We start from the raw sequence: 72,089 nt of genomic DNA, 5'->3' as shown, positions 1-72,089 counted from the left end.
GAGACTCGGCCAGAGACTGTGTCACCGAAGTCAGACAAGAGAGTGCAGGCACATGTGCTTAGCCAGAAGGGGTACTCAAGAGAGGTGAATGCTGCTCTGTTACAGAGAGCAGTCCAATATTGTCATTAATTCCTGTTCATGGCTTGTTCCTTCATTAAAACCAGTTGTGTCTCTGCATATGATGTCCTTTGTGGACCCCGGGTGAGGTGAAGGGACATGGCTTCGCACATAAGGGGTGTGGCACTTCCTCCCTCCGAGCTACCCAAAGTGTGTGGTGCTCCAGCAGCAATTTATAGGGTCTTGGGCTCTGGCTGCTGCTGCATTAGCAGCAGCCCTTATTGGAAAACTTGAGAGCCCCAAGCCCTCTCTATCCCTTCCCCCAAATCCCACTCCTGCTTCACCCCACTGGGTACTGAGACTAGGGCCAGGACACTCTGCTTCCCGGCCACCACCATAGTGAAGTAGAGCAACCCAGCTGGGAGATGGTGGAGCACAGTAGGCTGTTGGTTGTTCCAGGTCCCACCACTGTGGTGTGTGCTTGGGGGCATGACCCCCTCTGACTGCCCTGTGCTAGATTTTCCCAGATAATTACCTGGGCACCATGGGTCCCATCCATCTGATGGTTGAGGCATCCACTGTGGGGCCTGGACAGCTCGGAGAGGCCTATATAACCGTGTCTCTCATGGGCCAATACAAACTGCCTCCTATGTTGCATCATTTAATGAAGCATCTCTTGTACACAGGCAAGACTAGGAAGAGCTGACAATTAGGCTTACCATTTTTCCCAACTGGATGGACTGGACGCCATTTACAGCAATGGTGTCCCATCCCTCTGGTCAGGAAAGATGATAACCCTAAGCTGACTCAATGCAATGGTAGCCACGTCAGGTGACAGAACAGTAGCACAAAAGAGTGGCAGGGGAAACTCAAAACAATATTTTTTTTTAAAAAAGAGAAAATTGAAAGTTTCAGCAACAAGACAAAAAACAGGAGAAAATGACTCAAGTGGAGAATTAGGTGGGAGTGAGGGAGTGTCATGTCTTTCTTAGTATACCTGCGGGGCAGGAAACCCTATTCAGACCTAAAGGGCAGACACCAAGCCTAAGGGCCTTATGCCCAGAACCTCAGAGGTATTTAGGCTCTTAGGGTATGTCTACACTGCAGTGTTTTTCCAGAATAACTGCCGTTAGTCCAGAAAAAAATACTTGCGTCCATACTGCTATTGCATTCTTTTGACAAAAAGTTGAAAGAACGGAGGGGTTCTTTCACGAGGAAGACGTCTTTGTCTGAAAGAGCAGAAGAGGGAGTTCTTTTGAAAGAAGAGGCCTCCAGGAAATAGCACAGGTGCCCTGGTGGCCACCCCGTCTAAACTAATCAGAACTCTATAGTCCCTGTCTCCGGCCAGCTCTTAAAGCTGCAGGCACCTGGGACAACACCTGTGGCAGGGGGCTGGCACAGAGAGCTGCACCTCACTGCGTGGCTGTGACTGCCACACTAATTGGGACCCGTGCACGTGGAACTACATGCAGTGCCAGTCTGCAACATGCAGCCCCAGGAGGCAGCCCCAAAGCACCTCCAGGCAGGGCCAGCCCGAGCCCTTTGGCACCCTGGGCCCAGGCATGCGGCGTCACCCCCAGGCGCAGGGTGCATGTGTGGGCCCCCCCCCCAGGGCGCTCGGCGCATGCGCGAGCTGGTCATGGCCACTGGCGCGCAGCCCGGGGCTGCCCCCAGGGTGCACAGCACATGCGCTGCCCAGCCTGGTCCGGCCAGCGCTGCTGGCATGCACGCTGGGCCGTGCAGGGCCCCGCAGCCATGGTTGGAAGGGTGCTGTTTGCCAGCGCCGAGGAGCCGGCGCTGCGGGATCCGGGCACGTGGCTCCTAATGGCAGCTGTAAGGGACGCCATGCACCCCTTACAGCTGCCATTAGGCGCCCCTCATCGGCTGGCGCCTTGGGCAGCTGCCTGGCTCACCCATGCCTCCATCCGGCCCTGTCCCCAGGGTCCTGTTCACGGGCTCTGGGGAGGCCACACACACATCTGACCCCTGTGGGAGATGGGGAGATGCCCTCCCACCACTAACCACTGCTGGAAGCAGGCTGGGGACAAGGGCACACACATGGCTGCACACAGACGTAGGAGTGCCGCACACGACGCACGGGAATGCCTGCACACTTGAGGCACCACCCACTTCCACGGACAGCGCTGGCAGGTGTGCGTGCAGCCCCCATGGAAGAGCAGACTGCTCCAGGCCCCTCTCCTGCCCATGGCATCCCACTGTGGCCGACCACTTCCCTTGCCCTGCCTGTCTGTGGGATGAGGATGGGGGGGAGCAAGAAGCATGGTCCCCTGGGCACCTCAGGGCCTCTGTGAGGCAGGGCCGATGTCCAGGCCACACATAGCCTTGCTCCTGGAACATCCCTGCCCTCTAGCCTGAGGACTCTTGTTCTCAGCTCACAGAGGAGGGCACGGACTCAGGGACAGTGTCTGCATGGATGACTGACCGCCTCTTCCTCTTTATTCTCCACAGCCGGACTAGCATCACTAATGGGCGATCACCGCCAGCTGAGGCAGCCGCCTGACCCTGGGGGAGCTACGAGTGCAGGAGGGTCCAGGGGGACCTGATGAGACAGCACGTGGTCATCCTCCAAGGCATGCAACGGATCCTGGCCCAGAAGGACCAGGAGGACGCTCAGGGGCCGTGTCTACATTTGCGAGATTTTGCGCAAAAACTTGCCGCCTGTCTACACTGGCCGCGAGTTCTTGCGCAAGAACTATGATGCGCCCGCTCAGGAATAAGCCCTCTTGAAGAAGTGTTCTTGCGCAAGAGGCCAGTGTAGACAGGCAACATGAATTTCTTGTACAAGAAATCTCGATGGCTAAAATGGCCATCGGAGCTTTCTTGCGCAAGAGAGCGTCTACACCGGCACGGATTCTTTTGCGCAAAAGCACATCTCTTGCACAAAAGTACATGCCAGTGTAGACGCTCTCTTGCACAAATACTTTAATGCAAAAACTCTTGCGTTAAAAGTATTTGTGCAAAATCTTGCCAATGTAGATGTAGCCAGGGTGTGTCTAGACTACAGGGTTTTTTCCAAAAAAGTGGCCTTTTTTTGAAAAAACTTCCCCTGCATCTAAACTGCTGCCATGTTCTTTTGAAAGTAAATCGAAAGACCATGGCTGGTTTTTTAACTATGGAAAACCTTGTTTTACGAGGAATAACGCCTTTTTTCAAAAGTGCTCTTTCAAAAAAAGGCACTATGTATTGCAAACTGCGCTTTTTCGAAAGCGAGCATCCAGACTGTCTCGGTGCTCTCTTTTGAAAAAGTGGCTTGCTTTTTCAAAAGTACCGGTTGTAGTCTAGATGCTCTTTCGAAAGAGGCTTGCAGTCTAGATGGGACCCAAATATGGGCTCAGATGGTGCAGCAGAGCCAAAACATGTGTGCTACCATATATGAAATGATGGCACACCCAGCTCCTGTCCCTGTCCCTGTCCCCGCTGCTCCCACTGCCCTCCCTGCTCCAGCTTCTCCTGTTGTCCCAGGCCCCACCCACCCCCCAAGGTTGCCGAGGTCCTGAGACCTGAGGTGGCACTTCCAGCTGCACCACGCACCACTCCCAGCCCTGAGTCCCCCTCCTCCTTAGCCCTATCCAGGGAAGAAAAGGAGGAGTTGCACTATATGTAAGAGAGCACTATGACTGCTCTGAACTCCAGTATAAAGAGGGAGAAAAACCTGTTGAGAGTCTATGGGTTAAGTTTAAAGGAGCAAACAACAGCAGTGATGTTGTGGTTGGTGTCTGCTACAAGCCACCGAATCAGGTGGATGAGGTAGATGAGGCTTTCTTCGGACACCTGAGAGAAGCTTCCAGATCTCAGGCCCTGGTTCTTGTGGGGGACTTTAATCACCCTGACATCTGTTGGGAAACCAATATGGCAGTACACAGGCAATTCAGGAAGTTTTTGGACAATACTGGGGATAACTTCTTGACCCAAGTGCTGAAGGATCCAACCAGGGGCCATGCGCAGCTTGACCGTCTGCTCACAAACAGGGAGAAACTAACAGGGGAAGTAGAGGTGGGTGACAACCTTGGAGGCAGTGATAATGAGATGGTAGATTTCTGGATCCTGACCAAAGGAAGAAAAGAGAGTAGTAAAATACACACCTTGGACTTCAAAAAAACAGATTTTGACTCCCTCAGAGACCTGATGGGCAGAATCCCCTGGGATGCTAACATGAAGGGGAAAGGAGTCCAGGACAGCTGGCAGTATTTTAAAGAAGCCTTATTGAAGGCACAGAAAGTAACCATCCCGACACGTAGCAAGAGAGGCAAACATGGTAGGAGACCGGATTGGCTTACAGGGGAAATCCTTGGTAAACTTAAGCACAAAAAGGAAGCTTACAGAAAGTGGAAACTTGGACAAATGACCAGGAAGAGCTATAAATGTATAGCTCAAGAATGCCGGGGGGTTATCAGGAAGGCGAAAGCGGAAATGGAATTGCGATTGGCTAAGGATGTGAAGGATAACAAGAAAGGTTTCTACAGGCATGTTAATAATAAGAAAGTGATCAGACAGGGTGTGCGGCCCCTACTGGATGAAGGAGGTAACCTAGTGACAGATGATGTGGGGAAAGCTGAAGTACTCAATGCTTTCTTTGCCTCTGTATTCACGGACAAGGTGGGCTCCTGGACTAATGCGCTAAATGACACAAGATGGGATGAAGATGGACAGCCCTTGGTGGGTAAAGAACAGGTTAGGAACTATTTAGAAAAGCTAAACGTACACAAATCCATGGGTCCAGACTTAATGCATCCGAGGGTACCGAAGGAGTTGGCAAATGTCATTGAGGAGCCTTTGGCCATTATCTTTGAAAAGTCGTGGAGGTCGGGAGAAATCCCGGATGATTGGAAAAAGGCAAATGTAGTGCCCATCTTCAAAAAAGGGAAGAAGGATGATCCAGGGAACTATAGGCCGGTCAGTCTTACCTCGGTTCCTGGAAAAATCATGGAAGGGATCCTTAAGGAATCCATTTGGAGATACTTGGAAGAGAGGAAACTGATTAGGAATAGTCAGCATGGATTCACAAAGGGCAAGTCATGCCTGACCAATCTGATTAGCTTCTATGATGAGGTAACTGGCTCTGTGGACGAGGGAAAGTCAGTGGATGTGATATACTTGACTTTAGCAAGGCTTTTGATACCGTCTCCCACAATATTCTTGCCAGCAAGTTAAGGGAATGTGGATTGGATAAATGGACGGTAAGATGGATAGAAAGATGGCTAGAAGGCCGGGCCCAGCGGGTAGTGATCAATGGCTCAATGTCAGGATGGTGGTTGGTTTCTAGCGGAGTGCCCCAAGGTTTGGTTCTAGGACCGGTTTTGTTCAATATCTTTATTAATGACCTGGATGAGGGGATGGGTTGCACCCTCAGCAAGTTTGCAGATGATACTAAACTAGGGGGAGAAGTAGATACGCTTGAGGGCAGAGAGAGGGTCCAGAGTGACTTAAACAAATTGGAGGATTGGGCCACAAGAAATCTGATGAGGTTCAACAAGACGGAAGAATCCAAAGCATAGTTACAAGCTGGGGACCAACCAGTTAAGTAGTAGTTCTGCAGAAAAGGACCTGGGGGTTACAGTGCATAAGAAGCTGGATATGAGTCAACAGTGTTCCCTTGTAGCCAAAAAGGCTAATGGCATATTAGGTTGCAATAAGAGGAGCATTGCCAGCAGATCCAGAGATGTCATTATTCCCCTTTATTCGGCTTTGGTGAGGCCACATGTGGAGTATTGTGTCCAATTCTGGGCCCCCCACTACAAAAAGGATGTGGACGCATTGGAGAGAGTCCAGCAGAGGGCAACCAAAATGATTAGGGGGCTGGAACATATGACTTATGAGGAGAGGATGAGGGAGTTGGGTCTGTTTAGTCTGCAGAAGATAGGAGTGAGGGGGGATTTGATAGCAGCCTTCAACTTCCTGAAGGGAGGTTCCAAAGAGGCTGGAGAGAGGCTGTTCTCAGTAGTGACAGATGGCAGAACAAGGAGCAATGGTCTCAAGCTGTGGTGGGAGAGGTCCAGGTTGGATATTAGGAAAAACTATTTCACTAGGAGGGCAGTGAAGCCTGGAAGGGTATGTCTACACTAGACGTTAATTCGAACTAACTTAGTTCGAATTAGTTAATTCGAACTAAGCTAATTCGAACTAACTGATCTAGACTAAAAAACTAGTTTGAATTAGCATTTTGCTAATTCGAACTAGCATGTCCACATTAAGTGAAGCCTGAACCGGGCTTAAGGATGGCCGGAAGCAGTGCTGGCAGGGCATCAGAGGAGGAATTAGAGTGTGGAGATGCTTTCTCAGGCTAGCCGAGGGCTGTGCTTAAAGGGTCCCTACCTCCACGCCGGACAGACAGTTCTCAGGAGTGCCCCGCTTGCAGAGCAGTCCTGGCTTGGATTGCGTGGACTACCCACACTGAGCACATCACAGCACTCGGCCATCAGACCAGCTGCACTTGCCGCAGGCTGCCATCTGGGGAGAGGGGGCAATTGGGGGGCTGCAGGAGAGCTTCCACCCCCAGAAGCCCGCAGAGCCAGCCCAGTCCTCCCCATCGGGGGCTCGTGCCCCATTCCTCCCTCACCTCCTTCCACTTACCCCTCCCTAGCCCCTCTTCTTGATGTATAAAATAAAGGACACGTGTCTTCCAAAATGGAATCTGTCTTTATTGAACAAAAGTGGGGGAGACCAGGAAAAGGAGGTGGGAGAGGGGAAGAGAGAGGGTGGGAGAGTGGAGGGCAACTACAATGATTAATGGTTTGGAAAAGTCCCATATGAAGAGAGGCTAAAGAGACTGGAACTTTTCAGCTTAGAAAAGAGGAGAGGGAGGGGGGACAGGATAGAGGTCTCTAAAAGCAGGAGTGATGTGGAGAGGGTGCATACAGAAAAGTTCTTCATTAGTTCCCATACTAGAAGGACTAGAGGACACCAAAGGAAAGGAATGGGTAGCAGGCTTCAAACTAGTAACACAAAGTTGTTCTTCACAAAGCAGAGTCAACCTGTGGAACTCCTTGCTGAAGGAGGCTGTGAAGGCTAGAACTAGAATAGAGTTTAAAGAGAAGTGAGATAAAGTGATGGAGGTTGGGTCCATGGAGTGATATTAGCCAGGGGGTAGGAGTGGTGTCCCTGCCCCAAGTTTGTGGAAGGCTGGAGATGGATGGCAGGAGAAAAATGGCTTGGTCATTGTTTCGGTCCATCCCCTCCAGGGTCCCTAGTGTTGGCCACTGTCGGCAGACAGGCTATTGGGCTAGATGGACCTTTGGTCTGACCTAGTACGGCCATTGTGGGCTCAGGGTCAGGGGTCTCAGTGGACCACCTTGATTTTCATGCACACCTGGTCCTGGGTGGCCAGGCTGGCAGCTCTCGTGCCCTAGACGGCCACTGTCCTGTGCCTAGTGCGGAGATCGTGGACGAGGTCCACGATGTCCGCACTAGCCCAGGCAGGTGCCCGCCTCTTGTGGTCCCGGGCAAGCTCCCGGGAGCCGCCAGCCTGGTCCTGGGAAGAGGGGGAGGGCTGGGGGGCTCGATCCGTGCCAGGTGCAGGGTCTGCTAGCTGGGTGCTGGCAGGCTTGCACCTGGCACGGGCACCGTAGCCAGCCCGTACCCCTTTAAAGAGTCCGGGGCCGGGAGGGGGGCAGACGAGTTTCCCTGGTGTTGGCCAGAGTGGCCACCAGGGAAAGCTGGGGAGGGCTAGCCTCCCACTAGTTCGAATTAAGGGGCTACACACCCCTTAATTCGAACTAGCTAGTTCGAGCTAGGCTTAATCCTCGTAAAATGAGGGTTTCCTATTTCGAACTAAGCGCTCCGCTAGTTCGATTTAAATTTGAACTAACAGAGTGCTAGTGTAGCGCCTACGTCCGTTAGTTTGAACTAACTTTGTAGTGTAGACATACCCTTAGAGTTCTTTGAAGAGGTTAACAAATATGCGGACAAGGGGGATCCAGTAGATATAGTATACTTGGATTTTCAGAAAGCCTTTGACAAGGTCCCTCACCAAAGGCTCTTGGGTAAATTACATGGCCATGGGATAAGAGGGAAGGTCCTTTCTTGGATTGCGAACTAGTTAAAAGACAGGAAACAAAGGGTAGGAATAAATGGTACATTTTCAGATTGGAGAGGGGTAACTAGTGGTGTACCCCAAGGGTCAGTGCTGGGACCAATCCTTTTCAACTTATTCATAAATGATCTGGAGAAAGGGGTAAGGAGTGAGGTAGTAAAGTTTGCAGATGATACAAAACTGTTTAGGATAGTCAAGACAGAAGCAGACTGTGAAGGACTCCAAGAAGATCTCACCAAACTGAGTGATTGGGCAACAAAATGGCAAATGAAATTTAATGTGGATAAGTGTAAAGTAATGCACATTGGAAAAAATAACCCCAACTATACGTATAGTATGATGGGAGCTAATTTGGCTACGACAAAGAAAGCCTTTCTTGATCGGCACAGGTATGCCTCGTGAAACCAGGTTTACCTGTGCCCATCAAGAAAGGCTTCTTTGTCGGCGCGGCGCATCTAGACTGCCCCGATCTGCCGACAAACAGCTGATCGGCAGAGCGGGGCAGCCATTTAAATTTAAATGAAGCCGCGATTATTTTAATCGCGGCTTCATTTCCCTCTGCCGATCTGGCTAATCTACATGCCTCCGTTGACGGAGGCATGTAGTCTAGACATACCCTATGATATATGGTTTTGTCTGCCGGATTGCTTTAGCCCACAGAAACAGAAGCCACAAAGGACATTAGAATGTATACCTCTTCCCAGCAACCCACATTCCACCCATGTTGAAGATAAAGAACTTTGCCCTATGAGACCCAAGATACCATCATTCATTTGCCTGAGGCAGAGATGAGGAAAGAAAAATCTCCCATAGCCAATATGAAGACACAGAGGGTATGTCTAGACTACATGGCTGTTTGGCGGCACAGCATGGTAGTCTGGACACTCCGCGGTTGACAATGGAAGCCTTTGTCGACCACTCCCGTAAACCTCATTCCACGAGGCATAATGGAGCGGTCGACAAAGGCTTCCATTGTCGATTGCGGAGCGTCCAGACTACTGTGCTGTGCAACCAAACAGCTGATAGGCACAGCACGGCAGCCATTTTGATGTAAATGAAGCAGCGATTATTTAAATTGCTGCTTCATTTTCCTATTTCTAGTAAACTCATCAACATGGCTCCGTCGACGAAGACATGTAGTCAAGACATACCCAGACTCTGAACACGCTGGTGTTATTATGGAGTAATTATGTGAACTGTGTGGCATGGCTCCAGGTGTATAGTTTACTGAGATAACTGACATTACAATCTGACCCAAATGTGTTAATTTTTGTAACTGATTCCACAGAAAGACCAACTATTGAAACGTCCCTTTCACTGACGTCTTTTCCATTAAAATTAGAACTGTTCATAGAACGATAGCTTCACAGTTGTGAATTATAGCCCAGTTCATTGTTATGTAGCCAAAGAAACATCCCTTGTTACTGAAGTGTTGCTGGAAGTGGTTTAATTGCAAGTGTAGACAAGATCTGTATTCTTGTGTGTATGTTAATTAATTCTGTTAGCATCCAATTAAACATTCGGGTTTATTTTCAGCTCACTTCCATTGTTGCTTAAGCTGATTCTCTAGCAATCTTAAAACATCATGTAGGAGAGGTACCCTATAATATCTATTATTTGTGTTACTCTAGTGCCTAGAAACCAGTCACCCTGCAGGACTCCACTCTGCTAGGTGTAATACACAAAGATTGAGCTTGCCCCAAAGACCTTACCACATAAAAGGAAAGTTATAGAAGAACTCCCTTGTTGTTATGGCAATTAGCCACTTTGGTTGTATAGGGATGCTTCTGCTCTGATTTTCTGAAATTTCATCTCCTTTTTTTTGTGACTACTTGATTTCTTTAGGGCCTGATAGTGTGGCCCTTGGCCATGCTAGTGAGCAGTTACATACTCAGTACCATTGAAGTTAGTCAGACAGTCATGAATTACTGATAGAAATGTAGCCGTGTTAGTCTGGTGTAGCTGAAGCAAAATACAGGACTATGTAGCACTTTAAAGACTAACAAGATGGTTTATTAGATGATGAGCTTTCGTGGGCCAGACCCACTTTTTTTTTTTTTTTTTTTTTTTTAATCTGAGGAAGTGTGTCTGGCCCACGAAAGCTCATCATCTAATAAACCATCTTGTTAGTCTTTAAAGTGCTACATAGTCCTGAGTATGAATTACTGTTTACTGTTATAGGGGCAAGTTGCACAACTACTCCCCAACTACAGTAGTTTAAAACTATGGCTCTAGGTAGTATTCCCTGGCCTACCCTTATAGAGAACAATGTGCCATCCAGAACTTCAGTGAAGAGAAGAGTCACTCTGAGTCGAGTTCATTTGGAGGGTTTTCTTCTTCATGCTCCTCTGCTCTCTCTAGAAATTCGGGAGTGAGATCTAGGAATCTTTCATTGGATGCTGATCAAATTAATGAAGCCGAATTTAGTTTTAGCTCCTCAATTTTCTAAAAATAAAAGCCCCATAGAATTTTTCAGAATAAATTTCACAACATGGTTGCCAATCAGGATAGTAGGATTAAAAGAATAAATTAAAATGGTGTAACCAGATCTCCGAATGAAAAATCCTGCAGCCACATACTAAAAGTTCCATAGCACTCTCAATATTCACCTTAGCAAGCCACACACTTTGTCTCTTAATAGACAAGCCCAGATCCTTTAGGGTAGGAGTTAGGCCCCTACAGAACTTTCAGGCTTTGGGCCTCTGTGGCTGATTCTGACTATTCCGTATTTGCCAGAGTCTGTAATTTATTTTTGCATTATTATTAATGGTATTGCGGTCATGCCTACAGCCCCAGCCTTAGCCCCCACTGTACTAAGCACTGTATAAACACAGAATCAAAAGGATGCTCATGACCCAAATAACATACTGTCTTTATTTTAGACGAACAGATTTATTTGGACATATGTTTTTGTGGGCAAAGACACACATCTGATGAAGTGGGTCTTTGCCCACAAAAGTGTATGCCCAAATAAATGTTAGTTTGTGAGGTGCCACAAGATTCCTTGTTGTTTCTGCAGATACAGACTAACATAGTTACCCCTCTGAATCTTTATTTTGTAATTTATTTTTAATTACATTGGTGAAATTCCTAATGTGACTCTATAAAGACTAAGAAAATGCTTGCAACTATTAAAATATGCCAGTTACTTGCTGTTTGATGCACAAAGCTATTTTTAAAAAATTCCAGTATGTAATAGGTACTTTCCAGGCAGAAAAGAAAGAATCATCCCTGCTCCAAACAGCTAACAGTCTAAGCTTAGGTTATTGGACAAATAGACATTGAATTATAGATACTTTACCATTCCTGCCAATCCTTTTTTGTGTGGCTATTCTTTCTGCTTCCAAATCAAATTTAATACAACAAAAATTGCTTTCCAGAAAAAAAAATCGTATATAACGCTGGTATGGGTCTGTCACCATGAAATAAAGAGATTAGATGTCTATGTAGATCAGGGTCTTGCCTTGATCTGACCCCAAGACTCAGGGTTCCCATCTTCCTTTTTTTTTTTTTTTTTTGCTTCTCTCTTGTGTGTAGTTCCCAGCTGGCTTTTCTGTGGGTCAATGGCCCCAACCCAACTGTAGATGATCAAGGAAGTACAAAATGAAATAAATAAAATATCAGATCTAGGTATAACGTAGATAACATTTTCAGGAATGCACATCCTGTTGTGGTTTATTGCTTAATTTGATTATTGCAAAAAGATACTGCTGTATTTAGGCATTTTGTTTTATAGACAAAACTCACTTGCACTGCCATACCTCCATTAACAACAAATGACTGCAAATACGATAAGAAGATTGTGAATCCATAGGGTGAAAGACATTCTGCCCTATTGCTTAATTAGTGAGGGCTCAAGTGTTTCTCCAGTGTCATAGTAACAGGAGTGGTCTCAGAAAAGATTTTGGGGCCTTATTGCAATAGAATGTGCAGAAAGAGGATTTAGGGGAGGCTAGAGGATTTAGGGGAGAAGGTGGCCTCCTTACTAGCCCCCAAACTAGGCAAAGGACAAGCACACTGGCCCATATTCTCAAGATATTTAGGCACCTAATTCCCATTGAAATCCAAGGGGAGTTTGGCACTTAAACATCTTACACAAGCAGGGACAGTGCCTCCAAGCCTTCTTGAGGGAAGGTGACTACTAAACACCTTTCTAGAAGATGAGGCATGTAATGTAGTAAATAATGATGGTGAGAGACCAGCATTGCACAACATCTTGGCTGCATCTAGACTGGAAAGTTTTTCCACAAAACCATGTGCTTTTATGCAAAAACTTGCCAGCTGTCTACACTGGCCGCTTGATTTTGCACAAAAGCACTGACGTCCTACTGTCCGAAATCAGTGCTTCTTGTACAAATGCTTTGACGTTCCCATTCGGGCAAAAGCCCTTTTCCGGAAATGTTTTTGCGCAAAAGGGCCAGTGTAGACAGCTAAAAACTGTTTTGAGCAATAAAGCCCCGATGGTAAAAATGGCGATCGGGGCTTTCTTGCACAAATCCGCATCTAGATTGGTATGGATGCTTTTCCGCAAAAAGTGCTTTTGTGGAAAAGCGTCCGTGCCAATCTAGACGCTCTTTTCCACAAATGCTTTTAACGGAAAAACTTTTCCGTTAAAAGCATTTGTGGAAAATCATGCCAGTCTAGACGTAGCCCTTCAGCAAAGGATTCAAATCAGTCTTGAGCTTAATTTAGTTAGAGCACAATGACACTCTCTGGTTCTGCTGGCAAAACAGACTATAAAGTTGACACCCTGTTACTTGTCACCTACAGAATCGAACAACAGTAGAACCTCAGAGTTACGGGCACAGTCTGGGAATGGAGATTATAACTGAAATATTCGTACTACTGAACAAAACAATATGGTTGTTCTTTCAAAAATGTACAACTGAGCACAGACCAGTATAACTTTGAAAATTTACTAGACAGAAGAAAAATGCTGCTTTTAATCATCTTAATGCACATGAACAAGCACAGAAACAATTTCCTTACCTTCTCATTTTCTTTAATTTTCCCCCTTTATTGTTTTAGTCCTAAACATTTTTCATGGTACTAGACTGTATTTTTTGGGGGGGGAGGGTGGTTTTTTGGGGTTTTTTTTTGTCCCTTCTGCTGCCTGATTGAACAGTTTCAGTTCCAAATGAGGTCTGGGGTTTGACTGGTAAGTTTGTAATTCTGGTGTTTGTAACTCTGAGGTTCTACTGTATTTCTAATTGTTAGATAGCTAGAAATGGGCATATCTGCTGAAAGAATGTGAGTTTGAGAAGACAGCTGTCCTTTCCCTCCCTGAGAATCCTTTGGTGTACAGTGAAAGTCAGTGTTAAGTTAATTTTTTTCCCCCAACATTACTATGAGGTGGTTTACACTAGAATATTAGACCAGTTTAACTACTTCAGACAGAGGTGTGAAGAATCCACACTTCTGAGTGGAGTGAGGTGACAGAACTAGCTACTGCCTCATGGGAGGGCGGATCACCTACTTTGGCACGTTAATCCCTTTGGTTGGCATAAGTAGTATCTACACTTACCTGCTACAACGGGTCTCCTGCAGTGGTGCCACTATAGTTTAAATGTAGACAAACTATTTAAAAGTGCCTCCACACTCATCTGTTCTGTCAATCTGTCCAGTCAAAGCAATATTCACTTCCTTACTTCCCAAAATACATTTTTACCATCTTTAACACCAGGTACCACTGCAAAACCAATACAGATATGGGAGAGTCTAATGTGGCTGCCCCGGCTCATCCACTTCTAATGGAGCAGTTAATTAAGTTTCCTGTGCATGTGCTTAGCTTTTCCTTCCCAGCTCCAATAAAGACAATGAGCTTCTGTGGGTGTAACTGAACACACATATTGAAAACAATGATACTGAATAAGTGTAGCAGAGTTATCAGCAGACCTGCAAAGTCTTTATTACTGGAGACAATGAGCAAACTAGAAAGAACATAACCTGAGTTCCTATTCCAGGATAGAATTTGTATGGATGGCAATTAGGAAATAATATATGTACTCATAATTGGCATAAAACCGACATGAAAAACTTTTATTATTAACAACAGCATCCCAGTAATGCCTAGAGACCCCAGATAAGATCAGAGACTCATTCAAATAGGAATTGTGCAAGTATGGAAACTACACCTCACCTGAGGAACTTTCAATCTAAATAGATCAGCGGAAGTGAGGGAGAAAAGAAGCAATCTGATCCCTATTTTACAAATGAGGAACTGAGGCAGAGTCATTTAAGTAACTTAGTCTAGGTCACACAGGAACTTTGTAGCAAACCCAGGCATCAAACCCGGAAGGCCAGGAACAATGATTTAACCACATGCTCAGACTTCTTAGGTAGATTCACCATACTGAAAAAATTACCCCTCCCACGTCATTTATTTTAAACATAGATTTTGTTCAGTTCCATAAAATCTATGTGGGTTCTTGAAATTCATGAGCTTCCAAAGGCTACTTCTACACTATTCGTTTTTTGCAGAAAAGGAAATGCAAGTGAAGTGCTCATTAGCAAATCTTGCACTCTCATTTGCACATTCTCTTCCGATCCTTTTTGTGGAAGAGGTTTTTGAAAAAAAAAACAAAAAACCCCACAGTGAATAGGAATAAGGGTTCTTGCGCAAAAGGTTTTTTTTTTTCCAAAAAATGGCCCCATTTACACTGCATTTTTTCCATAAAAACCTCTTCCGCATATGCAAATGAGAGCGTAAAATTTGCTAATGCACACTTCATTTGCATTTCCACTTCTGCAAAAAACGAATAGTGTAGACGTAGCCAAAAGGAAGCTTAAAAACCTGTTAAAAAGGGAAGAATCCTACGCACTGGGGTTATAATAGTGGAGATGTTTGCAACAAAGGGAGACAGTTTACATAGAAGCTGAAGTTAACCTATGGAATTCACTCTTGCAAGAAATAAGTCTGATCACAGACTTCTCCCCACTTGCAGCAAGAAATGCAAACTCATTTATTTGACTGAGCTGCTTGTGACAGATGCAATAATCACAAACAACAAAAAACCCATAAGCCAACTAAACATTTTCTCCTAAAAAAAAGAAAGAAACATTTTGCAAACTGTGATAAGGATTAGAAAAACAAACAGAGTAATGAATAAGTGGCACCCAGTGTGAAGTTAATGCATGGGAAATCTTGTGGGGGTTGCCTCTGCTGAAATAAACTTGGTTAAGAATAGTTAGAGAGCACAAAAGCAAAAGTGAGTAAAAAAATTAACAGAATAAGTTCTTCATTTCAGCCTATGGAGGAAGTTCTGAAAATGAGTCACTTTAAACAGGACTCTTGAGTTAAACAGTACTTCAGCCTCTGTTTCAAATATTGCCAGCGCCTGCCTTTAAATATGGGACATTTGAGCCTACCGTAGGTGTTAAAGTAAAGTTCCTGCACCAGGGTCTTTCTAACTAACCTGACAGGTGTAAAAGGCGTGGTCAGGTAGAAAGTACTACCAGTCCTTTCCTAAACTATCACTACACAAATCCCAACTGCAGGAATCAAATTTTCCCCCTTTAACATGGAAACTCAGGTCATTCAAGTAGCAGACTGGCAACCGTCCTCCACAGCACCTCAGAGCTATTCAGAGCACACAGGCAGGTGTAAGGGCAGGCAGCCCAGAATGAAGCACTAATAGAGCCAATAGCAGCCTCTGTCCTCATCAGGTCTGGGGTACAGGTTGGAGGAAGTGTCTTACAATCACCTGAATGTAACTGCCTCTCTGTCCATGCCTGCGTACTAACCAGACAAGTGGGTCTCTCCTGGTGGTGCAGAGGTGAGCCCTTCCTCTTCAGTTTTCACAGCCAGAGAATGCACTCTCCTGGTCAACGAGAGGACCACATGTACTTTGCCCCCGGGGGCTGTGGAGCAAGTTCTTCAGCTGTCACCTAGGACTTTGTGTGGAAATTCTGGGGGAGAAGGACCCACTAGCAGTCCTTCTGGGATTTGGCTTCACATTGTGCCTTTCACAAGGAACCCATTCTGGAAACCATTCACATCTAGTTTAAGGCTAGTTTTTGCCCTCCTCTTATGTGGCCGTGCAAGAGACAGTAAGACCCTGTCTACTCTCAAATGGCCATGGAAAGGGCCACACAGAATGGCAGCCTCTATGCTGAGGCTGCACCCCTTAAAGGGGTACGGTGCATCAGTGCTGCGTCTGAAGTAGTGCAGCTTCATTTGGCACCTAGTGTGTATAAGACCTGCTCCAAAGCTTACTGAAGACAATGGAAGTTTTTCTGTTTACTTCAGTGAACTTTGGAGCAGGCCTATAAAATGGATGAGCCTCATTTCAGGAAAGATCATAAGCATTCAATGAGTCTACTCTACCATTACTTAATTGTACGGGGTCCTAACTTACCACTTACCAGGCCCAAATATGGAATGAAGACCAAACTGAGGGACACAAAAATATTATTCATATAGAACACTTAAAATGTTGTGAGATTACTGTAATCAGCTCTACATCTAATCTCCCTCTTATGACTCTGCATTTGTAATCTTCGTCATCTCCAGCAATAAAAGTGGAAGGACAGAAAATTTGCCATTTGATGGGTATAAAGGCGAGATTGGAAGGTGAATGACAATTTTGCTCCGTGTAAAACTTCCAGCAGGCTCAGAATGTAGGAGCAGACTCTGAATATAATCTTCATAAATGGTCAATTTTTCATAAATAAAAATGTGAACTGTAGCTTTTCCTGGTGAATTTAATAAATGCAGATATGAAAAATAGATTTGTCAGACTGAATACTCAGACAGCATAGCAAAAAGGATTGAATGTCTTAGCTATCAAAAGTCTTGTAATAACAGATGTACAGTATAATAAAGTTCACAAGTGGGCTAACAGAAACGTTTTTCATGATTTCATGACTTTTTATGGTAATTCTTTCTTCTGAGCATCAGCCAATACACTTGAGTCACTCTTGAACTCTTCATTAAGGACAGGGTCAAGTGTTGCCTAAAATACATGTATTCAGAACTTGTCTCAGTTCTCTCATCCAACACAATGACCAGTGAATATTCAACAGTGAATCGCTAGATTCTACTTCACTTTTTCACATAACTGAAGAAGATTAAAAACACTGAATGACAAAATATAGAATGTATTGTATCAGAAATTATACATAGTTCCTAGTTCAATGGGGAAATGCTGATAGGCACTTTTGCCTACAGCACTAAAATTCCCTGCTCAGTCAGTGGGACTATTCAACAAGCATTGTTTCTCATAGAATGATTACTTACCAGCATAAAGATCCTAGGTATGAAGCTTTAGATGGCAAGGTCATGAGCTTTTTTTATATAGTATTAAGATGCTTCATTGTGTGGAAAATAAATATTACAAAATAAATATCACAGAACAGCTTTTAGTCTAACATGCTATCGCTTTCAATAACTTTCATCTCCGAGGTTGAAATTTCCCAATTTGGGGCCAGACTTTCTACTGCCCTCAGTTTCCATTAAGTACAGCAGAGTGAGGGGTGCTAGTGAGCTGGTTGTGGCTCCCTGAGTCTCTGGTTCAGCTTTGGCCCTTGCCCCTGTAAGAGAATCCTAGATGCTGCTCTAATTAGTGTGGGCTAGTCATGGGCTTCATTGACCTTGGAATTTTTCTGATTTGTATGAGGAACAAGATCATTTCCCTGAATGACATTTCCTCAGAATGACAGAGCACAAAGTGGCTTACATCTGTCTTTTAAGTATCACCCATTTTCAGCTGTGCCAAAGCACAGCTCAGCCACAGGCATCTTTGTATTAGCTTCAGTCAGAATACAATGGGGCCCTAGGGGCCCTCTTCTGCAGTTAAATACACGCTTAACTTTATGCATGTGAGTAGTTCCATGGTGAAATACAACAGATACCTCTTACGCAGTCACAGTGCCGGATACTGCTGGGAAGAGGGCTATTTCTCCTTGTGCTGCAGCTTAGCTCCATTGTCACTAAGCTGTGCACCCAAAATGCAACAGTACGCTGATATTCGGCTGAAGTACCCTATGAAATAAATTCATCCGTTGCTTGCTGTAGCATTCCATGGAGCGCAAATGAGGCCTGCTGCTCACTGAAATCCACCATAACTGAGTACGGCTCCTTACTCTTCCGTAGAAGCATCTGGGATTTTTTTCCACATAGGATAATTCTAGCTCCTTTATTTTATACTAAATAATCCTTTTTAAAGACTGATTCATCAGAGCTCATCAGATTTGAGGTCAAAAAACTTTAAGGGACTCCATAATCTTTCCACATATAGAAGTGGCCAGATTCAGAGCTTAGTTAAATCTGGACAAACCTTACTAGCATCACTAAATTTCCTCTGGATTTTCAGAATTTGTACTAGAATGCTTAAATAGAAACTTTCACACGGGCAGGTATTACAAAGCATGTAGTTTTAAGTGATTTCACTCGCACGGCACTTACACTTATGTAGTCACGTCCTCTGCAGTCAATCAACACATGTAGACTAGATACCAAGCCAGAAGTGTGTTGCAATGTGCATTAATGGCACCAAGGTAATGTTGGAAAGTTGAGATTGGTCAGCAAGCAAATGGGTTGACTGAGGTTAAGAAAACTAACATCCCTCTGCCCCTGTGGTTTTTGCACCTGAATCATATGAAAGGGAGATAAAGAAAGTTGGCTGCCTGCTCTGTCAGTGTGACATCAGCTGTGCTGTCATCAAAAAGTTAATGTTTCTTCATTTACATTTTGGAATAAAGACACCTTAAAAGCATTACAGCAAATAACAAAACCACAGAGGAAGCCTAAAAATGACTCATGAAATCTGTTACCACACACACACCAGTCCAGGCCTATATAAGCTTGATAGCTGTGACCATCAGACACAGAAGACCTCAGATTTTCCTTTTTCAGCAGTGACCATCTGATAACACCATGAAATACATCCTTCTCTGCATTGCACCGTTCTTGCCTGGAATTCTTGGTCTCCCAGGTTCGCTTAAACCAGAGCCATGGAGCTCCAACAACCAGAAGCGTATAGAGGTATGTCATGAATGGGCTATCTGTCAGGCTGTTCACCTAACCCGCAAATATACTGCTTTTCCATTGTAAGTCTACATCTTAATTATTATATTTCTTTCCAGAGAGCAGGTGACATTGTATTTTATTTCAGTGGTATGTAGTTGTTACAAGTCAGTTGACAAAAAATAGAAGGTATAAAGTAAAATTTTGAAAGCCCCCTATGTGAAATTGCAAAAGTGAATTAGGACCAGGTATTAAAGATATAAAATTACCCAAAGATGAGAGAGAGAGCGAGAGAGAGAGAGAGATCATGGCTATTTTTAGTAAAAGTCAGGAAAAGCTTCCATCAATTTTTTTTTTTTGCCCATGTCCTCTCTGTGACTTTTACAAAAATGTCCATGACAAAATCTTATCCTTAATATTATTTATAAATGACAGGGTGGTATGATTCTCATGACCACTAAGGATCTTTTATAATACCAGATGGGTAATGTAAAGGGACATTACAATGAATGTAAATTTACACCCATTTTAAGATCCCTTTACACTACCAAAATGGTGTACAAAAGGCACTGGTGTAAATGAGAAGTAGGAGCCTAAGTTCTTAGGCCTGAAAAGGTCCAGGCATAAGCAATTACTCAAATCCAGAACTAACTAACCCTTGCACAACACTCTTTTGTGTATTTCATAAAAGACAGAATAGAGCACTGCAGCATTTTGATATGAAGTAAGATTAAGTACAGAGTTCTCAAAGGAGAAAGGTAGTGACAATTTTAACACAAATCCACATTGTTATTTTAGAATCATAGAATACTAGAACTGGAAGGGACCCCGAGAGGTCATTGAGTCCAGTCCCCTGCCCTCACGGCAGGGCCCAGTACCATCTAGACCATCCCTGAGAGATGTCTATCTAACCTGCTCTTAAATATCTCCAGAGATGGAGATTCCACAACCTCCCTAGGCAATTTATTCCAGTGTTTAACCACCCTGACAGTAAGGAAGTTTTCCTAATGTCTAACCTAAACTTTCCTTGCTGCAGTTTAAGCCCATTGTGTCTTCTCCTAGGCTACGTCTACACTGGCCCCTTTTCCGAAAGGGGCATGGTAATTTCAGAGATCGTAATAGGGAAATCCGCGGGGGATTTAAATATCCCCCGCGGCATTTAAATAAAAATGTCTGCCGCTTTTTTCCGGCTTTTAGAAAAGCCGGAAAAGAGCGTCTACACTGGCCCCGATCCTCCGGAAAAAGCGCCCTTTTCCGGAGGATCTTATTCCTACTTCGAAGTAGGAATATTTAAATCCCCCGCGGATTTCCCTATTACGATCTCAAAAATTACCATGCCCCTTCCGGAAAAGGGGCCAATGTAGACGAGCCCCTAGTGTTCATTTATATTGGAAAAGTGGTCTCATATCTGTCTGAACTGTTTCCCTTTTATGACAGAGTACTGTGATTTTCTAGGGATCTAGTAATTGAAGTATAGTCAAGGATCTGGATCTTATACTTGCCGACAAATTGATTCTTTAAGGTATAAGAGAACACAACTGGAGATGAACCCTGAATCTAAAGTTTCTTTTTATTTTCAGGATTATCTGCACAGGTTCTTTCCATCTATTAATAAAGTAGGTGGTTGGGACTTAGAAGAGAAAATTAAAGAGATGCAGAAATGTTTCCACCTGACTGTAACAGGAAAATTAAATTCACAAACAGAAGAAATGATGGCACGGCCAAGGTGTGGAGTCCCTGATGTATTAGATTACAGCACATTTCCAGGAACTCCAAGATGGAGGAAGAATGTATTGACTTACAGCTTGGTTATATGCCACGTTTGTGCATTTTGTTTTGTTTTAATGCTGTCATATTATTCCATGCCTTAAATGACAATAATTTCTTTTCTTTTGCTGCTGAAAGGATTCTGAATTATACACCGGATCTGCCTCGTTCTATGGTGGTGAAAGCGATCAAAAAGGCATTTCAGGTGTGGAGTGATGTGACTCCACTGAGATTTCAAAACGTTGCCAGGGGAGAAGCGGATATCCTAATTCGTTTTGCACATGGTGGTGAGGCTACTGCTATGTTTTTAAGAATCCATGAATTACATTTATTTAAAGTTGAAGCTATACTTTAAAAGCTTACATGTTTTCATACCCAAAGGCTGAAGAGAGAACAATTATTTTCATTCTGAGTTCATCCGATCTTTATCATGTCCTGCAGTTTTATATTTGTGTATCAGTTTAACTAATCAACCATCACAAAATCCCTTGGAAGTTCAAACTGTAAAATGAGGAAAATAGTGTCAACGTATATGTGATTGTAAAAGTACTCCTCTGCTAAAATCATTATTCCTATATATGAGCAAACAAGGAGTCTTCACACTTGTGAACGGTTTAAACACCTTGGTCATATGCCTCAAAAACATTTTTTTTGCCTCATTAGAGACAAACACAAATACAACAGAGCTTCTTTCCACTGTAGTCCAACGCAAGGGGGACTATTTTGGATTACAGTTTTATTTTAGGCTTCTAAGAAGTCTGAAAGGGGGAGAATGTGTGTGTATACGCACACATGCACATACTTTAGTTCCTCTCTCACTACAACTACAAGGCACCCCTCTTTCACAAAAGCCTATGCAACTGAAGCACCGATTAGCATATTGTCATGCTTCATTTGCATAATTCATTAGTGGCCATTTTTGCGCAAGAGTCTTTGTGCAAAAAAGAGCCATCTACACAGCTCCTTTTTGCACAAAAACACCCTCTTGCACAAGAGCTATTCTTTCTGAAAAAATTGAGAAGAATGGCTCTTGTGAAAGAGGGTGTTTTTGCCCAAAAAGGAGCTGTGTAGAGGGCTACTTTTTGTGCAAAAGCCTCTTGCGCAAAAATGTCCCCTGATTAATTATGCAAATGAAGCAGGGAAATATGCTAATCTGCACTTTGTTTGCATAGGCTTTTGTGCTAAAGAGATGCAGTGTAGACATACAAGTGTTAGTCCTCCTCTTAAGTGCTGTTTACACTAGATTTTTATTTTGATAAAGCTATGTCCCTCGGTCGGCCGTGTGAAAAATCCTGACCCTTGAGAGTCATCTATACTAGCCAGTGTAGACTAGTGCTAGGTCAAGAGGAGACTTCTCCCACTGACCTAGCTACCCCTTCTTGGGGAGGTGATGTACCTCCACCAAGGAGAGAACTCCTATTACTGTGGGTGCTACTTATGCTGAAGTGCTACAGTGGTGCAGCTGTGGCATTCTGAGTGTAGCCAAACCCTTAAAGATTCATTCCCAAACATCCAATAGTACAATAATGTTGTACTGTCTTCCTGGGTTATGAATTTTTGACAACTGTCCTGCAAATCCTTGAATTCCATCAAGAAATTGTAGCCCTTCTTATAGGCAGAAGAGGAGAGTCAACCTTTTCCATCCAACCTCCAGCTGAAGATCCAGACACCTCAGCCACTCTTACGGGAGATTCTAACAGAAGACACATTAAATTAGTTTACCAAATGAGAGGCTCAGTTTTTCAAAGCAGTGGTTCCCTAAAATCATTCACTTGAAGTAGCACAGGTAGTGCAGGTAGCATAATCTATCCTTATTATTGCCCAATGCTGTCAATTCTAGGACCTTGCCTTCAGATGCTTATAACTTTGCAAAACTTAAGCCAGACATTTTCTCACTTGGTTTCAGCCTCAGGCTGAAATTTTGGAAAGTTTCAGAGAAGATGATTCAGCCATTACTGAGAAAATGCCCTCCATAAGACAGAAGTCCATGGGAAAAAATAGTTTGCAATCATGGAATTAAAAACCGTACCATAATGTGCACAAACATGGGAGCTGAGTTCATTGAACAGGCAATCTTAAGTGTGACATTTCCTACCTTTTGAATGTTTGACTTTGCATCCTTAACATTATTTTAGTCTCATTTTAATATATTATTATCTACAATGACTAAAAGCAAATTCTAAACTTCAAGATATGTAACTGTGTTTTAAAATGAATCATTGTGTTAATTGATGACATATTAATTTCCTTTCCTATGCAGCACACGGCGACCAATCTCCCTTTGATGGAAGGGAGGGAGTACTGGCTCATGCCTTTGCACCAAGCCCAGGGATAGGAGGAGATGCTCATTTTGATGAAGCTGAGAAATGGTCACAAAATCATATAGGTAAAGTATTTCCTGTGCCCGTCGCAACAAATTCAGCTCCTTCTACACAAAGCCCTGGCATTTTCTTCCTATAACTGTTTGTCCCTCTCTCTTATATATAATGTAACATACTTACCTTTGCCTGCCAGAGCATATATATAAGGTCTGTATTCTGTGGAGCTCAAATCACTTTACAAAAGTGGGAGAGCAATATTATCCTGGTGTTTTTGTAAGTTAGACACAACTTTAAGTGATTGTCAAAAGTGATCTCCATTAACAAAAGGAGAGTCAGGAATAGATTTCCTGACTTCCCGTTCATGGCCTCTGAAAAATTCTTACTAAAACATGGGAGAGCAGATAAACTTAAATTAAACCTATAGGATTTCATCACAATGAAAAGATGTGAATTCTTCTGCTTGTGATTCTCCGTTCCATTGTATGTTAACAATTCTTTTCCTCTTTTTATTATATGAAAAACTTAGGAACAAATTTGTTCCTTGTTGCTGCTCATGAATTTGGCCATTCTTTGGGACTGGGTCATTCAAATGTTCAAGGTGCTCTGACGTACCCTATTTATCGCTACTGGGATCCAAACACCTTCGTCCTTCCAGATGACGACAGACAAGGAATTCAGCGATTATATGGTAATTTCAGTGTCAGATGTTAATTTTGATATAAAAAAATACCAAAAAGGGACAGATTTTGTCATACTTTAAGTACCTTACTCAGACAGCCAAACTGATTTGAATGGTCTACTCTCTGAGCAAGGTACTACTCAGTGAGAGTACCTAAATTTAGATCAAGCCAACATGATATACTTTATCCCTTCCGCCTATTCTTTCTGGAGTCTAAGAGCAAGCTGTCCATATCGCAAAACCACCTAATGGAGTTATAGACCGGGACTGACAAAGGGTCCCCTACACACCAGTGCTTTGCAGAAATCAATGATGACATGCTGCTAACCTAACTGCCAGTGAGTAGTACCTTGCTCTACCAAAGAGGATATTGAAAGCAGTATGGCTGCTTGCTGAATGTGAGAGTGTGCAATGTGGCTGTGTCTAGACTGGCCAGTTTTTCCGCAAAAACAGCTGCTTTTGCGGAGAAACTTGCTAGCTGTCTACACTGGCTGCTTGAATTTCTGCAAGAACACTGACGATCTCATGTAAGATTGTCATTGTTCTTGCGGAAATACTATGCTGCTCCAGTTTGGGCAAAAGCCCTCTTGCGCCAATCATTTGCGCAAGAGGGCCAGTGTAGACAGCACAGTACTGTTTTGCGCAAAAAAGCCCTTATGGCTAAAATGGCGATCGGGGCTTTTTTGCGCAAAAGCACGTCTAGATTGGCACAGATGCTTTTCCCCAAAAAGTGCTTTTGCGGAAAAGCGTCCACGCCAATCTAGATGCTCTTTTCTGAAAATGCTTTTAACAGAAAACTTTTCCATTAAAAGCATTTCCGGAAATCATGCCAGTCTAGACGTAGCCTGTAAGTATGGCAGAATCTGGCCCTCACATCACTGTTCTCGGGGTCAGGACCTACTCATTCTAGGTTACAGTGGCAAAACTGTTCTCTAAAACTATGGCACTTGTGTGTGAACATTTGCTTCCATCAGACACTTCACAAAGGGACAGCAATCATGGTACATATTTCTCTGAATTTTGTCTCAAACAAATACCTTATTATTTCCGTATTTCTATTCCACAGGCAGAAAAAGAGAAAACTTCTAAAGAACCATGGTGTTTTTAAAGAGAATGAAGAAGTCAGCAAGTGTACTTTTCTTTCACACCAGAAATGTTTCATTTTATTTCTTTAAATGGCAAATGTTTGAAGATCAATTTCTGCTCCTATACATTTAGGCTACATCTAGACAGCAGTGCTATTTTGGGATATCCAAAGTATCCACAAATAGCTATTTCGCATCTTTAAATGCACCCATGACTTCGAAATATATTCCGGTGTCCCTGTAGCCCTCGTTCCATGAAGGTTAAGGGACTTGCTGGAATAGCGCTTTATTTTGAAATTTTAAAATAATCTATTTCAAAATTAGATTGAAATAAGATATGCAATTTGCGTAGCTCAAATTGCGTAGCTTATTTTGATCTACTGGTGCAGTGGAGATGCACCTTTACTGAGATTTGAAAACCTCTTTAAATGTATTCAGTAGTTTCTATGAAAATAAAAATTCTCCCAGCACTATTCTGCCATCCTACATTCCTGTCTGTCAAACGCTGGTGGTTTGCATTTCACTGGGGGGCTCGGTGACTACTATATGGTCAATGCATGCAGGACAAAAATTGTCAGGTGGGTGCTTGAAGTGCATCTAACATCACGATTTAGGCTCTCTGTTCCCAGACCATCCCCTTCTCCTCCTTACTGCATATACATACCCAGACTCTGAGTACCCTCCACAAGGCCCAGAGAAAGCATGTAAGGCAGTGAGTGGTTCACAAAGTGTGGGCTGCAACCATCTTGCAGGTAAGCTGCAGGCTCTGGGTTCACACACCCCTATACTGGGGAACCTACACTGGTGCTCCAGCTCTGCAGCTCCCCTCTTGGGGGAGGATCCTCATGGGCCAGATCTAGCTCATGGGGACAGGAAGCAGCTCCATGCACTCCCACTCCTCCTCCTCTGAGCAGGGGGATTGGCAGTCCAAGAAACTGTTCACCTGAAAGCTTTCCCTGCTGCTTCCATTGGCCAGATCCATGGTGCCTGAGAGCGACAGGAGGTACAGAGCCAGGTAAGTGTCGTCCCCTCCGCCCCACCTTCATATCCAAACTTCACACTCCCATTCCCGTGAGGCACCATTACTTTTTACCCTGCAAGGTAAAGTAAGGGCTGGCAGAGCCTTGAGAAGATTGGATGGGTGGCTCACGGACTGGTGGTGTTATCGAGTTAACATCAAGTCAACTCAGGGATGGTCTAGACAGTATTTGGTCCTGCCATGAGGGCAGGGGACTGGACTCGATGACCTCTCAAGGTCCCTTCCAGTGCTAGTATTCTGTGATTCTATGATTCAAGCCTGAGAAATTCTTCCTCTTGCTGAAGGGGTAACAAGATGAGTCAGAGCCCTAGGCACTCCAAGAAAATGACATACATACCCCTGTAAGCTCCTTTTCCTCCTCCGTGTCTTGGCCAAACCCACATACGGCCAGACCTTCAAATATGTTCAAACCATGTTCATATATGTTATGGACTGTTATAAAGAGAATGTGATCAACTGTTCTCCATGTGGACTGAAAGTAGGAGAAGTAGCAATCAGCTTAATCTGCAGCAAGGGAGATTTAGGTTCAATATTAGGAGAAACTTTCTAAGTAACTATAAAAACAGCTAAGCTACGGAGTAGGCTTCAAAGGGAGGTTCTGGAATCTCCATCACTGCAGGTTTTTAAGAACCAGTTAGACAAAAGTGTGTAGGAATACTTGGTCCTGCCTCAGCACAGGGAGCTGGACTAGGGGGTCTTTCTAGGTCACTTCCACCCTGCATTTCTATGATTCTCTGTAGAGCTTAACTGGTGATCATCACAGCGAAACTGACCCTCCAGCCTTCACCCAGCTCCCGTCCAATGTGAATTATTAACAAATGAGCTGGTCCCTGATATAGAGAAGTCATAAGACCAGTGAGCCTAGCAGCCCTGTCAGTGATATCTCAGGACAGCCATTCCCTCATAGAACAGTGGGGGAAGCTAGGGGATCCAATCGTTCCTCCCTGATAAAGGTCTGCAAAGCACAAACAGGGACTTAGCTTAAAAAAGCAGAGATGCCTTCCCTCAATCACTATTACAGGCACCTATCCTAAGTCTGTAAGTAAACACATGGGCTACGTCTACATTGGCCCCTTTTCTGGAAGGGGCATGTTAATTTCAGAGGTCGTAATAGGGAAATCCGCGGGGGATTTAAATATCCCCCGCGGCATTTAAATAAAAATGTCCGCTGCTTTTTTCCAGCTTTTAGAAAAGACGGAAAAGAGCGTCTACACTGGCCCCGAACCTCCGGAAAAAACGCCCTTTTCCGGAGGATCTTATTCCTACTTATTCAAAGTAGCATCTACACAGCCAAACTGCTATTTCGAAATTAATTTGAAATAGCGGAGCACTTATTCCAAATTTGGTAAACCTCATTCCATGAGGAATAAAGCCAAATTCAAAATAGCTATTTCGAAATAAGTGCTGTGTAAACACATCAAAATAGGGGGCCTCCAGCCTTCCCAGGGTGCCCTGGTGGCCACTCCAGCCTCAACCAAGATCACTCCTCTCCTTCCTCCCTCCCCGGAGCCTTTAAGGGTTGACTCTGGCCACAGTGTCTGTGCCAGTTCCAAGCCTGCCAGGCCAGAGCCAGCAGTCACTACCCCTGACCCAGTGGCCCCCAAACATGAGCCAGCAAAGACTGGCAGCCAGCCCTCCACCACTCGCCAGGAGCAGTCTGCCAGCTCCCAGGAGCCTGACAGGGGCTGGAGAAGGCGGGCGCCTTCCTGGTCCAGGGTGGAGATCATGGACCTTATTCAGGTTTGGGGGGATTGCCCCCAATGTCCATGATCTCTGCGCTAGAGAGAGGAATGCGGCCATCAATGGCAGGATAGCTGCCAGCGTGGCACTAAAGGCCACATGTGAACCCAGGAGCAAGTTTGCGTGAAAATCAAGTTGGTCTGGAGAGCCCCCCAACCCTGAGCCTTGACCTTCCCCTTCCCTTTCTTCCCCTTGCTTCCTCCCCCCAAGTTTTCACCCTCCCCTCTCCCCCCCCTCTTCTCCCCTCTCCCGCCTCCTTTCCCCAGTCTCACCAGAGTTTCATTCTCCCCCCTCTCCCCCGGGGTTTTGTTAAATAAAGATAGTTTGTGTTCATGAAAATACGTGTATTTTATTTGACATCAGGAAGGGGGGTTAGGGAGAGGTAAGTGGAAGGACGTGAGGGAGGAATGAGGCACAAGCCCCCAGTGGGGCAGACCAGAGAGGCTCTGAGGGCTCCTCAGGATGGAAGCTCTCCCGCAGGGCCTCCTGGATACTGACAGCCCCCTGATGGACCTCTCAGATGGCAGCCTGCAGAAAGTTCAGACAGGTCCGCAGCAACGCGTCCATGAAAAGCACCAGAGTGCCCAGAGGCAGCTCTGGCTTCATGTTGCAGAGTGCTGTGATGTCCCGAGTGAAGGCAACCAGAGCACACAGAGACAAAATGGTTTCCTGTCCCTCATGGAGGTAGGCAAGCAAGCAGGAAAACCTGAGAACTGGCTGTCCAGGGGGGTGCCTTTAAGCACAGGCCTCAGAAAGCCTCAGGCAGCAGCCACACGAAGTAACTCCTGATCTGATGCCCTGCGGGACCTGGTTCTGTCCGGCCTTAAATGCGATTCACCGTCCACTCAGTGTGGACGCTCTATTTCAAAATAGCAAAAGGCTATTTCAAAATGCATTTTGTGTGTAGACGCGCTATTTCGAAATAAGATATTTTGAAATAATGCTGTAGTGTAGACATACTCTGAAAGAAGAAATCAGGCCCCTGAGTAATTGAAACAGATACTTCAAAGAGTTTAATTGGAAACATGTGCACAGTAAATACAAACACTATATTATTTACAGGGGAGGGTTATTTACAGGTGACTGTTTGTGACACACAGCATGGCCAGCACCTGAGAAATAAACTTAAAGAGTCATCAGCATTTGTACAATGCCCCTTAATAAATATAATAACATGGGTTGGGATTAAGCTGCTGGATATGGAATGGAAAACAATCTCCAAAACAGGAAACACCACAAGATTAGGGGAACTCCTATTACCTAATATAGTGAATTATCAGAAAGTGTCAATTCAACAGGGGAAAACACTGATCCCCTTCCCATATTCAACCATCACAGGAAGATTCTCTCCCCACTGAGAACCACAGACAATGATATCCCAGACCCCCTCAGCCTTTTACCCTCCTTTGCTAACTGTTGTCTGGTGACTCCTCATAGGCCCAGAACCCAGGAGGGCAAGAGTAAAGTGCTGAGAGAGACTAGAAACCTAACTATTCAGGAAACTTTTTCTATAAGGTGGAGGATCATAGCCTCTAAATTTGGAGGACGAATGATATGTGCACAGTAAAAACAAACACTATATTATTTACAGGGGAGGGTTATTTACAGGTGACTGTTTGTGAGACACAGCATGGCCAGCACCTGAGAAATAAACTTAAAGAGTCATCAGCATTTGTACAATGCCCCTTAATAAATATAATAACATGGGTTGGGATTAAGCTGCTGGATATGGAATGGAAAACAATCTCCAAAACAGGAAACACCACAAGATTAGGGGAACTCCTATTACCTAATATAGTGAATTATCAGAAAGTGTCAATTCAACAGGGGAAAACACTGATCCCCTTCCCATATTCAGCCATCACAGGAAGATTCTCTCCCCACTGAGAACCACAGACAATGATATCCCAGACCCCCTCAGCCTTTTACCCTCCTTTGCTAACTGTTGTCTGGTGACTCCTCATAGGCCCAGAACCCAGGAGGGCAAGAGTAAAGTGCTGAGAGAGACTAGAAACCTAACTATTCAGGAAACTTTTTCTATAAGGTGGAGGATCATAGCCTCTAAATTTGGAGGACGAATGATATGTGCACAGTAAAAACAAACACTATATTATTTACAGGGGAGGGTTATTTACAGGTGACTGTTTGTGAGACACAGCATGGCCAGCACCTGAGAAATAAACTTAAAGAGTCATCAGCATTTGTACAATGCCCCTTAATAAATATAATAACATGGGTTGGGATTAAGCTGCTGGATATGGAATGGAAAACAATCTCCAAAACAGGAAACACCACAAGATTAGGGGAACTCCTATTACCTAATATAGTGAATTATCAGAAAGTGTCAATTCAACAGGGGAAAACACTGATCCCCTTCCCATATTCAGCCATCACAGGAAGATTCTCTCCCCATTGAGAACCACAGACAATGATATCCCAGACCCCCTCAGCCTTTTACCCTCCTTTGCTAACTGTTGTCTGGTGACTCCTCATAGGCCCAGAACCCAGGAGGGCAAGAGTAAAGTGCTGAGAGAGACTAGAAACCTAACTATTCAGGAAACTTTTTCTATGAGGTGGAGGATCATAGCCTCTAAATTTGGAGGACGAATGATATCTGCTGAGTATCTTCTTTGAAGGGCAGAGTGTTCTGAACTCCCAATAACATCAGAGGGAGTTTGAGGACACTCAGCAACTTATGGGACTGGACAATACAAGCACAGTTAAAGGCCCTGGATATCTAAAGGAAATCACCAAAATCCACAGTTAGATGTTTAAATGCCAATTAAAGCCACCCTTAGTGAATTCCTCAGGCATGTGTAATCCCCTAAGTAGTATAAGGGCCCTACCATCAATCAAACGTTAGCCCTGCCCCCTGACCCCGGAAGTCCCGCCCCCTGACCGCCAGAATTCCCTTCTCCCCTGTCACCGGAAGTCCGGCCACTGGATGGTAGTACGTCTGGGTCAAGAGGGACAGCTGACCGGGTGTCATGTGACCCCCGTTAGGCCCGCCCCCTGTCACTGGAAGTCCCTCCCTTGGGGGTAATATATCTGGGGTCAAGAGGGGCAGGTGACCGGAAGTAAGGAGTGTCATGTGACCCCTCTAAGGACTCGCCCCGCCTCCCTCAACCAATCAGGAAGGGTTTTTCCCCTGTAGGACCGCCCCGCGAACTGCTTTGAGCAAGCGGGGGGGCAGTTCTGGGACCCGATGACCCGCCCAGCAGTGGGTCGTGTGACCCCTCTAAGAACTTGCCCCGCCTCCCTATACCAATCAGGAGGGGGTTTTTCCCTGTAGGACCACCCCGCAAACCCCTTTGACCAAATGGGGGGCAGTTTTGGGACCGGATGACCCGCCCAGCAGTGGGTTGTGTGACCCCTCTAAGAACTCGCCCCACCTCCCTCTACCAATCAGGAGGGGTTTTTTCCCTGTAGGACCACCCCACGAATCGCTTTGACCAATCCGGGGAGTGCAGTTCCGGGACCCGTTGACCAGACCTGAGGCGGGTCGTGTGACCCCTCTAAGAGCTTCCCGTGACACCCTTTGCCAATCAGAGCATAGCACTTCCCCGTAAGTTCTAGCGCCACACAAAAGAGGCCATCTTGTTCCAAGAGCACGTGTTTCAGAGAGCGTGCAAACGCTGAGCGGAAACATGGCTTCTTTCACCAACTTTGTTTTGGTGCCGAGAAGAAAGCGCTACATCAGCGACAGTTCCGAGGAGGAAGGAGAAGTTGAAGGGAGCCCTTTGGCCCAGCCGCTGATGGATACACCAATATCTGACGCCGAAACCCAACCGCTCACGATGCAGCCAGACAAGCTAGATGGCCTGGAGGAAGAAGGTGCCCATGGCTCTCAGGAGTCGGACAAGACGCATGGAAAAGAAGCCAAATAGGTAAATGAAAGATCGAAGTTGGGGCATCATGGGGTTAGGAAACCGGGATTTTGTAAACTTTAAAAAAAAAATGACCAGAGCGTCTTACATTATTTCTTTCTGGCAATCTTTTGACAGCTTGACGATGCCTTTCTAGCTGACCGTCAGACCCGGGACAGCATTGCATCAGACGAGGAAGACGAACCGGGCCCACCTTGTTTTTGCTCAACACCGATACAAAGCATTGAAGAGAACACCAAGGATGACGGCCATGAAGAATTCAGGAGGTGGCTGTGCATTGACCTAGTTGAGCCAGTGCCACATCATAAGCGTAAAAAAGTTATGCGCCCTATTGTACGCGTTGGTGTTTATACCGTCCTTAGTCACTGTCTTAGGGAAAAGCTTTTTGAGGACTGTGAGGGTTGTGTCATAAATGCACCAGCCCAGCGGTACCATGACTGTTTGACTTGGACTCCAGAGGGTATAAACTGCAAGCTCCGGGGCCTATGTGCTGAACTGTGTTTGGAAAGCTTATTAAATACTGTTATTGCCGTAGGTCCGTGGTCCCCAACACGGTGCCCGCGGGCGCCATGGCGCCCGCAGGGGCATTTGCATGCACCCGCCAGGTGCTCGGGGCTGACCTGGTCCTGGGTACATAGCGCGTGGCGCTTGCGCGGGGGGGGCACGCTGGCCCCGGCCGCGCGGCGCTTGAGGGTGGGGGTGCCGGCCCCGGGCGCGCGGCGCTTGGCGGAGATGAGCATTACTATGGGGTTCTGGATGTGAAAAAGTTGTTCGGAGCGAAAAATTATTGTGAGTTTTGCCACACAGTGTACAGTCATGACCACTCTTGCAGGTATTGTTGCCGCCTCTGCTTGAGCGGAACGTGCTCAGACAGCGTGGGCGTGCCGCTGCGGTGTCCTAGCTGTAGACTATTTTGTCGAGCCAAAGAGTGCTTAGTCAGACACATAGGCTGTGTCCAGACTCCATGCCTCCGTCGACGGAGGCATGTAGATTAGCCAGCTCGGAAGAGGGAAATGAAGCCGCGATTAAAATAATCGCGGCTTCATTTAAATTTAAATGGCTGCCCCGATCTGCCGATCAGCTGTTTGTCGGCAGATCGGGAGAGTCTGGACGCGATGCCCCGACAAAGAAGCCTTTCTTCATCGACACAGGTAAGCCTCGTGAAACCAGGTTTACCTGTGCCGATGAAGAAAGGCTTCTTTGTCGGGGCATCGCGTCCAGACTCTCCCGATCTGCCGACAAACAGCTGATCGGCAGATCGGGGCAGCCATTTAAATTTAAATGAAGCCGCGATTATTTTAATCGCGGCTTCATGTCCCTCTTCCGAGCTGGCTAATCTACATGCCTCCGTCGACGGAGGCATGGAGTCTGGACACAGCCATAGACTGCGCATCGAAAAAACAAGTCGAATGCCTGTCTAAAACTTTGTGTGATGTGTGTCAGTCTTACGTGGACAAGCGGCACCGCTGTAAAGGGCGACGCTGTAAGCAGTGTAAGGGCTTGCTTGTTGGCAACATTGACAATCATTTCTGTTTTATGGACAGCCTTAGAAAGCCCGAAGCCTCAGAAAAGTATATTTTTTATGATTTCGAATGCTTAAAAGAAAGAAGCATCTGGTGAAGCAGTCTGGGGGGTTTATCGGCCCTTTGTTAAGTTTTGCTGTCCCTCTGATAACAGGGCTTTTGAATAACCGATAATGGAGTATGCAGAAAAAATGTACCTGGTGCCTAGCCATCAGCTGGAGCAATTAAGGGCTCCCCCTCCAGTGGAGGAAAATATCAGAACAACTGCAACTCGCTTACTGGATGCTGAAATGAAGTCTGTTCTTCAAAGGACTGACTTAGCCGAATACGAAAAGGCTAAACTCTACAGCGCTGTGCTTCAGAGATACCTAACGTACGTGAGGCAAAGTGATGCAGATAAAAGGAAAATAAGTCTGTTTCTACCAGAACAGAGTGACACTGCCAAACCTCCAGAAACAGAAAACACCTCAGACTCTGTGGTTCAGGAGCTGTTGGATAACCTGAATAAGCGTTATAAGAAAAACGCCTCAGTGTTGCTAAATAAGCTGGGCCAGGATAAAACTATCGCTTCCTGGAATGATAAAGGTGCATTTGTGTACAAAGGCTCGGTGGTTAATGGTTCTAACATGCTTGACTTAGTCAGAGCCGTCACCCAGACGCGTTCTGTCCCTAGCAGACATGTACCTAAAGGATGGGATGTGTTTATCAATGCCATGGCAGAACTAAACGTCCCATCTTCCATCATGGGCAGTGCAGACAACAGAGTTCTTTTGGAACGCCTGAAGGCCTCAGCCACTGACGCTGGGATGGATCGAGAAACACCAACTCCTTTTTTGCCTTCTAAAAAACAAAAATTGGCTAAACTGTCTGACTGGCTCAGTGTGTGAAGTTTGTCATGTTCTAAAAATAATTTTTGAACTTGATCACATTTTGCTTTAAATAAAACACTTCTCTATATATAGAATATCTATTTAATATATATATATATTATATCTAGGTATTTTTTCTGAATTGTTCATTGTTTTTAAGAAGAAAAATTAAGAAAAACAACCATCAGTTGCCTTTAAACCCCTCACCTGGGGTGCTTTACTGCGTGTCAATTTAATTTTCACATCCACCCCGTTCAACAAAAGTTTTTCTTGAAAAAACAGGTCGCTGTGTAGATGACCCAACAACTCCATTGTCCTGCTCTGGGACGTCAGCCTTGCACGCCTCACAAATCCTAGATTCTCACCATCCAGCTCTGTTTTTTCGTGTTGTCCAGGAGTGTCTTTGTAAAACAGTCAGGCGGAAAATTGTGTAGCGAGGGTGTCGTCTCTGTAATTGAGAACCGATTCGATAAAGGCCCTGTAAGGGTAACAGTTGTTGCTTTGGCTTACAAGGCGGTCTCCCAATGTAACGTCCAATTGACTGAAAATAGAGGCCACTGGGTAATTCACCAGGCCTACCGCGGCATCCCTGGGGAGTGCAGTCCCATCGCCTTTTACTATCTTGCAACAAAGGTAGAGTAGCGTGTTGTTTAAATCCATATAATCTATGCCATTCCCTGCTATAAAAAAGTCGATGGGGGCAGTTTCTGTCACGGCTGACAGAGGCGGCACCTCGATGTAGATGCTTTTCTCAATGCTGGTCTGCGTAGGGGCTATCTGAAACAAGTCTAGTTCAGATTTGGTGCACTCTTCCGACCCGCAGTGAACGAAAGCCATGTTGACTAAAATATATCTCTTTTACCAGGTACAGAGCGTGTCCTCTTTCTCCCTGGCTTCCTCTTGGACTTTTGCTTATGGCCTGTCCTGCGTGTCAAGGCTCTTCTTTTAAAGGGTTTCGGGGGTCCTGTGCATTGCGGATATGACGCATTTCTCTTTCTCTTCCTCCTTTTAATATACATCAGCCCTGACCCTTCCTGTTTAGCCGGATTCCCCACCTTCTCCAAGACAGCCTGGGAAACGTGGCCTACCACATCTCTGGCTATGTTTTGAGCGGCTGTTTTTATGTGGGGTTTAATAATCTCTAGCCCTCTTCGCAAAAGCGGTACAGCTTTTCGAAAAAGGCTACGGAATATACCGCCCACGCCGGCCCCGTACATCACAGGGGCTCCATGATATCCAGGAAGGGCATATCCAGCCTGGGTTTTGTAATAGTTGCTGTAGACTTTGGCGTCACCGTAATTTTTTACGATCGCCATAATAGTGTTTTGCTTTTTAGAAACCTCGCTCTTTCCGGGAACGCAGGTGCAGCTTCACAATCACCTTGCCAAAGCGAAATGAAACGCATCTGTTTTGATCCGTCTTTATTTCAATGGTGATGGTGTCGATGTGGTGTTGACTGATGGGTACGTAATGAGGCTTATCGTAGGTGATGGTAACAAACTCATTGTTATTTCCTCTGACAGGGACGCAGCGTAACAGGGGGACAGAAAAGTCCCCCACAAACTGGTGTTCTACAATATCCGTGTATAGATACAAGGAGTTGAAACCCCCTGTGATGTCTGCTGAGAAGGGACTCTTCTGGACACTGTGCCCGGGGGCCAAACCCAGAATGTTAGCTAGCTCCCCGAGGGTAGAAAACGTAGCAGTAGCATCGGTGGATTTAAGTCTACATTTTCTACTCACGGGGTCATAATTCATGATAACATCAGGCGGTCCAGAATGACGTGCCACAATGCTATTCATATGTTCCAATAATTCGGGTATAGTTGAGTAATAACCTCGCCATAGGATATAACTCCATGGTTTATCTCCAAAGGTGATTTGGAAAGGGGTGTCCTCAGTAATGTTGTTCCAGCTGTTTGGATATTGTATTTCCGCTAACCCCACTTCCTAGGCCCCCGGGAGATCCAACGACTTTATTAGCTGTATTGTAAAGGCCGAGCTGGTGTTTTGGGGAAAAACCCCAGAGCTGGCGTTGCTGGGCAGAGTGATGTAGAAGCCCCCGTCCTCCATTTCTCTCCTTGCAGGTGGGATTGTTTTTATTCTCGCTTAAACGTTACAGAGTTGAGAAGCTTCTACCCAACTGTTAAATTTGTTGGGCCACCCCAGCCATTTCACCAATAGCTGCTTTTTTCTTCCTTTCCCTTTCTCTGCTAGAACTTTTTCAATCCTGTAAATCCTGTCTTGTTTGGGGTTCACCTTTTGTAATTCTTCAGGGTAAAACGACCCCGTCACTGTCTCACCCTCGTAATCTTTTAATCGGTAGACAGGTCTCTCACCCCTGGTTAAGGCTTCATCCACTATGAATATCTCATCGGTAAATGTTTGTTCATAACCATTTTTAAAGGCACCTTTGGTTTTAGAGAGTCTCACGTGGTCCCCTTTTCTAAAAGGAACAACAGCCTGTTTTATTTTAACATCATCTCCATAAACAGTTTTCCAGACCTTCAGAGAATTTGCGGGGTTCACATCAGCAGGTCTGGTCCGTATAGTTCTGTGAAAGCTCCAGCTGTAACTCTTTATAAACTCAGATAATATGTCAATGTAGCGAAAGGTATTGTGGGCTGTAAAATATCTCCACATCCTAGATTTTAAAGTTCTGTTAAATCGCTCCACAACCCCCGCTTTGACTTCATTGTTAGGAACAAAATGGTGGACACCATGCCGCTTTAACAATCCACTTAAAGGTTTGTTTAAAAATTCTTTTCCCCGATCCGTTTGTAATTTTTGAGGCACGCGACCTTCGCTGAAAATAGCTTTAAAGGCCTTGGCTACCTCCTTGCCCGTCTTGTCCTTTAGGCCTAAGGCCCAGGCATATTTTGATAAAATGTCTATCACTGTTAAAATATACTTAAAACCGCTGTTGCGTTTGGAGAACCGGTGCATATCCACCAAATCTGCTTGCCATTGTGCATCCATGTCTGAGACAATGGTCTTGTCTCTTTTAAAATGTATTCGAGCAGGCTTGTGCAAAGAGTAAGCGTCTTGGTCCGAAAGCCATGATGTTACCTGTCTTCTGTTCAAAGTTTTACTGTGCTTTTTGACTGCTTGAAACAGAGGGTTCACCCCACCAAAGCTGCCAGCTTCCCTGGGGGTGTAATATATTTTCTCTAACAGAGCAATCTGCGTAGACATGACTGTTATTTGTGTTAGTAAAAGATGCTGTAAGTATGGAAGGAACACATTCACACCAACACATTTAATACAAGTTTTATTAAGCATCTGGATTAACACACCCTTTTACAGCCATCTGCAAATGGGCACCATGACACCCCCACCACTATCGCTATTAGGGAGTCCGAGTTAATTCATTCTTGCACGTTTGTTCTCGAGATCCATGTGTCAGATATGAGCAAAAAAAGCGGGCACAAGATAGATTTACTCCCACAGGATTACCGATGTGCAATTTCTCAAAGGTTTCTAGAAAGTCATCGTCGACCTGGCAAGAGATTGTCAAAAAAGAGAATAAGCTACAGCTGCTGGTTTTTAGATTCACAAAACACCCATGATGCCCCCCACCTCGATTTTTTCATTTACCTGTTTGACTTCTTTTCCGTTCACCTTGTCCGACTCCTGGGAGAGATGGGCAGCATCCTCCACAGGGACAGATAACGAGAGGCCGTCTAGCTCGTCAGGCTGCCGTGGGAGGAGTTGGGTTTCGGGATCAGATTCTTGTGTATCCAATAGCAGAGGGGGCAAAGGGCCCCTTTTCGCCTCTCCCTCGTCCTCGGAACTGTTGCTGATGTGGCACTTTCTTCTCATGTGGTGGAAGGCCCTCGTCACCAAAACAAACTCCAAACTTCTGGTGGGGGTGGTGAAGGAGTCCATGTTTCCGCTCAGCGTTTGCACACTCTCTGAAACATGCGCTCTTGGAACAAGATGGCCTCTTTTGTGTGGCGCTAGAACTTATGGGGAAGTGCTATGCTCTGATTGACAGAGGGTGTCACGGGAAGCTCTTAGAGGGGTCACACGACCAGCTTCTGGTCTGGTCAACGGGTCCCGGAACTGCACCCCCCGAATGGTCAAAGCGATTTATGGGGCGGTCCTACAGGGAAAAAAACCCTCCTGATTGGTAGAGGGAGGCAGGGTGAGTTCTTAGAGGGGTCACACAACCCACTGCTGGGCGGGTCATCCGGTCCCGGAACTGCCCCCTGATTGGTCAAAGCAGTTCACGAGGCGGTCCTACAGGGAAAAACCCCCTCCTGATTGCTGGAGGGAGGCGGGGCGAGTTCTTAGAGGGATCACACGACCCACTTCTGGGCGGGTCATCCGGTCCCGGAACTTCCCCCCGATTGGTCAAAGCGGTTCGCGGGGCGGTCCTACGGGGAAAGCCCTTCCTGATTGGTAGAGGGAGGCGGGGCAAGTCCTTAGAGGGGTCACATGACACCCCTTACTTCCGGTCACCTGCCCCTCTTGACCCCGGATGTATTACCCCCAAGGGCGGGACTTCCGGTGACAGGGGACGGGCCTAACGGGGGTCACATGACATCCTTTTTTTGCTTCCGGTCACCTGTCCCTCTCGACCCGGATGTACTACCCTCCAGGGGCGGGACTGCCGGTGACAAGGGAGAAGGAACTTCCGGGGAGTCGGGGGGGGGGGGACTTCCAGGGTCAGGTGGCGGGGCTAATGTTTGATTGATGGTAGGGCCCTTATACTACTCTCCTACCCCATAGCAGAGCTGGCCGCATACCACCAATGTCTAGCTTCCCACCGAAGTATATGAGGTGCAAGCTGGAAACAAGCTGGCACAGACAGAGCACATTGTCCTCCAGCAATCCCTCTCTTGTTCCCATTCAAGGTAGCAGGAGCTCTTTGATCTAGTTGTCTGTGCTTCATTCCCCGAGCACTCATCCAGGTCAGATGTCTCTTAGGACCTGAGTTGCCACCAGCTGGACAATGGGACTTGGGTCATTCTGTAGGACCTGGAGAGCTGGAATTACAGAGAATATGACTCACTTTTCATATAGTCACCTATGCCTGCAGTAGCTGGAGATTTAGTACCAGTGAGTACCAAGCTACAGAAGCTCTCTGTACAAACAAAGCTTTAGGTTCCTCCATTGGGATCCTTCCAAGCTCCAAACTGAGATGGAGGAGGGGGGAGAGGGGAGACCCTGACCCTACCAGAAACTCATCCAATTGGAAGGTGCTCCATTGACTCAATAGCTTCTGCTTTTAAGTTATTTTACATCTCCTGACAGAAATAAATCTGATGGTGTGGAGTTTTGGGTATCAAAAAGTGGCTTCCAGGGAGCTGATGGAGCCCAAAGAGTGGATCACACAGGTTGGGAAGAGGCATTGCCAGGATAGCCAGGAGATGCACTGACTTATATCACACTGGCTGCAGTTTCCTCCAGGTACGTCTACACCGCAAAGTTAATTCAAAATAACAGCTGTTATTTTGAATTAACTTTAATAGCATCTATACATGCAAACCGCTATTTCGAAATTAATTCGAAATAGCAGAGCGCTTAATTCAAATTTGGTAAACCTCATTCTACGAGGAGTAACACCAAATTTGAAATAGCTATTTCAAATTAAGTGCTGTGTAGACAATTAATTCAAAATAGGGGGCCTCCAGCCCTTCTCAGGGAGCCCTGGTGGCCACTCTGGGCACAACCAGGAAAACTTGCTCTCCTCTCCCCCTGGCCCCAGAGCCATTAAAGGGATAGACCCTGGCCCGTGCCAGATCCAAGCCTACCAGCCAAGAGCCAGCAGTGGCCACTGGGGCCCCTGAGCCAGTAGCCACAAAACGTGAGCCAGCAAGGCACTGGTAGCCAACCCTCCACTGCTCCTCAGGAGCAGTCTGCCTGCTCCCAGGAGCCTGACAGGGGCTGGAGAAGGCGGGTGCCTTCCTGGTCCAGGGTGGAGATCATGGACCTTATTCAGGTTTGGGAGGGATGCCCCAGCATCCATGATCTCCGCACTAGACAGAGGAACACGGCCGTCAATGGCAGGATAGCTGCCAGCCTGGCCACCAAAGGCCACATGCGAACCCAGGAGAAGGTTTGCATGACAATCAAGTTGGTGCGGTGAGACCCCCAACCTTGGGCCCTGATCTTCCCTTCTCCTTTCTTCCCTTTGCTTCTCCCTTCCAACTTCCTCCTCCCAGGTTTCACCCTCCCCTCTCCCACCCACTCTATTCCTCTCTCCCACCTCCTTTTCCCAGTCTCCCCAGAGGTTCACCCTGTTGTTCAATAAACCCAGTTTCTATTTTTGAACATACATGTCTTTTATTTGACATCAGGAAGGGAGGCTAGGGAGGAGTAAGTAGATGGACGTGAGGGAGGAATGGGGCACGAGCCCCCGGTGGGGAGGACCGGGGTGGCTCTGAGGGCTCTGAGGGGTGGACACTCTCCTGCAGGGCCTCCTGGATCCTGACAGCCCCCCAATGGACTCCCCAGACGGTAGCCTGCAGGAAGTGCAGCTGGGCTGATGGCAACAACCCTACGAGACGCACCGGTGTGCCCAGGGGCAGCTCTGGCTCCATGTGGCTGAGTGCTGTGGTGTCCCGAGTGCAGGCACTCAGGGCACTCCAAGACAGGACTGCTTTGTTGTCCCTCATCGGGGTAGACAAGCGAGCGGGGAACCCTGAGAACTGTCTGTTCGGGGTGGGGGTAGGGTCCCGTGAAGCACGGAGCTCAGTTAGCCTGAGGCAGCAGCCCCACACACTATGTCCTAACCTGATGCCCTGCCAGCACTGGTTCCGGCCAGCCTGAACTTCGGTTCAGGGTCCACTCAGTGTGGACGCGCTATTTCAAAATAACAAAATGTTATTTTGAAATAGGTTTTGTGTATAGATGCATAATTCGAATTAGCTTAATTCAAATTAACTATTTTGAATTAAGTTAACTTGAATTAACGCTGTAGTGTAGACGTACCTCTTTCAGAGCAGACTAAAGCTGAATCTGTCCTTTGATGTGTGGCTGATGCACTTCACACCTGTGGTATCAGTTACTGCTTGCTTGTCAGCTAAATTTCTTTATAACTCACTAATGAATAGGATTTCACCTGTATTTGTTACTTACAGGTCAACAGCTGTTCCATGTCCAGCCATTTCATATTTTTGGTGTCCGTATGTTCCAGGATGATGCCTAAATAAGCAGTGTAAAATAAACATCAATAAAAAACCTTCTCTTGTTAAGTGCAAGGTGATAACATTGGCCCTTTGGCTTCTATTGTGGGTCTAAGGTGAGCTGTAGGCAAGAAAATACTAGAAAAGTTTAGCGTCCACACTGAAGAGAATAAGAGAAAAAAATTAAGAATGTTTACATAAAACCTCATTTGCTTTAAACAATCTATGTTCCTCTTGCCACTGCTGTCAGTTATTGGAGATATACTAGGATAGTGTATTAATCTAGTGGTGTGAACAAAGGGCTGGGGCCAGGAATAAGTGCGTACTAAGCAAGGATCTCACATGGATAAATTAATTAGGCCACAATGCTTGCCTGGCTTGCATGGGTGTGCTAAGGAACGGATGGCACAGGGCCAAAGGGGAGGAATCTAGTGCTTCCAGGGCAAGGCAATCAGGAACCTGCAACAGCAGGCACTGTGTGGCGGTGGCCTGCCTACCTCCCAGTGATGAAGCACCAGTAAGGAACAGTGAACAACACTGAGCTTAGGTCTATAGTTTGAGTCCACACTAACTCTGACTACTAAAAATAGAGTGCAGGTCAGATGACAGAAGCAGTCGGAGGAGCTAGCCACCTTGAGAGAACAGACTTTTGGGTTTGGATGGGATCATCCTTGGAATAGTTAACCCCTCCTGCTACTCCTGCCACAGCTACTCTATTTTTAGCACACTAGTTTGATCGGAGAATAAACATACCCTACGTGACAGTGTGCCAGCCTCTGCTACTAAATGACTGCGCCATCTCAAAGCATTCTATTGCAAATTACAAATTCCTCCTAACACCACACTGGAGAAGTAGGAGAACATTAACATCTCCATTTATGCATGAGAAGTCACAGCACGGAGAGATTAATAGTAGCTCAGTGCTGCACACAGGGACTTTTTCTGTCTACCTCAAAGGGAATACCAAAAGGGACACGGCACACTTTCTCTCACCAGCTAACTTGGCTGCAACTGCCCGGATCTCTTCCCAGCTGCTGCAGAAGTATGTGATGGTAGTTTTGTAAAAGTTCTCCAGTAGCTCAGCCTTCTCTTTGGCCTAGAGAAAATCAGGGACACATGAGCTCTCTCTGGCTAGAAATGCCCTTTGACTGCCAACACATGCCTTTACAAACCACAAGTAAACAGTCTGTGTTCCTCTTGCCACTGCTGTCAGTTATTGGACTCACTCAGACTTTTTTTTTTAATTTAAACAAGTAAATAAAAGAAAGGACAGGAGGCTGTGTAGAAGTGGGGAAAGTGGGAATCTATGGCAGATTTACATTCCTCTCACCCTCAGTCCTGTATCCCACTCTAATAGGGTACGTCTACACTACAACGTTAATTCGAACTAACTTAGTTCGAATTACTTAATTCGAACTAAGCTAATTAAAACTAACGGATCTAGACTAAAAAACTAGTTCGAATTAGCGTTTTACTAATTCGAACTAGCATGTCAACATTAAGTGGACCTTGAACCGGGCCTAAGGATGGCCGGAAGCAGTGCCGGCAGGACATCAGAGGAGGACTTAGAGCGTGGAGATGCTGTCTCAGGCTAGCCGAGGGCTGTGCTTAAAGGGTCCCAACCCCCACCCCGGACAGACAGTTCTCAGGGGTGCCCTGCTTGCAAAGCAGTCTTGGCTTGGAGTGCCCGGAGTACCCACACTGGGCACATCACAGCACTTGGCCATCAGACCGGCTGCACTTGCCGCAGCCTGCCATCTGGGGAGATGGGGCAATTGGGGGGCTGCACTCCTGCTCCTGGGTGGCCAGGCTGGCAGCTCTCCTGCCCTAGCTGGCCACCTTCCTGTGCCTAGTGCGGAGATCGTGGACAAGGTCCACGATCTCCGCACTAGCCCAGGAGGGAGCCCGCCTTTTGCGGTCCCGGGCAAGCTCCCAGGACCCGCCAGCCTGGTCCCGGGAAGAGGGGGAGGGCTGGGGGGCATCGGGTGGGTGGCTCGATCCGCACCAGGTGCAGGGTCTGCTGGCTGGGTGCTGGCAGGCTTGCACCTGGCACGGGCACCGTAGCCAGCCCGTGCCCCTTTAAGGGGTCCGGGGCCGGGAGGGGGGCATAGAGTTTCCCTGGTGTTGGCCGGAGTGGCCACCAGGGAAACCTGGGGAGGGCTAGCCTCCCACTAGTTCGCATTAAGGGGCTACACAGCCCTTAATTCGAACTAGTAAATTTGAACTAGGCTTAATCCTCGTGGAATGAGGATTACCTAGTTCAAACTAAGCGCTCCGTTAGTTCGAATTAAATTCAAACTAACGGAGCGCTAGTGTAGCGCCTATGAAAGTTAGTTCGAACTAACGTCCGTTAGTTCAAACTAACTTTGTAGCGTAGACATACCCATAGATACTTACATTGCCCATCACACATTCCCCCTGCTTCTACACCACAAGCCTATGCTGTCAATAATCTCCTATAATTCTGTAGGTCACTCACAAGGTATCTGCAGATATCCATCTGGAGCTCCTCAGGGTTCAGCTCGGTTCTCCAACTAAGATGCTCATTAAGTATAGTTTGGAGCCTCTTCAGTCCCAAAAATGGGGCACAGAGATGAAATGTAGCTCTGCACTCCTGAAAAAGAGGGTTGCACCATTGAATTGTTCCATAACACGTATTGTGCTCATTCAAATGGAACTCATGTCCTTGACTGCTCATCTACCCCAAGAATAAAAGGGATTCCCCTGAAGTAATAGACAGAAAATATGCCAGCATGACTTTAATAGGGGGAAAGGGATTCTACTTCTGGAGTATTGCATCCAATTCTGGGCACCCCATTACTTAAAAAATGTTGATACATTGGAGAAAGTCCAATGGAGGGCAAGAAAAATGATTAGGAGGCTGGAACACATGATTTACAAGGAGAGGCTGAGGGATTTGGGATTATTTAGTCTTCAGAAGAGAAGAGTGAGGGGAGCTTTGATAGAAGGCTTTAACTACCTGAAGGGGGATTTCAAAGAGGATGGAGAGAGGCTGTTCTCAGTGGTACTAGATGACTGAATGAGGAGCAATGGTCTCAAGTTACAGTGGGGGAGGTCTAGGTTGGATATTCGGAAAAACTATTTTACTAGGAAGGTGGTGAAGCACTGGAATGGGTTACCTAGGGAGGCAACGGAACCTCTAAATCTAGAGTTTTCAAGTCCTAGCTTGACAAAGCCCTGGCTGGGATTGTTTAGTTGAGGCTGGTCCTGTTTTGGGCAGGAGGTTGGACTCAGTGACCTCCTGAGGTCTCCTCCAAACCTATGGTTCTATGATTTTATAATACTGAAAACTGGAGATAGCAGCAATGTTTTTTCAGAACAGATGTAGCTATGAAAGCTGCTTCACTAGGCATAGCTGTGGTCTTTCCTCTGTTGTGGGGAGGCAGGAATGTGGGGTGCAGAGATAGGCAGGAATGAACTCTTGGGATCAGACCCATGACCTATCCTGAACTCCAGTGAGACAACCCTGGCTGCTAAGGACCAGCCTGTCTGGGATTGACTCAAAAGGAGGGCAATGAACTGAGGGAAGAATTTAGGTCTCCACTGCGGGAAGGAATAGCAGAGCTCCCCTGGCATCAGGAGGAAGATTCTTTTTGCTTAGTAATTAAGTCACTGTCATTCTTACCATTGAAACCTCAGGGCTTGGATCTTGAAGGTGCAGCAGAAGCGTGACCCAGCTCTGTCTAACCTGCTTGGCAAAATAGTCCTTCCATTTTCTCTTTGCAGAGCCGGCCAGGATACCAAACAGGACAAAGGCCAATGCACGAAGAGTGTTGTCCTCCTATAGCCAAGAAAGCCACACAGGTTGGTAACGAAGAAATAACCACATCATGTATCTAGCACAGCTGTCTCTTCTACATTAGGGTAGAGTGATTCCAACTACAGAAGTTTAAAAGAACTGGAATTAATCAAGTTTGGGCCAAATGTGTTGATTCATCAAAATACTTTGAAGACAGTTCAATTTTGACAAAATTCTTCCAGAAGCCAAGTAGGGGTACTTGGTCAGCTTCTTGGTGACCCATCTAGCAGGCTAACTGGGATCTTGGGCTTCCTGGCCCTCACCTTCAGAACAGCCTGTCTGGCAGGCTGACAAGGAGCCAGGAAATGTGCACCCTGGCACCTCTAATTCCCAGTGTTTCCAGGTTCCCTGTCTCCAGCATAGTCTGCCAGTAGACTGCCCTCAGGCAAGGCTCCCAGTAGAGCTGGGTTGAGAATAGTATGACTGTTTCACAAAGAGTTTTGAAATTTGGGCTGGGGGGAGTGTCCCCCCAATAGGAACAAAACCAAAATTTGAAATCTCAAACTTCTCTGCAAAATGGAATAATTTCAACCATCTGACATAAAAATCCTATGGAGCAGGCCCAAAACAGTCTATTACACCCTGTATGCCCATTTTCCTTGTTATGCAGCTACCTAATCTAGTATTCATACTTCCTTTGCCATTCTCATTGGAAATAAAGATGAACAGAAGGGTGAGACTGAAGGAGCAGGGATGGCATCCTCATTTTCTTAATTCTCTGCTCCTCCATAAAACACATCTCTTCCCTAAGGCCTAAAATCACTTCATTCTGACATGAACAATGCCCAGTGAGGACACATCATGCATTGTAAATGGAGCCTCATCAATGTCAGCTGAACTGGGGTTGAAGGCTTCTGTTCACGTACATTATCGAAGTACTTCCGGATCTGTGTGGTGAGGTCTCTGAAGGATGAACCTATGTCCTTCCCTTTCAGCTCCTTTAGGACTTTGGCCAGTGCCTTTAGGCTTTCGACAATGACTTCAGAACTGAAAGTGTCTTCTAAAGTCCTGATCAGTGCCTCCAGAAGAAACTTCTTGTACTTTTTCACCTGTTCAGACGTATGACATTAAAAACACTTTCCACTAACCACATTTTTAATATGTTTTTTTAGCAATTATGAAGCAGTGGGAATTTCATCTGCCCCCCTAGTGACCTATAGCTATATTTTACATCAGGTACTAGCTACAATAAGCCAAACCCTGTGCCATATTACACCTATGTAATCCTATTAGATTTCTAATTACTTAGATTTGAAGGCCAAAAGGGACCATTGTGATCATTCAGTCTGACCTCCTTCACAACACAGAACCTCCCCAAAATAATGTCTGTTTGACTAGAGCACCTCTTTCAGAAAAACAGCCCATCTTGTTTTTAAAGTTGCTACTGATAGAGACCCCACCACAACCCTTGGTAAATGGTTCCAATGATTAAAATTACCATTAAAATGTATGCCTTACTAGCAGTCTGAATTAGTTTAGCTTCATTCCCCCTCCCCCCCCCCCATTGAATCTAAAGGCACATTTTCTAGCCCTTTGAAAATTCTTGTGACTCTTCTCCAATTTATCAGCATCCTTCTTGAATTGCAGGCATGATCCTGACATAGTATTCTAGCAGTTCTCACACCAGTGCCATAAGCAGAGGTAAAATAACTTCTTTATTCTTATTCAGAATCCCTCTGTCTATGCCTCCGAGGATCACCTCAGCTCTTTTGGTCACAGCTTTGTACTGGGCGCTTACGTTCAGCTGATTATCTATCATGATTTGAGTTTTTTAGTGTCTCTGTTTCCTGGAATAGAATCTCTCATCTTGGAAATAAAGCCTACACTCTTCATTCCTAGGAGTATACATTTACATATGATCATATTAAGTCCATATTGTTTCCTTATGCCCAGCTTACCAAGGGAACAAACCTGCTGTGTATTGACTGCAAAGAGGTTACAGGGGTATGAGAGAGCAGAAGTTGGCCTAGTGCATTGTGCATGGCCTCTGTAAATCCTGAGCAATTGTTTCCTTTAGTTTCTCTAGTTATGCTGCATTGTATTCAGTATTCTATCTTACCTTCTCAGGTGCCCCATAGACTAAATTGCCTAGGCCTCTTACAGCCATTTGACGGACAATGCTGTTATTGTCCCGTGACCTTTCTTCTAAGCTATGTGAGACAGATTTAAGGATCTTCTTCTCCCTGAGTATGGGATCAGTCATTAGCTGAAATAAAATCAACATGTCCATTAGCTCTAATATGTTCATTAAGATAGCGAATATAATTTGAGGAGATACGTAATACACTGTAATTTATTATTCTATATGAATGAGTACTGTGTTAAAAACATGGATTTTTCCTTTTAGGCACTATAATGGGTGATTGCTCATCCCTTGAAAGCCTCTCAGTGACTGCATTTGATACCACAGTCCTTTTCTCTCCCAGGTGCATCCTGCCAGTCGATCTTAGTGAGTCTTCCATGGCTCAGCCCTCTGGCCAAGTCCCAAAGTCCAAACAAATGCCTTTTAGGTCCTGTTGCCCTCACTAGGGTCTTCAGCCCCAACTCTGGACCCTTTATATTCTGTTCTTTGTTCAACCTCTCCATAAGCCTTGTCCCCTTCATCGGGTTTATGCCACTGGGGAACCTGGGCCTGCCCACTACTCTTGGTTCCAACCTAGAAATAGCAGCGAGTCATTGCTTCATTTCAGTTTATTGCTACTTTTTCCTTGGGTTCTTCCTATGGGGCCACTTTCAGTTTCTCCCTCTAATTATATGTTGAAGGCTCGTAAGGACTCTCTCTCTGCAAATTCAGCTTCAGAAAATGCTGCCTGAAATAAACCCCTGTGAATTGGTTTGGCCAGAGAATAGCATCCTTTCTTGGCCCTCCACTTCCTGAAAGGAACTGACCTAATAAAGCCCTGTAGCTCCATATATCTGAGCCAGCTGGGCTCTGATTGGCAGCTTTCATGAGGCCTCTCTAGGCAGACCTTGAAAACCCACGTTTGTGACTCCTTTCCTAGGTGGGGTGTAGAAAGATTTTGGGGCACAAACAGATTCCTAGAACCACCAGATGAGCCTCTAAAATAGCGACTTAGCGTAAATGTGAAATATGACACAGATGTTATAGCAAGGCTGTGGAGAGGGAGGGTGCTCCAGTAGTTAGCAGCCTAGGACTTAGGAGGTTCCAGTTCAATTTCCCGCACCCTCAAAGACTTCCTAGATGATGTTGGGCAAGTCACTTAGGCCTTCTGTGCATCAGTTTCCTGTTTGCAAAATGGGACTAATAGTGTTTCCCTGCCTCACAGGGGTATTGTAGGGATACATACTTTTAAAGAGTTTTGAGGCACTCAGATACTACATTATCATTTTGAAGTACTCAGATAATACAAGTTTCTAAAAGGATGTTTTAAGGAAGATGGAGAAAAATTGTTCTCCTTGGCCTCTAAGGATAGGATAAGAAGCCATGAGCTTAAATTACATCAAGGGAAGCTTAGCTTGGACAGCAGGAAAAACGTCCTGCCTGTCAGGGTGGTTAAACCCTGCAATAAATTGCCTCAGGAGGTTGTGGAATTTGCATCACTAGAAATATTTAAGAGCAGGTTAGACAAACACCTGTCAGGGATGATCTAGACTGTGCTTGGTCCTGCCGTGATGGCTGGGGATTGGACTCGTAGACCTCTCAAGATCCCTTCCAGTTCTAATGTTCTATGAATCTATTATTCTACATTAATGAGAATCTAAGATAGATGTTAATGTATTTGTATGTTGCTTATTTTATAGTATTAGGACACTAGATTCATTTAGAAGATTTGCTGAGCTAGGCCAAAATCAGGAGCTGTTGGTCAGTATTAGCCCTAGGAATTGTCAGAAAAGGTCTAGTAATTCAAATTCTATGGCTACATCTACATTGGCATGATTTTGCGCAAAAGCAGCTGCCAGTCTACACTGGCGGGGAGTTCTTGCACAAGAACACTGACATTCTAATGTCTAAAATCAGTGCTTCTTGCGCAAAAACTATGATGCTCTCCTGTGCAACTGAAAAAGCCCTCCTGTGCAACTGTTCTTGCGCAAGAGGCCAGTGTAGACAGGCCACATTAATTTCTTGTGCAAGAAAGCCCAATGGCTAAAATGGCCATCGGAGCTTTCTTGCGCAAGAGAGCGTCTACACTGGCACGGATGATTTTGCAGAAAAGCGCCTCTTAGCACAACAGCACATGCCAGTGTAGACGCTCTCTTGCGCAAATATTCTAACGCAAAAACTCTTGCGTTAAAAGTATGGGTATGTCTACAGTACAAAGTTAATTCGAACTAACAGCCGTTAGTTCGAATTAACTTTAATAGCGGCTATACATACAAACTGCTAGTTCGAATTTAAATCGAACTAGCAGAGCGCTTAATTCGAACTAGGTAAACCTCATTCTACGAGGAGTAACGCCTCGTTCGAATTAAGTAGTTCAAATTAAGGGCTGTGTAGCCACTTAATTCGAACTAGTTGGAGGCTAACCCTAATCAGGTTGCCCTGATGGCCACTCTGGGCCAAACCAGGGAAACTTTTCTGCCCCTCTCCCAGCCCCAGAGCCCTTAAAGGGGCATGGTCTGGCTACAGTGCCTGTGCCAGTGGCAAGCCTGCCAGCACCCAGCCAGCAGACCCTGCACCTGGCATGGCATGAGCCAGCCACCCGCTGCCACCCAGCCCTCCGCCTCTTCCCAGGACCAGGCTGGCGGCTCCTAGGAGCCTGCCCAGGGCCACAAGAGGCGGGCGCCCGCCTGGTCTAGTGCAGAGATCGTGGACATTATCGAGGTTTGGGGGGAGGCCTCCAGCGTCCACGACCTCCACACTAGGCACAGGAATGCAGCCGTCTAGGGCAGGATAGCTGCCAGCCTGGCCACCAAAGGCCACATCCAAACCCAGGAGCAGGTTTGCATGAAAATCAAGTTGTTCCAGTGAGACCCCCGACCCTGAGCCCTGCGCTTAGTACATAAGAACATAAGAATGGCCGTACTGGGTCAGACCAAAGGTCCATCTAGTCCAGTAGCCTGTCTGCCAACAGCGGCCAACACCAGGTACCCCAGAGGGGCTGGACCGAAGACAATGACCAAGCAATTTGTCTCGTGCCATCCATCTTCAGCCTTCCACAAACAGAGGCCAGGGACACCATTCCTACCCCCTGGCTAATAGCACTCCACGGACCCAACCTCCATGAATTTATCTAACTTCTCTTTAAACTCTGTTATAGTTCTAGGCTTCAAAGCCTCCTGTGGCAAGGAGTTCCACAGGTTGACTATAAGAAGAACTTTGTGTGAAGAAGAACTTTCTTTTATTAGTTTTAAACCTGATGTCCATTCATTTCATTTGGTGACCTCTAGTCCTTATATTATGGGAACTAATGAAGAACTTTTCTTTATGCACCCTCTCCACACCACTCATGATTTTATAGACCTCTATCATATCCCCCCTCAGTCTCCTCTTTTCTAAGCTGAAAAGTCCCAGTCTCTTTAGCCTCTCTTCATATGGGACCTGTTCCAAACCCCTAATCATTGTACTTGCCCTTTTCTGAGCCCTTTCTAAGGCCATATCTTTTTTGAGGTGAGAAGACCACATCTGTAGACAGTTCTGAAGATATGGCGTACCATAGTTTTATACTTCCCCTCCTCCTTCTTCTCCTGGCTTCCCCCTTCCAGCTCCCTCCTCCCAGGTTTCTACCTCCCCTCTCCCACCCTCTTTCTTCCCCTCTCCCACCTCCTTTTCCCAGTCCCCCAGAGGTTAATCCCCCCCGCCCCCAGTTTTGTTAAATAAAGAGAGTTTCTTTTTTTGAACACGTGTCCTTTATTTTTTACATCAGGAAGAGGGGGCTCGGGAAGGGTAAGTGGAAGGAGGTGAGGGAGGAATGCGGCACGAGCCCCCGATGGGGAGGACTGGGGTGGCTCTGAGGGCTCCTCGGGGTGGAAGCTTTCCTGTAGGGCCTCCTGGATCCTGATAGCCCCCTGATTGACCTCCCCTGGATGGCAGCCTGCGGCAAGTGCAGCCGGGCTGATGGTCGAGTGCTGAAATGTGCCGAGTGTGGGCATTCAGGGCACTCCAAGACAGGACTGCTTTGATGTCCCCATCGAGTTAGACATGCAAGCGGGGAATCCTGAGAACTGTCTGTCCGGGGTGGGGGTCAGGTCTTTTTAAGCACAGCCCTCGGCTAGCCTGAGGAAGCAGCTCCACACCTTAAGTCCTAACCTGATGCCCTGACGGCACTGGTTCTGGCCAGCCTTAACTTCGGTTCAGGGTCCACTCAATGTGGACATGCTATTTCGAATTAGCAAAATGCTAATTTGAATTAGTTTTTAGGTCTAAGTGCACTCATTCGAATTAGCTTATTTCAAATTAACTAATTTGAATTAAGTTAATTCGAATTAGTGCTGTAGTGTAGACATACCCTATTTGCGCAAAATCTTGCCAATGTAGACGTAGCCTATCTATATCTTGCTCACTCTCTCTTAACCAGCAACTAGAATAGGCAGCTAGGCTAGGCTAGTTTAGGCCCCAAAAATAACAAAGAGAAAATGATTAAGAAAGGTGTAATGAAGTTCCTTATGAGATTTCCTTATAAAGGACACATTCTACTATCTAAAATGAATTCCTGTGAACTGAACTGTACAATTCCCCAGAGAAAGGTAAACAACAGATAACAGCCTAATGGTGGAACTGCTCATACCTGAGCAAAGAAAGCTGTGCTGGTGACTCGCTGGTTTTCTGATGGGGAATTTACCCAGGGAAGGAGGCTCTGTATGATCTCCACTGTTATTAGTCCAGATCTTTGCAGAACCCTGGAAGACAAAAGGAACCACTTATGGGGCAGACTGTGCACTTCAAAAGCTTAGCTGCTATGACCATACAACTCTAAAACCTACGCATGGAAGCTCTGTGTTTCTCACCCAGGGCACCCCGCACAAAGCTATACCTGAAAGTTCCCTGTCAGTCACTCTATTTGTTGCCAATCCCTGAGGATGAAGTGCTGTCTCCTAGATCTCTTACCTCACCAGCAAACACACCCCCTCGTGGTGAGTCTGCGGATTTTCAAGAAGCATCCAAGTTTTCTGCTTCCAGAGAGTTCTTATCAGCTTCTCATTCATAGCCTTGAGAAGCACAGCCTCTAATGCTTCAATAGAAAGCCTGGGGGAAAAGAGGCACAGAACTGTAGTAACCAATAGAAAGGCACAGCCTAAGCAGTCAGGAAACCCCAGTTACTTGTCAGGTCTGTTGTTCATTGACAGTTCATCCATTGACAGTATCCTGGGGACCACTGTTTTTGGAAGGACTTAATTCCAGGAGGTATTTCAGTCTCATACATCTCATATTACTAGTGTTGCTATGGACAACATTTTGCAGTCACTTTCTCCTATCTGCAAGGTGTATGGGCACTAGCACAGTAAAGTAATATGGAAAAATTCACAATCAGACCCCAAAAGCTGGGACACAGAGAGATTAGTGATCACTAATGGTTATTTTGGGGCCCTATGTCCAGCGAGATGTGACAGGGTGCTGAGAGCTTGTACTTGGGGTCAGCACTCTGGTAACTACTAGTACTAATTAGCTTCCCCAGAGAAAGCCTAATTGGATAGAAATGTACCTGATTGCCTGGCTAGAGTGGGGCTATAGAATCAACAAACCTATTATCCCATTAATAAGGAATCTGCCTAAAGGGACACCCACAGGAGTGTTTGAGGGAAACAGAGAGCAAAAGAGACAAAATGCTAGAGGCATCTAGATAGACTTATGTGTAGTGCTGGGGAGGAGCCGGTGGTCGTGGTACATGTAGGTCTCAATGACATAGGGAAGGGTAGGAGAGATGTCCTGGAGGCCAAATTTAGGTTGCTAGGAAAGAGACTGAAATCCAGGACCTCTATGGTGGCATTCTTGGAAATGCTTCCAGTTCCATGCGCAGGACCAGGTAGGCAGGCAAAGCTTCAGAGTCTCAATGCGTGGATGAGACAATGGTGTAGGGAAGAGGGGTTTGGATTTATCAAGAACTGGGGACACTTTTGGGAGAGGGGGAGCCTATACAGGAAGGATGGGCTCCACCTAAACCAGGGTGGAACCAGACTACTGGCACTAAACATTTAAAAGGCTGTAGAGCAGTTTTTAAACTAAGAGATGGGGGAAAGCCGATTGGTGGGGAGATGCAGGGAGACTTCTCTTAGAGGAGAATCCGTTGATAGAGATTCTCTAAGCTGTAGTCAGAAAGAGAGAACAAAGAGACTGAGGCCTGAGGAGGCCTAGATAGTAGTGTTTGTGTTGCCAGAGGTTGGTGGTTTCAGGGAACTGACCTATAGCAAGCACAAACAAGACTTTCTCATATTAAAAGCAGGTGATGGTAAGGTGCCTCATAACCCTGAGAACTCCTGGGGAGTGTCACACAAATGTACTGGGATTCTCTTTGTTTTGCTCCCTTTCTTCTAATTACCTGCAAGGGTTGCCCTCACATAGTTGTTGTCCTTTTCTAAATAACCTCCTTCGGCTGCTCATCCTGGGCAAAGGCATCTTTTGTCCTAGGGTTTGGCTGATCTGCTGCAGAAGAACAGTGAACAACTCCGGGAACAGCTCCTGCACAGTTTTGCTCAACTGCAATGCTGACACCACTTCAAAGATGGCACATGTTGCCTGAAAGGAGAGCATGGTAAAAGAAGAGGTCTCTTCCTAACACTATCACACTCTCTCCCCTTCTGATACCTGCTGGACTAAATTCCCACTCCTGTCACTAACTTGATGAATGACCGAGAGCAATTCACTCCATGTGTGCCTTAGCGTCCCATATCTGTAAAAATGTGTACGACCTATCAAGGCATGTTATGAGTTGCACAAAACATTTGCAAAGCACTGTAAGAAACCTGATTCAAAGACTTTCTAATTGCCAGATATTATTAAGTGAATCAGCCACATACTCTAAATCTGCCATCTGTTGTTCCACAGAAAGCACAGCTGGAATCCAGGAAACAGTACTTCAGAAAAGAAGTGCCCATATGACAATATTATACCACTCATCTAGCTTTCCATCAGCATGTGTGTCACAAGGCAGAGAAATACATGTCTGTCGTCTAACTTACTGTGAGAGGTTCAGCAGCTGCTAAATGCAGGTCAGTTTCTGTCTCTGAGGTCGTGCTTCCTTCTTGGCTTGTTGGAGTCTTTATTCTTTCTATTAGGACCTTCAGGACTTGAGGGGCGAGCAAGGGATCTGTCCCCAGAGATCTCCACAGCTCAGTGGTGTCACTGCAATTTAACATAAGTTATATGTGACCCCTGGAGACTTTTGTGGCTCTGACTATATGCATCATATTCAAGTAAAGAACAAATTTTCTCCTTGACTATGATCAGGGCTCACCAACCGCGCTGTCCGGCGATCTGTGCATGCACAGATCGCCCGAACCTGGCTCTTCCAGGTTACAATCTACACGCCATGGGTGAGTAGATTGTATTATTTGTCAAGCCCTGCCTATGATGAGCAAGTTCAGAGTGCTGTCCTCCTTATATGGTCCTCATGTTTTACATATTGAGTTTCTAGTTACAGAACTAAGTTAAGTTACATTTCAGGTTACATTTCTACAGTGCATGACTATTTGGGGATCCTGGAGGTATCCCGAAATAGCTACCCCACATTTACACAAGCAGCCCGTTATTTTGAAATATTTTTCAAAATAATGGGCACACTATTTTGCCATCCCAATAAACTTTGTTGCATGAGGGATAAGGGATAGCTTGAAATAGCACATTATTTCGACATTTGGTGCTGTGTAGAAGCGCCACATTTCAAAATAGGCTATGCAAAATATGATACGCAATTTGCAGAGTGCATATTGTGCATCTTATTTCAAGTTTAGGGTGCTGTATAGACACAACCCTAGTCTTACTGCACCATAACCATTAATGCTAGACTTCAGAAGGAAAGGACACAGAGCTCTAATCACAGTTCCTGTTTTCCTACTTCTCAGTAGATATGGAATCATGAGCATGTGATGCCCAAAGATCTACGGCCTGGGAGACAAGTTGAAGAAAGAAAAATGATCTTCCTACTAACTGGATGTACAACTATGAGAACAAATATTTGTGGCTAGCCCATGACCTCTTCACAAATGGCATTCCCTGGCCTCTATTTGCCAGAATGGGCATGTTCTGTTCACTCCCTATGGGGCACCTGGCATTGGCCACTGTCTGAAGACAGGATCCTGGGCTAGATGGACATTTGGTCTGACCCACTACAGCCGTTCTCATGTTCTTAGATTCCTGCACTGATGACTGATAATTCAGCTAGGGATGTTTGAATGAAATGATAGATATGCTTACCACCCTGTCTTTAAGTACCAAGAATGACAATTCCATTCCAGCAGCCATACCCTTGCTGATACCAAAAGCCTGGTGCCCTATCCTTGCTAATCAGCCAGGAATTTGGATTTGAAGCTTTCATGCTACCAGAAAACGAACAGTCACTGGCAATTTCCAGGGTGATGTTAGTTCAGGGGTCTGGAGAGGCCAAACTCCACTCCAGTGATGCCAGTAAAGGGAAGTCTTTAGGATGCCAAAGCAACTATTAATTAATGGAAACAGAATGACACTTAATTTCTCCCTGCACCCACCTTGACATGGTCTTGGACCTTTCTGCAGAAAGACCCAAGCTATTAACCTTTAGGAATTATCTCAAACTGTCTGTGGCTTAAATGAAGCCTTACATCTTCCAGTGAAGCTGTGGGATCCATGGTTACCAAAATGAACACTGTAAGGAGCAGTATATACCTGTCCATCGGCAGATGTTTGATGAGGAGGCTGAAGATCACTGCCTCTAGGTGATGGTGACCTAGAATGGACACTGCCTCCACCAGGAACTGCCTCAAGCTACCCTGCTTGATGGTAGGCATGTGAATGTATATTATACTCAGGATATCTGGCACCTGGACAGAATAAAACCAGAAAAAATGTCCCTTTTCCATTCTCTCCATTCATTCTGCAGAACCAAAACGTTTATTTAGTCGTTTAGCAATTTGCTGTTCTTGTAGAAAATCCTCCCTTCAAAAAACAAGTATTTAGACATGGCTGCATAGATTTAACCCACAAAAATTATACATATCTCTGCCCATACCTGGCTGCAACACCAGGTTAAGACATGCTGAGGCCCTAAGCTATGTCAAGTTAAAGAGGCCTTATTGCATTTCCAAAAAAACATGTATTATTCTAACAGAAAGGACAATGAAAATAGAAATAATCAAGTTATCTATCTATCTATCTATCTATCTATCTATCTGTCTGTCTGTCTGTCTGTCTGTCTGTCTGTCTATCAGTACATAGGCAAAGAGGCAAGTAAAAACTAGTAATTTTGGGGTATTTTTAGAGACCCCTCATTATCTGAGGCCCTAAGATGTAGTTCACTTAGCTTGTCTCTTGGGGCCGGATATTCTCTTTTTGCATTTTACTCGGAGTCTAATTTTTCCAAGCCTTTCATGGCTGGAAACTGTGACAACAAGATAGACAAATAATCAAGCATCTTCCTTTTCCCTTGGGGTACGGCTACACTAGCTCGTTAGTTTGAGCTAGGTAGAGTAATGAGGGCAAGCAGAGTTGCAAATGAAGCCCAGGATTTAAATATCCCAGGCTTCATTTGCATGTTCCCGGGTGCTGCCATTTTTAAATCCCCCTTCATCCGAACTCCGTGACTGCAGCTACACGTGGCACGGAGTAGGTAGTTCTAATTAAAGATCCTAATTCCATGAGGAGTAACTGTAGTTCGAATTAGGATCTTTAATTTGAACTACCTAGTCCATGCCGCATGTAGCAGTGGGCACGGAGTTCGGATTAAGGGGGATTTAAAAATGGTGGCACCAGGGAACATGCAAATGAAGCCCGGGATATTTAAATCTCGGGCTTCATTTGCAAATCCGCTTGCCCTCATTACCCTACCTAGCTCGAACTAACGAGCTAGTGCAGATGTACCATTAGATTATCTCTGTCTTCTGCTGTTGATTCCCCCGTTGCCTGACTCAGGATAGGAACACAGATGGAATTACCTTCCAATCCCAGAGGGAGAAACAGCAAGACTTGTGTTCACTGCAAATGATGGCAAAGACCTGAAAGCCTGCAGGTTAGCCAGAAAAATCTCTCCAGCTTCTATTTTACCTCATCCAGCATGGCACCTCCACACTCCTTCAGGATGATCTTCATCCACAGACCGGCTGCTGTGGCACAGGAGGGGCTAGCAGACAGCATACCATCCAGTATGGCCTCAATAAAATCTGTGGCTTGTTCAGAGGGAAAGTACTTACTAACCACCTGTGGACAGATCAAAAACAGGAAAGATTGCAATGATAGTCGGCTCCAGTACTTTTAAGAAAGGAGGCCTAAGAGCTGTATAGGAAAATAATGTATTCATCAGCAAATTGCTAATTGGGCTCATATCTGGCAAGGCAGTTGCAATTAAAATTTTCTCTGTAATCTTTCTAGCTACCACATCTCTATTCTACACTAATAATATCAGGTTAGATCTTAGGTTGTACAGTTAGCACAACATTGTATGGGACAAACAGGATGTAAATTTCCAGTTTATATTCTATGATGTACATGACATCTTTTCACAAAATATAAAAATATGCAAAGAGATGCATGCACACAAATATAGGTTCAGGTAAACATACAAGGTGCCAAGACTGGTTTCTCAGCTTGATATCCTGCTCACATATTTTCCCCCTGGATGGATGGATGGATGGATGGATGGATGGATGGATGGATGTGCGCGTGCACATGCATGGGTATGTTCATGCAACTGTCTGGAATCTGTTTTTTACATGGCATTCATAGCATATACCTATGAAAAGCATGTTACTAATTACCCATGAATGCCTCACTCCCATAGCTCGCTCCAAGTGTGGAAAGACATCACGAAAGCATAAAACAATCATAGAATCATAGAATACTAGGACTGGAAGGGACCTTGAGAGGTCATCGAGTCCAGCCCCCTGCCCTCATGGCAGGACCAAATACTGTCTAGACCATCCCGGATACACATTTATCTAACCTACTCTTAAATATCTCCACAGATGGAGATTCCACAACCTCCCTGGGCAATTTATTCCAGTGTTTGACTACCCTGACAATTAGGAACTTTTTCCTAATGTCCAATCTAAATCTCCCTTGCTGCAGTTTAAGCCCATTGCTTCTTGTTCTATCCCCATAGGCCAAGATGAACAAGTTTTCTCCCTCCTCCTTATGGCACCCTTTTAGATACCTGAAAACTGCTATCATGTTCCCCCTCGATCTTCTCTTTTCTAAACTAAACAAACCTAATTCCTTCAGCCTTCCCTCATAGGTCATGTTCTCTAGACCTTTCATCATTCTCGTTGCTCTTCTCTGGACCCTCTCCAATTTCTCCACATCTTTCTTGAAATGCGGTGCTCAGAACTGAACACAATACTCCAATTGAGGCCTAACCAGCGCAGAGTAGAGCGGAAGAATGACTTCTCATGTCTTGCTCACAACACCCCTGTTAATGCATCCCAGAATCATGTTTGCTTTCTTTGCAAGGGCATCACACTGCTGACTCATATTCAATTTGTGGTCCACTATAACCCCTAGATCCCTTTCTGCCGTACTCCTTCCCAGACAGTCGCTTCCCATTTTGTATGTATGAAACTGATTGTTCCTTCCTAAGTGGAGAACTTGGCATTTGTCTTAAACTTCATCCTATTTACCTCAGACCATTTCTCCAATTTGTCCATGTCATTTTGAATTATGACCCTATCCTGCAGATTAGTCGCAACCCCTCCCAGCTTGGTATCATCTGCAAACTTAATAAGCGTACTTTCTATACCAATATCTAAATCGTTGATGAAGATATTGAACAAAGCCGGTCCCAGAACAGACCCCTGTGGAACCCCACTTGTTATGCCTTTCCAGCAGGATTGTGAACCATTAATAACTACTCTCTGAGTATGGTTATCCAGCCAGTTATGCACGCAGCTTATAGTAACCCCATCCAAGTTGTATTTGCCTAATTTATTGATAAGAATATCATGCGAGACTGTATCAAATGCCTTACTAAAGTCTAAGTATACTACATTCACCACTTCTCCCTTATCCACAAGACTCGTTATCCTATCAAAGAAAACTATCAGATTGGTTTGACATGATTTGTTCTTTACAAATCCAGGCTGGCTGTTCCCTATCACCTTGCCACTTTCCAAGTGTTTACAGACGATTTCCTTAATTACTTGCTCCATTATATTCCCAGGCACAGAAGTTAAACTAACTGGTCTGTAGTTTCCTGGGTTGTTCTTATTTTCCTTTTTATAGATGGGCACTATATTTGCCCTTTTCCAGTCCTCTGGACAAGGGAAAATGAATGGTGCACAGCCACTAGGACAGTCACCTAGTGTCTGTTACCTTAGCCATTTCACAAGATGCTTGAAACAGAGCCTCAGGGTCTGGAGTTGTTAGTGCCTCACGGAGACATCTCAGCTCCTCCTCTGCTGACCCCAGGTTTGTGCACTGACCTAGGATAGAGAAAAGGAGAAAAAGTATGGCAACATTTAATAAAACTGAACCTCTGATCCATAGATAATCATACAGGAGGATCTATGGGGTATGTTATTACCAGCTCTGTGTGAAATTTTGGCCCCACTAAAGCCAATGACGAAATTCTTGTTGACTTTAATGGAGTCAGAATTTTACCATCAGGCTATGTCTAGACTACATCCCTTTTTCGGAAAAGGGATGTAAATTAGACGTATCGCAATTGCTAATGAAGCGGGGATTTAAATCTCCCCTGCTTCATTAGCATAAAAATGGCTGCAGCTTTTTTCGGCACGGAGCTTTGCTGGAGAAAAGCGCCAGTCTAGATGCTGATCTTGCGGAAAATTAAGCCTTTTCCGAAAGATCCCTTATCCCTCCGAAAAAGGGATGTAGTTTAGACGTAGCCCCTATGTCTGAAAGTTAACGGTAATGGCATGTGATTCATTGTGATTCATACAGGATTAAACAGGCACTGTATTCTGTGTGGAGCATCTTTCTCTGTATATCTGGTTTCAGTAGCCACTCTGCTCTCAGTATTTAAATCTAATCTCATAGTCAAGCACAACTCATGTAGATTGATCTGAGGTTCTGATTTGGAGGAGAATCCCTCCACTGAACTCTCATTGTAAAAGAGATGGGGCTGACCAACAGCTTAGGTAGGAAACCCAGGCTCTTCACTCACTTCTAAATCATGAACTGTCTCTTTAAGGGAAAGCTGTCCTGCTCTGTCATCTCCCTCTCCCCACCCCACTCTGCAGAGGGGGGGGCATATGGGCATATGGCGGGGGAGAGAGTGTGTGTGAGACAATGTGTGTGTGTGTGTGTGTGTGTGTGTGTGAGTGTGAGAGAGAGAGAGAGAGAGAGAGAGAGGGACATGCTGGCTGCCAGAGAAATCTTAGCAACAGTGCACTGCCTCTTTAGATAGGCACTCCATTATTCACCATACTTCAGACTGGAGCAGCACTATTGTATGTGTTCCTCTCCCCAAACTCTGCTCTGCAGAGATGATGACAGGGGCAAAGGGGTCACCCTGACTTCTGCACGTCTCCCTGCTCACCTCCCCTCCACACACCACTAGCAGCAGATAGGATGGAGCAAGGTCGGAGAGGGGCAGCTGAACACATGCTGCTGGCATGCTTGCTAATCAGCTGAGCGCTCCAGACAGAAATTCTGGGGAGAAGAGCAGATCTGGCCTGTGTGCTATATTTTGTCCACCCTCTAATATTTGCAGATTATTTATTATTTGTGCAGTTCTCTTCCAGCAATGTACTTACAAGGCCCCAATCATTCTGTTATATAAGTGTCGCTAACAAGACAGAAAGAATTACAGATGGAAAAAATGGTCATTACAACAATGAAAGAAAGTGAAGGGTTACTTACACCTGCTCATGGTCTCCTCACCTTGTATATTGAGCAGACAGTTGATACAGTCAACCACCCACTGACGCGATGAGGTAATTGAAGCACAGGTATATGGTGCTAATAGCCCAATCAGAGATCCAAAGTGATCAAAAGTTTCCTGAGGCTAATTAAAAAAGAATGAAGAATGAAAGTTCTCCGGCTATACTGGACATTATTTGCCTTCCTTATTGTGAACTCCATTACTGTACCTGGGTACGGCACATTGGAAAACATAATCCTTGTTGTACATGCAAATTGATGGGGTCTAAATTAGCTATAGCACTCAAGAAAAATCTCAGAGTCATTGTGGATAGTCCTCTAAAAACATCTGTTCAACACGCAGCTGCAGTTAAAAATGCTAATGGTATGTTAGGAACCACTAGGAAAAGGGATGAATAATAATACGATAAATATCATCATGCCACTGTTTCAAATCCATGGTACACCCACACCTTGAATACTGCAAGCAATTGTAGTCCTCCAACTTAAATAAAGTTAGGTTATAATTGGAAAAAGTTCAGAGAAAAGCAACAAAAATGATATGGGATATGGGACAACTCATACAAGGAGAAGTTAAAAGGACTGGGACCATTCATCTTAGAAAAGAGATGCTTACAGGGGGGTATGATAGAGCCATATAAGATGATCAGAGATGCATGATATGGGTGTCCCTATATCTCTGACTGCCTGGGGCTGGGACTGGACAACAGGGGAGAGATCACTCAACAATTGCCTTGTTCTGTTTGTTCCCTCTGATGCATATAACACCCACCACTGTCAGAAGACAGGCTACATGAACCATTTGTCTGGGGGATCCAGAATGGCCATTTATTTTTTATGTTCTTATCTGATTAAATAGAAATAGAAATTCAACTTTAACAGCCTGAGAGTATAAGAATGCATCTATGACACTGACACAGCCAACCTATGTGTGACCCACAATAACTTAACAAGCGGCACTGCAATTGTATCAAGACAAGTCACTTATATGTTATTTCAAAGGGTGTGTCTAGACTACTGAGTTTTGTCGACAAAACTGGACTTTTGTCGACAAAACTATACCTGCGTCTACACTACCGCTGAGTTCTGTCAACATAACGTCGACAGAACTCAGCAGTTTTGTCGATGCTGGTAAACCTCATTTTACGAGGCATAACACCATCTGTCGACAGAGTTCTGTCGACAGAAGGTGTTATTGCATGTAGGCTTGTGTCTAGACTACAGGGTTTTGTCGACAAAGCAGCTTGCTTTGTCGACAGAACTGAATGTGTCTAGACGCTCTTTGTCGACAGAAGTTTTGTCGACAGATACTGTCGACAAAACTTCTGTCGACAAAACCCTGTAGTCTAGACGTACCCAAAGAAAAGTCCTAGACTAGCGATCACCAACATCATGCATTTTGGTAATAGATACGAAAGGTAGATGTTATGTATTATTGTCTGTATTTATATCTTGCTAGAAGTTTAACATAACGAAATTAGCTTGTAGATTCCAATTCCTTTTCATGTCTTAATTGCCTTAATTATATGCAACTGTCTTCAGTTAACCTTAAGATCAAAGATATAAGATAGTACAAGAAAATATTTTTTACATTGCCTTCAGCTTAACTATCTGTGTTGTAATGGAAGACCACGATCGGCTAATTACCTTATGTGAATGACCATCACCCATTTACCAGTGTATGCATAGGAAATAGAAAATTAACTTCAAAACAAAGTACGACAGGAGATCTGCATGACCTATTCTTTCTCAGGGAGAGATCCTGCTTCGACAATTTCTGTGAGGAGGCTTGCCAACCGGCTAGAATAGCTATAAAAGACAAGTTATGGGACTGATCTTCTCTCTCCAGTCTGCTTAAACTTTGAACAGGGGACGTGTAAGCCATAGGACATAGATCTTTCAAATAATTATTTGGAATAGTCTGGGAAACGCATGGAAAAACTAACAGCCTTTGCATCTAAACTGGCTTTGGATGTTGACCGGTTAGCATGATTCCAGAGAGACTTTTACACGCCAGCCGTTTATTCCACCATGGTTGTGATCCTGAACTATGAAAAGTGAAAGTCATTTTAACAAATATCTATCACTTAACCATTTGTAACTCTCTTCTTTTTCCTTTTAACAACAAATCTGATATTCCGTTATTAAGGATTGGCTGATATTTAGGGAAGAGCTGTGATTCATATTAACCTAAGGATAAGTGTCTAGTCCTTTGTGATTGGTGATTATATTAGACTTAGTTGTCTAGATGGGAACCAAGGTCTGGAATGCCTAAAGGGTACTATTGTTTGGTATTTTGTTAACCAGAGTAGAAGCTCTTTTCTTACTGGTTTGGTGAATCTAATTATAAAATCACTAGTCTGGGGAACTGCCTGCCCTGTTTCTTACAGTCTGGCCCGAGTGCTGTCACAGCACTATTATGGAAACCTTTCTCTTATGGAAGCAGAGGGATCTTAGTCACTTTGAGGCCCCAGCTGCAGGCCTAGTAGAATTTCTCATGCATTCACGTTGAATGTCAGATTTGATATAATCGGGGAAGTCAGCTCAAGGAAGAGTAGAACTATACTCACTGTGCTCTTAACTATCTCCTGATAGGCAGTTAGCAGCCAGACACTGGCCTGCAAGGCCCTTTCTCTCTCCCACTCCTTCCCTGAACTGAGCCAGGTCTCTAGTAGCTGTTGGCAAAGCAGGAGAATGGACAAAGTTAGTACCAGAAAATCCCTCCCAAAGGTTTCTTTTAAATAGGTTTGATTGTCACTAAAATCCCTCTCCAAAGCATTTAACTTCCATATAGCAAAAGATTTATATGTCTCCAAAAAGAGACCCTTGTATCTACAAGTCCCAGGGACCAGATTCACCTCTGGTGTACGTAACTCCATCAAAGCCAAAGGAGTTACATGAGAGATGAGTCTGGCTGTGTGTATGTGAGGGCTTCTGTAGACTGTCTGATTTCAATGGGACACATTCCCACTTACTTCAGGAAAAAATTGATGCTTTCTCCCTAAAATTCACCCGCTGCGGAAAATTCCTCCACAACAGAAGCTTGAGCATCATCCCTGCTATAACACAAGAAACAATTATCACCCTGGTCCTATGGGCTACTCACATGAAACATTTCCTGGAACCAGTCTGGGGTTGGTTCTTCCTCAAGCAGGATCTTCATTAGCTCACTAAGGGCTTCTAAGGAGCACTCATACAGCAACTGAAACCAGAAGAGAAGGAGCGAGGCTCAACACCAGATAATTTCTGCGGGAGGTGGAGGTGAAGTTAGCCATGACTTTGCAGGGAGGCCATGTGTGGCTGCTATCACCCAGTGCTTGCTGGGCAGAGATCTCAGTGGAGTCTGCCAGAGGGGAATTGGTGTCATATACCTCTATGTGCAGAGTATCCTCTAGTTTCTTGCCTTCCTCTTTCATCTTCTCCAAGGGAGGAAGGGGAAATACACTTTTGAAAGACAGATCAAGGATCTCACGGTTTTCCTCCAGGGTCAGAGATGGTTTGAGTTTGCTGTCAGAAGACAGAAAGAGAAGTCACGTGTTAGATTCAATACCATAGCCAAGTAAAAAATGGGTTAAATGAATAAAGATTATCCCAATCTAGAACCCCAAATGCAAACAGCCCTTCACTTTGCAGCTGTGCACCTCTTTGTACCTCTGTTAATTATTTGCTCATCTAGAAGTAAAGCTAAAACTTCAATTCCCTTTTTAGAGAAATCCACCAGCTTCCTTCCCCCTGCCAGCTAGCCAGACACCTCCATCCCCACCTGAACTCTTCTCCGTAGTATGGCATGCCCCACAACCTCCACTCTTGTGCCTTTCAAGCACAAATCTCCAAACAGACATGACGCATTCAAACCCTCAAAACAAAAACACCATGTGAGCATCAGCCTGCTCCCAACCTGACACTCATGAATTAACAAATGAGAAGACATCACAATGCCAAGAAATCTGGCATAGAATATCCTACCACAGCTGTCCAATCGCAAAAATTGCCTTGTAACGAACTGGAGACACCAGGGAATCCAATGGTTCCTTTTTAATGAAGTCCTGAAATGCATGAACAGAGACATAAAAATAGGAAGTGGGTTTGAAAGGCAGAGAAGCCTCCCCCTCACCTTCTGAAACAGGGCTTTATGCCAGACCTGTAAGAAACAGACACTGTTTCAGTGGCTCTCTGCCTCAGAAATGGACCGTAGAGTCATCTGCTATACACAGGTCAGCAAGCTGTATCCTGGTAACTCATCAGACACTATCCATTCCTTCCAGTTACAGCCCACAATATGCCAGCATCCCGGCCAAGCACAGTGGACCCAACATTCTGGGTGCCAGGCAGGTAAATCATGACACTGCAGTAGTATAGCTACAGCCAATGGAAAGAATAACATCTACCTGGACAATCAGTCTCATTACATAATAACAAAATCCCTTGTAGCTCAGGCTTCAAAGTTCCTAATCACTCACCATCATGTAAGCAAGGAGCTCCAGTTTGTAAGAGAATTCAAATGCCTGGGAGTCTCCAGTCTTCAAAACTGCACAGCTAATCTCTGTTGCATTCTGGATGAGGGTTAATTTCAGGTCCATGTCCTACATTTCCAGGAAAAACAAGAGGATGTGGGTGAGAAACTGAGAGAATCAGATTCCAGAAGAGTAGAAATTAGATCTAGACTCAGGACAAGTGTCTGCAGACCCCAGAAGACAGAGAACCCCAGCTCTACACCCATCTCAGAAAAAGAAAAGGCCCAGGTTGATCAAGTAAACTCAGGTCCATTTACACAGAGTAGTCATGACTCCTGCTTGATGTGGGAGGGAAAACAAATCTTATGCAATTTAAACAAGAAACTTGTGCATAGTAAATGCACAAGATACGAGGGCAGATTATTTAGAATTTACCTTGTTCGTAACATTGATCCCCAACACCTGAAAAACAAAATGTAAAACCGCTACTAGCAATTTCTATTGTGCCACATTATTCACATTCTACAAATATCCTGGTTAATGAATATGAAGTAGAGAGAAATCACTATTACTGAATCTTCCAAAAAAGCAGGAAATGTGCCCAGTCTGGGTGTGTTGCAGTGGACAATATCAGGGGCCATAGTTCTTAATATTTGTATTTGTGAACTACTGGAAAATGTCAACTTGGTTCATTTGTGATCAACTTCTTTTGACAATGAGAGTCTCAGGCTAAGTCTAGACTACAAAGTCTGAAAAAGATACGCAAAGTCTGTATCTTTCTCTGCTTTTCTTTCAAAAAAGGCTTTTTCGAAATTTGGAAAAACCTGCTCTTTCAAGCCATCCCTTCCTTCCTCATAAATCAAGGTTTACAGGGATGGTGAAAGAACGCATCCACTTTTCCAAAAAGTGGATGCGGCATTACTTTTCTGGGATACCTCTGGTATCCCGGAAAAGTACTGCAGCCTAGACATAGCCTTAGACAGAGTAGACTGGAATGGCAAAGTGATGTGGAGAGATTAGAACTATGCACTGAGACCAGAATCAGGGCTGGCAAGTGGACAGCCATATATCTAAGGAGCAGAAATAATGAGCAGGCAGACAAATAGGAAGACAGATATGGGGAAAGGGAAGTAGATAGTCCAAGAAACAGTGATAGCAAATAAACTAAATACAAGCTAGCATTATTCTCCCTTGAGTAGCAAGAGGTAGAGCTAGATACTCATACATATTAAGGAAATTAAGGTGCATCGACAGGTCACCCTTACCTCGAAATAGCTTATTTTGAAATTTGGCATTGTCTACACAGCAACAAATTTTGAAATGAAGCACTATTCCAAAAAGTCCCTTAACCCTCGTGGAACAAGGTTTACAGGGATGTTGGGATAGTGAGCCCGTTAGATTTCAAAATAACGGGCGCACTCAAAAGATGCGGAATAGCTATTTCGGGATACTTCTGATACCCTGAAATAGGTTCACAGTGTAAACATAGCCTTAGAGTGTTATACTGCACAGCCTGAGTGTGACTGCATCTGAAATACTATGTAACTGTGACCTAGAGAATTTCAGAAGAACACAGAAAAACTAGAGAAAATACAAACAACAGCAACAAATAAGATATTTGTTACAGCTCACACTCCATCCATGAAGGTTTTAGATTTGATGCACATGACAAACGGTTGTTCAAAGGAGATTTTTAGAAAAATAAGCCCTCTCTTAGTAAACTCAGGTCCAGTGGAGGCACTGATCTAACTTCAGAGTAATATCCCCAACACTTATGCAAAAACTCTTACTTGGCAACCGGTTCTATAATGGTGTAGGATGTTCTCTGTGATGTCTGCCTCCACCCGAGACAGAAGTTGCTCTTTTGGAGCATGCATAGCCACTTTGCTGTATGTCAGCATCAGCGTGCTGCGGGTCTTGGCTCTTTTCCCATAATGGTAGTCCTGGACAATTGGAAATGTCACAAGAGACAATTACTTCTGATTCATTTTGCCTTGAAATTCTGATCTGTTGCTGACTGAGGAATTGCTTTTGGCAGCGATAATAGCTTGTACTTGAAAAATGTATTTAAGCAAAACCATAACTGCGTGAGGCAGAGAGGTATTGGTGTCTCAAACATACTGATTGGATAATTCTGACACAGAGAGCCCAAAGTTTTGACCCTACCCCAGTGAAATAAATGGGAGATTTGTCATTGACACTGATAGGCACAGAATTAGGTGCTAAATGATATGCCTAAATCTGCACAGTGAGTAAACAGCAAATCTGGCAATGGTGGCCAAGAGACCTAATATGCTGTTTTATCCTCTGAATAAATGGTTCTCAACCAAAGGTACGCAGAAGTTTTCGAGGGGGACAGATCAGATCATTTCGATATTTGCCTAGTTTTAGAGCAGACTACCTAAAAAGCACTAGCAAAGTTACAAACTAAAATTTCATACACACAATGACCTATTTACACTGCTCTATATACTGCACACTGAAATGTAAGGAACATATTTATATTTAAATTAATTTATTTTAATTGGTATGGCATATGAAAATGGGAAATTAAGCAATTTTTCAGTAATAGTGTGTTGTAACACTTTTTTGTATTTTTATGCCTGATTTTCTAAGAAAGAAGGTTTAAAATGAGGTGAAACTTGGGGCACACTAGACAAATCAGATTTCTAAAATGGGTCTATTAGTGTGGAAAGTTTTAGAACCGCTGCTCTAGAGTACAGGGTCCATAACAGTTGTCCAGAGAGCAGGTTGGTTAGTCACATGTTGCTTGCAACACCTCCTCCTTTACAGCTACTAACCTGGATTTAAAAAACAGCTACAAATACATTCAACACTTTTCCATATAATTAACTGGTATAGTTCCTACACACTGTGCATAGGAGAGGCATTCAAGCCATGAAACATCAGATGCTAAAAATCAGTTGAGAGAACCATGGATCCAGACTGTGCTCCTCTCTACTTAAATGTAAGCATCACACAGAGCACATCCATTGGGGGACAGTGTTAGCTGACCAATGAGACTCTACCGGGGGCAGGAGATACTGTCTCTAGTTTAGAGGGAGAGGAAGTTTGAGAGAACCCCCTGGCTCCTTTACCTTCAGGCGACCAATAAACCCAGAAATCTTAACTTTGTTCATTGCTGCCCCAAACTCCTGAAGTATGTTCAAGATGAGGTCCAAGTGGCTCTCGGCAGAGAATGCAAGGATGGAAATGACTCCCTGTTACTCAAGAAAAATATTGGTTAGTGAATCTGTCCAGGTGCCCAATAGACCCCACAAGTCAATTCCTTTCACCCAAAGTAGTGTAAAGTGCCAATGGGAGGGGGGAGCAAAGGGTGAGTGAAATAGCAACAAAGAGGACATGAAGCAAAATGGCATCTGTCCCAGGACAACTGAGAGCTGAGTTGCCCAGGGGACATTCAGAGGGTACATGATAAGGTAGGGAGAGGGACAGGGTCCTTACCAGTCTATCAGGGGCTTCCATGTAATCTGCTGTCTTCAGAAACTTCTGAATCTGTGATTTAATATGGACCAGGTCCTGACAAACTGCCAAGCAAATTCCTAGTGCCTTATACAGGAAACACTGAAAGAAAGAGGCCAGCATTGAGATATCAAGAATACCACATGCTTGTCAGTATAGAACCAACCCAGCAACACACACTGACACAGGAAAAAACAACCGAGCCAAGACCAAGCACCCCTGCTGCAGACACATCCCATCATCTTCCGCCACCCAGTTAGGGAACAATTCAGTACCAATAGTTGCTCCAAGCAAATGCCAGGAGGGGAAGAGCAGGGAACAAGCAAACACAAATTTTATACACAAAAAAACCCAATGAAGCAGAGAGAAGTCTCATGCAGCCCTCCAACAAGAATTCCAAGTGCAATTAACTAGAAACTAAACCTTAACAGAGAACAAACCTTCTCTTTGGAGGGGCTGGCATAGCTGGCCATCTGCTGGCTCAACTCAAAGCTTAGCTGGCTGCTCCAGGCATTGTCATTTATCTGCTCCAGAGATGTTCTGAGGAACTGTGTGTAAAACAAGAGCTGGTTTATTGAAAGAATTTTTGGTTGGGGCTTGAGAGTTTTTTCCCTTCCTTGTTCTCTGTTGTAACCATTCCAATATTCAGGTGTCATAGGAAGATTATTTCCCTATTGAGAACTATGAGCATTGGCAACCCAGACTTCCTCTGCTGGTTGTTCTTTAACCTTTGCCTTATGATTCTGCTCAGTCCCCAAACTCAGATGCACAGCAAATTGGAGAATGAGATCTGACCATTGATTTTATAGCAGACAGAGGATAGGTCTAGTGAACTTTGATCAATGGGCCATCATTAACAAAGAGCCAAGCACCTTCTCTGAAGTGCTACAGACTCTTCGTAACACTTTCTGCGGGTATGCAGGGTTGTGAAGTATCTCACTACCACCTGCCCTTAGCATGAGGAAGCATTCTCTATGCCTGCCAGGTGTCAGCTCCTGACTCTGCCAGACACAGGAAATGCAAGCACACCCTTCTCACCCGGACCCAGCTTTGCTGTCCTGCAGATAAGCAATAGGCATGCTTCAATCATCACACCCTCTACATATTCCCAGAAGGTCCAGCCCCTGTTCCACTGGACACTCCCAGAATTCACAGGTTTACTACTTACCACCTTACTATTTTCACCTCAGCATCACTGATCCATTTAACACATCGCTCTTAGGTGCATATACAGTGAAAATAAGTAGAATTTCATTCACAAAGAATGGAAATTTGAGAAGCAGCAAGCAGAATTAATGTAAACAAAGATTACATAAAAGTAAAATCACCACACACTTCCTAAAGGTTAAACTTAGACAACCAAACATTCCTCTGTCTCACAAAGGATAGCTCTCCCAGCTTGAAGCACCCAGACCAAATGTGATCCTCCTAAGTCAAGCAAGCTGGCAGCTTATTCCCTAGATGAAGGATAACTGGTACAGGATACCTCTGGACCTCCCAAAATAGTTTCAAGCATCTCACTAGTAAACAGGTATCCCCTATTGTTTGGTTTTCTTGGATAGAGTCTCCTCTGGAGACTTTGCAATTACTTAATTAGAATTTTCTCAGTCGATTAACATCCATTGTGAATAATTACTCAGCCTACATACAGCCAGACAAAGTTGCTTTTCACCTTCTGGTGACCAGCCTCAACTCATAGACCTCAAAAACATAAATTTTCAGTATACATCCAGAAGTAGTATTCCCTCTAAGGCTACGTCTAGACTGCAAGCCTCTTTCGAAAGAGAACATCTAGACTGCAACCACTTATTTCAAAAAAGCGAGCCGTTTTTTTGAAAGAGAGCACCCAGGCAATCTGGATGCTCTCTTTCGAAAAAGCTCCATTTGCATTCAATAAAGCCTTTTTTCGAAAAAGCCCCATTTGCATTCAATAACACCTCTTTTCAAAAAAAGGCATTATTCCTTGTAAAATGAGGTTTACCGCAGTCGAAAAAACTGCTGCATTCTTTCAATTTAATTTCAAAAGAATGCAGTGGCAGTCTATATGCAGAGGAAGTTTTTCAAAAAAAAAAGGCCACTTTTTTCGAAAAAACCCTGTAGTCTAGACACACCCTGAGATTTCCGATCCATAAACGGAATGAGTTTTGTCTTGTGCGCTGCTGTGGCATCTACCAGTTATTAACATACATATAGATACTGTATATATATGCAGTCTTTTTCTTTGTTGAGACTGCCATCATATTCTCTCAAATCATAACTTTTTAAAAAGTGTGCAGAAAAGAAATGTCTGTTCTTTTTAAAGTTTGCAAAACATTATGGTGATACTTAAAATAGTGTGCATTCTAACCTACTTGAAAAAGCACATTTGTACAATTTAAAAAAAAAACTCTTAAAACCCCCAAAGCAGTTGAAATTTTAAAAATTCAGGTTTTTTCAGAGAGCTGTAGTTGTGAAGACTCTTTAAAATGTGAAGCAAGTGCAACTAAGAGACATGGTGATAGCTGCACGTATTTTCAGAAAATCATAAAAAATAGCTCTGCTACACGTGAATTGCCTTATTTGGGTCAATCATGAATTAAGTTGGATGCCCAGTGATGATATTTAAATGTATTCATTGGTTATTGTGTTGCTCATACAAAGCATGTAATATAGTGAGGACATCATTCATAGTCTATTCTGAAAGGCACTTCACTTTGGTCTTAGGAGTGAGTGGCAGCTGGTTACCATAATTTATGTCTTCAATTTGACCTGTAAAGCCATCAAACCAGAAAGAAGGAACAGAGCCTGAGGGACTCTTGATCCCTACCAAGAGAAGCCAATCCCTCAGGGCCCAACAGAACTGACTAAACTGGGTTTCTGTGCCCAAAGTATCCAGTACAAGCCAATTCAGGAGCCAAGCTTGAGTAGCTCAGCAGAGCCCATACGTCGCAACATGAGGAAATTAAACCCAAGATGCTTGCCAGATCCCACTGCAGTATCCAAACTCCACTGAAGGGATAGCAGAGGACTGAGGTATTTGTGATGTTACTTGTTTGTGATGAAGGTGATCGGTCCTGCCTCAGCTTATTACTGGAAAGTTAGGAGGGCGGCCAAAGCCACCCAAACAGCCGCTGCTGGCAGCCACCACTGGCCACACGGCTCGAGCCCCGGCCGTCCAAGCAGCTACCCCTGGCCACCTGGCCCCACCAACGGGGCCATGGTGGCCTGTCCACTCCAGATGGAACTGGAGCAGCGAAAGCCTCACCATGCCCTGGCTCCAGCCGGAGCAAACAGGGGCAGGGCAGCCTGCTTGCCATC

The 72,089-nt window shown here is 44.9% G+C and overlaps 1 protein-coding gene across 1 annotated transcript; it reads right to left on the bottom strand.

The window, feature by feature from the left end:
- Window positions 1-41,061: 41,061 nt before the first annotated feature.
- LOC142823583 (maestro heat-like repeat-containing protein family member 2B) lies at window positions 41,062-69,448 on the bottom strand. The gene is made up of 24 exons (XM_075914859.1): window positions 69,233-69,448; window positions 68,775-68,894; window positions 68,408-68,530; window positions 67,100-67,252; window positions 65,745-65,771; window positions 65,316-65,438; window positions 64,822-64,901; window positions 64,227-64,362; window positions 63,962-64,057; window positions 63,426-63,530; window positions 60,856-60,979; window positions 59,326-59,435; window positions 57,067-57,219; window positions 55,693-55,847; window positions 54,012-54,174; window positions 53,372-53,568; window positions 51,943-52,080; window positions 51,623-51,734; window positions 46,996-47,142; window positions 45,803-45,985; window positions 44,763-44,918; window positions 43,596-43,730; window positions 42,110-42,212; window positions 41,062-41,135 (listed from the first exon to the last, which is right to left on the bottom strand). Exons 1-24 carry the CDS (start codon window positions 69,446-69,448, stop codon window positions 41,062-41,064), a joined length of 3,129 nt encoding a protein of 1,042 aa, XP_075770974.1.
- Window positions 69,449-72,089: the final 2,641 nt, after the last annotated feature.

Source organism: Pelodiscus sinensis, unplaced genomic scaffold, assembly GCF_049634645.1.
Source record: "Pelodiscus sinensis isolate JC-2024 unplaced genomic scaffold, ASM4963464v1 ctg109, whole genome shotgun sequence".
Lineage (NCBI taxonomy): Eukaryota > Metazoa > Chordata > Testudines > Trionychidae > Pelodiscus > Pelodiscus sinensis.
Note: the sequence above shows the minus strand (reverse complement) of the source record. Positions and strands in the feature narration are given on the sequence as shown.

Bases quoted from the DNA above. Each gene is read 5' to 3' on its own strand.
- LOC142823583 (XM_075914859.1), bottom strand. From the start codon at position 69,448: ATGACACCTGAATATTGGAATGGTTACAACAGAGAACAAGGAAGGGAA. The intron at 63,531-63,961 runs GTGAGTAGCCCA...CTTTGCCAACAG, and splicing joins GGTTCCAGGAAATGTTTCAT to CTACTAGAGACCTGGCTCAG. The intron at 59,436-60,855 runs GTGAGGAGACCA...TCTCTATCCTAG, and splicing joins CTGTCTGCTCAATATACAAG to GTCAGTGCACAAACCTGGGG.